At 38.3% G+C, this 59,878-nt stretch overlaps 3 protein-coding genes and 1 long non-coding RNA gene across 8 annotated transcripts; 1 reads left to right on the top strand and 3 right to left on the bottom strand.

Annotated features, from left to right (window-relative positions):
• The first annotated feature begins 1,012 nt into the window (after nucleotides 1-1,012).
• Nucleotides 1,013-4,097, top strand: LOC103481406 (uncharacterized). 3 transcript variants are annotated; one of them, XR_536290.2, is made up of 5 exons: nucleotides 1,013-1,090; nucleotides 1,412-1,513; nucleotides 1,637-1,734; nucleotides 2,462-2,569; nucleotides 3,546-4,097. XR_536290.2 is itself a non-coding variant. In XM_008436811.1 (2 exons), exons 1-2 carry the CDS (start codon nucleotides 2,057-2,059, stop codon nucleotides 3,921-3,923), a joined length of 891 nt encoding a protein of 296 aa, XP_008435033.1. In that variant the 5' UTR covers nucleotides 1,893-2,056; the 3' UTR covers nucleotides 3,924-4,097. The 3 variants fall into 3 exon arrangements, 1 of the variants encoding a protein (XP_008435033.1); XR_536289.2 differs by having other exon boundaries at nucleotides 2,394-2,569; XM_008436811.1 differs by lacking the exons at nucleotides 1,013-1,090; nucleotides 1,412-1,513; nucleotides 1,637-1,734 and having other exon boundaries at nucleotides 1,893-2,569.
• A 5,659-nt stretch (nucleotides 4,098-9,756) lies between these two features.
• LOC103481408 (integrin alpha-M-like) lies at nucleotides 9,757-59,264 on the bottom strand. Of its 3 annotated transcripts, none has more exons than XM_017310847.1 (30): nucleotides 59,097-59,260; nucleotides 56,686-56,788; nucleotides 56,507-56,610; nucleotides 55,739-55,809; nucleotides 55,521-55,635; nucleotides 55,264-55,391; nucleotides 54,877-55,019; nucleotides 53,020-53,170; nucleotides 52,449-52,599; nucleotides 52,143-52,216; nucleotides 51,935-52,055; nucleotides 51,572-51,708; nucleotides 48,946-49,086; nucleotides 48,629-48,850; nucleotides 48,161-48,294; nucleotides 47,872-48,014; nucleotides 47,644-47,798; nucleotides 47,415-47,540; nucleotides 47,147-47,220; nucleotides 45,530-45,671; nucleotides 42,676-42,774; nucleotides 42,519-42,598; nucleotides 42,354-42,440; nucleotides 42,204-42,273; nucleotides 42,008-42,106; nucleotides 41,852-41,932; nucleotides 41,486-41,596; nucleotides 41,264-41,377; nucleotides 11,953-12,063; nucleotides 9,757-10,421 (listed from the first exon to the last, which is right to left on the bottom strand). In XM_017310847.1, exons 1-30 carry the CDS (start codon nucleotides 59,131-59,133, stop codon nucleotides 10,341-10,343), a joined length of 3,405 nt encoding a protein of 1,134 aa, XP_017166336.1. In that variant the 5' UTR covers nucleotides 59,134-59,260; the 3' UTR covers nucleotides 9,757-10,340. The 3 variants fall into 3 exon arrangements, with proteins under 3 accessions (XP_017166336.1, XP_017166335.1, XP_008435035.1); XM_017310846.1 differs by lacking the exons at nucleotides 41,264-41,377; nucleotides 41,486-41,596; nucleotides 41,852-41,932; ... (1 more) ...; nucleotides 42,204-42,273; nucleotides 42,354-42,440 and adding exons at nucleotides 12,148-12,261; nucleotides 12,345-12,455; nucleotides 12,704-12,784; ... (1 more) ...; nucleotides 13,061-13,130; nucleotides 13,223-13,309 and having other exon boundaries at nucleotides 59,097-59,252; XM_008436813.1 differs by lacking the exons at nucleotides 9,757-10,421; nucleotides 11,953-12,063 and adding exons at nucleotides 39,088-39,783; nucleotides 41,069-41,179 and having other exon boundaries at nucleotides 59,097-59,264.
• LOC108167278 (integrin alpha-D-like) lies at nucleotides 18,210-20,716 on the bottom strand. Its single transcript, XM_017310849.1, has 5 exons — nucleotides 20,508-20,716; nucleotides 20,292-20,365; nucleotides 20,082-20,205; nucleotides 19,768-19,904; nucleotides 18,210-18,428 (listed from the first exon to the last, which is right to left on the bottom strand). The coding sequence occupies exons 2-5, from the start codon at nucleotides 20,328-20,330 to the stop codon at nucleotides 18,294-18,296; spliced, it is 435 nt and encodes a 144-aa protein (XP_017166338.1). The 5' UTR covers nucleotides 20,331-20,365; nucleotides 20,508-20,716; the 3' UTR covers nucleotides 18,210-18,293.
• On the bottom strand, nucleotides 27,938-31,507 carry LOC108167279 (uncharacterized). The gene is made up of 3 exons (XR_001777638.1): nucleotides 31,429-31,507; nucleotides 28,103-28,205; nucleotides 27,938-28,032 (listed from the first exon to the last, which is right to left on the bottom strand). It is a non-coding gene; the product is annotated as an uncharacterized LOC108167279 (long non-coding RNA).
• Nucleotides 59,265-59,878: the final 614 nt, after the last annotated feature.

The raw sequence follows: 59,878 nt of genomic DNA, 5'->3' as shown, positions 1-59,878 counted from the left end.
TATATATAAGGCATCTGTAGTTTGGCTGGAAATATCAGACTCATAAACTGTGGTAAGAACAATTCCTAATAGAGCCACTAAAGATAAACTACTCTCTGACCTTAAATGTTTGGGTCATTGTCTCTTGGTCGCCTAAAGAGGCCTACGTGTGAAGTGTGTGAATGGCTGTAAACTTCCCCCAAAGAAATGAGTCAAGGCTGCACTGTAGGTGTTAGAGAGATGAAACTAAAGGACATCTCTTCTGTTTAGTGTCAATTTGAAGTATTTTTAAAAAAGAAACCCATTTTGCTATGTGGCACTGCATGGGCAACAAAACCTTAATATGTACCAACCATCCTCCGGACCATTCATGTCTTCTGGTTCAAGTCTGCTTTAAATCCAAACAGAAACTAAACATTGAGAGGCAGCACTTAGTTTTTTCTTCACTAATTAATTAATTCCAATCTGGTTTGTAACTTGTAATTACTTCAATTTATTACTGCCTTTCTCCAGCAGTGATTCAACGAGAAACAGTGTACAACAGGACAGGTTGCCAGTTCATCACAAGACAAACAATGTTACATTTAGAGGAAGAGAACAATTTACTTTAAGAGTTGTATTTTTTTTTACTGTGGGAGGAAACCTGAGTATCCAGAATGAACCAATGCGTGAATGGGGAGAACATGCACACTCCATGGAGAAGGACCCCAGACTGGGATTCAAACCTAAAACCTTCTTGCTGCAATGTGACAGTTAAACAAAACAAAAAAAAACCCTCTTGAAAACATTTATAACTGTTTAAACTATTTTAAACACAAAGTATACCTTAATTTTCACGAATAAACACTGTGTAAACAAGTTTATTATTATTGAGAAAGCTAGTTTTTCCTAATTTTAATTCCTGGGCGTACCGTCAGTCAGTGCCAATAAATGGTGCACCTGTTTTGGCTATTTCACAAACAGCGAGTAACAAGTAACATTGTTAATAATTACAAGCTGTGAATGTTTTCATATTCATGCTTTTATTTTGAAGGTATTTTATGCAGTTTCCTCTTCCTTCTTCACGTTCTAGACCCGATCTGCATAATGGCGTGAAGCATTCACTGACGACGTGAGTAATGTTGGTAATCATGCGATATGAATGTGTTAATGTGAATTATCACTTCTGACGGTGCTGTTTTCTGCCGGTGTATGTTTGTAATCTTTAAAATATCTCTGTTGTTAGTGCGTGATTTAGCATAAAAGCTAACTTCGCTTTTAGCCTTGAGCCATTAATCTTGAGCCGTTAGCCAGACATTGTAAAGGCTTAAACAGCATTTATGACAAAGGGAGTTAATACTGAGAAATAGGTTTATTTATTCGCGTGTTTATTTTCTGTATTTCATTTACTACAGTAGTAAATAACAATTTTTTTTTATTGTTGTATTCTCAGAAACTGCTCTGTTCTGTACAGAATGCATGGCTGTAACCCCAGTTCTCCAAAAAACCTTCATAAATCTACTGATGACCACACTGAAAGAAAAAGGATTTTGAGGTTTGTAAATACAATCCATTTTAAATCAGTTAAAATTATATAAGGTATCAAATCAACCTATTTGTGAATAGTAAGAATTGCAATAAAATAAAATCTACCCAACTATTTTGGGTCGTACGTCAGAACGTAGGTTTCTGGTTTACAATGCGCTCAAAGCGGTTCAGACAAAGGACGTTAACCGCCACACTGCCACTGACTATGGAGCCGCCTCCACGTCAAATGTAAGCAAAACTATTATTTAGTATTTGTTTGTGTCGCTAATATAAATGTTGACTTATTTGATGACTCACAAGAGTTTCCAGAGTGTATTATTCAGGGGGCGTTTACACGACAACGATCCAACAAAAATGGCACTTTTGTTCCGTTTTTGTTGGATCGTTTACACGATAACGTTCTAATTACGATCTGTGTTTACACAGTAACGGTACACATCGAAAACGTGTAATGTCCTGCCACACCACTAGTTGGTGCTAGATTCTTTGAAACTTAGGTGCGCATGCGTAAGAAAAGGAGTTGTACCTGAAAGCTGTTAAAACCGTTAAGATGGCAGCGAATAAAGTATTTATTTGGACTGACGACGAGGTAGAGCTATTACTTAAGGTAACTTTGAATTATAAGACCATAAAATGTCAAGAAAATATTGACTGGGAGTCATGCCAATCGAAGTACGCGGACATATTTAAAGATTTCTTGGAGCAGTATCCTGCTAATGGAAAAGAAGGAAATGGAAAAGACTTCCCGCACGAGAACAACGCCGTAACAAAAGCCCTGGTGATGTCCAAATTAAAAGCAGTCCGGGGAAAATACAGACGTGCTGTGGACTCTGGACGTCGTAGCGGGCAAGGAMGTGTGGTGTTAATTTTCTTTGAACTGTGCGAAGACATATGGGGTGGATCACCGGCTACCAGCGCGCTGGAATTTGGCGTTCAAACAACCGATTTTGACCAGGGCACCCAGGAAAYCGTCCTCTCTGACACATCCAGTTCAACACCACATTCAGTGTGTGAGTCGCATGAGGACTCTACAGTGGCGAGGTCCCGAAAGGAAATGCTTGAAGTGAGTACAGATTATAGTTTAATATTAACTTGGCATTTATTATTTTCTTATATTGCCTGGACTGATGCAGACAACTGTCTAGAGTCTAGACTAACACGGAATTGTTTGTGTTACAATGTAACATTTCTGGGCAACAGTGTGACACTGAAAAACAATAATGAATTTCGTCTGATGCAATACATATGAAGACCTCTTTTTTATTTTTATTTATTTATTTTTCTTTTGCGAACTGTGTATTTCTWGTCCACATCAGTTTCCGGGTAACTCCTGGACTTTGGCCAAAGCTAAGGTTAGCTTCTGATTTTATCTTCCGAAACAGCGACGCTGCAAAAGGGCGATTCCACTTTATTTTCACTATAGTCTTTTTTTTTTCTAGTTTAAATACCATAATATCTAAACATTTAAGATTTTTAGATATTCTCATTATGTGTCACAGGTGTTTATTGTGTTTATTATGACTGACTGTCATATCTGTCATTTTCAACTAGTTATTTTGTTTACTTGTTAATTTTCTGCGTTGCTGAAAAGTAACATCAAACAGTGGACACTGACACAGGAAGGCAGTTTTCTTCCTTWCTGAATTTGTTACTGTGCAGGATAATAATAATTATTCATTACAATAATAAYRATAATAATTGTGTGACCGGTATCGGTGATCGGCCCTCATGGGTGATCGGTATCAGCAGGAAAAAAAAACCTAGTATTAATGGTTATAGTTTACAACCAGAAACCTGAATAAAGTAATTAKTAACCCTATAAAGCTTTTYAAAATCCAAGTGGACCAGTGATTTTTGTTGTAATTCYATTAAAACAACAACAAAACATCATTTAAATTATTTATTAACTTCAGGGCAAAAATWWATKTTCTCATTATGTGCCACAAACCACTGATACATTTTTGCTAGGCCTGGGTGGTGTTGGACTGTTGTCTATGCTTTTCTGTTCTAACAKATTTTCTCGTTATTTAATTCTTCAGACCAGGCTGCAAACCCACAGACAACAGAGGCTGAAGAAAAGGCTCAGCTCAGAAGCTGTATTGCAAGAAGACCTCCAAATAAAAAGAAGAATGGTGGACCTCCTGGAGGAGTCAGAGCGGCGCAATAYAGAAAGACTGGATAAGCTTACAGAAACTATGGAAAATATGACAAACTGTATTAAAGATGGCTTCAGTCTCCTTACCAGAATGATGACCCAGCCTCAGCAACTATCATATGCACCTCCTGGGCAAGTTGTCAGAGATCCWCAAGGGCCGGGCTACTTTGATACTAACCAAAGGATCCCTTTCACTGCTTCGTCAAGTAGTCATTTATATAGACATGCAGTGCATGGAGATGAATTGTTTGAGCATTTATGAAATATTTTTATAAGTGACTTTTTAAAAACTCTTTACTGGTGTTCTGCTATGTTTTTTTCTTCTTACTTAAGTAGTCTGTTGGACTCTTTAATATTTATAAATATTTTCTGCCTATTTAAAKTATTTGCTTATTTCATACAATATGTAATTTACAAAATAAAGTCTCCTTAATTCYATCATTTTGTTTGTATTAACAGACACACTCAAAGTCCAAAGATGTAAGAAATTTCYATTTTAAATTTTATAACAGCATATGTCATGATTCTGTGGATCCACACTTCCCCCACTCTTATGATTATAATTAATTGTACCTCCTAATGAGATATCACATGATTATGAGATACAATTTTGTTTTTTCATCACTGCAGTGAAACGGGCTTCCATATGTTTAAGCATATTAAACCTGTACAGTAATGAAATTGCAAGTAAATAATAGTGACATATTATAAAATTTTTAAGTCAAAACAAGCTATTAAATGTAAATTGAAATTATTAAATAATCAGTAACAAATATTTACAAAGATGCATTTAATGTATTTATAAAAAAAATTAAAATAAACAATAATTAAATAAGCTGATATATTTCTTAAACCTATACAGTAATGAAATTGTAAATAAATAATTTTAGTGACATATTATAAAATGTTAAGTCAAAACAAGCTATTAAATGTAAATTGAAATTATGAAATAATCAGTAACAAATATATGAAAATTTATAAATGATCTAAATCAAAAATAAACTGATATCACAAATCTAATAAACACAAGTTTTAAGAAAATGTCAGACAGTGACTAGCAGTCTGTAATATTTACCCTAGAGTACAACAGTGTTATCTAAAACAGCTGTTAATCAAGTAAGCTTTAAGGATCCAGGTATTTGGTGACAACTCTTCGAACTAGTTTCCCAGCATTTTGATTAGTGTCTGTTAGATAGTTGTTGCTCTCTGTTGCARGCTRGTCTTGACGGTCATCCCGTATGACGCCACTAACATGGTGCTCATCCACACCTTCTTTGCAAGATTCGCAGTAATTGTRAAGCACAAAACAAGCATATATGACATACGGCAGATCCTTAATGTTTATGTCCATGGGTCGACTCAGGCAGGCAAATCTACCCTTTAGCCGTCCAAATGCGCATTCAATTACCATGCGCGCTTTGCAGAGACAGAGTCCGAAATATTGTTCTTGTGGAGTTACGCCACCATTTGAATATTCCTTCATCAAATAAGGCAGTAGTGGATAGGCAGGGTCCCCCMAAARAAAAATTGGAATCGGATCCTCATCATCCACAATTTGCCGCTGCAGTGATGGGATTTTTCCACTCTTGAGGTAGGTGTTTATTGTGGAATTAGCAAAGATGCGAGCATCATGAACACTTCCAGGCCACTTCACAACAACGTCCATGAATCTGTACTTATAATCACACACAGCTTGTACATTCAGGGAATATTTTCCTTTTCTATTTAGGAAGTCAGTGGAGTTGCTTGAGGGTTGTTGTATTTCTATGTGTGTCCCGTCAATGGCTCCTAAACACAGAGGCATCATGTGGGCATTTTCAAATCCAGGCACCAGTGCTTGGACATCAGGTTCGGATAAAAGGTAATAGGATGTATTCTGGACCAAGGTTAATAGAGGTGGCATAACAGGTTTCTCTTATTATAACGGACACAGCGGCTCGTGACAAACCGAAAGCGTTGGCAGTTTTTCGGATTCTTCCCTCGTCACTTAAGTAATAAASTGTACAGGCCACCTTTTTTAAGACGTCAACCGGCGATCTCRTGGTTGTCTGTTCCCCTTGGATGTASGGGCGAAGTTTCTCGCTCAAAGCGACCAGGCTTTGCTTGGASAGACGAAAGTTCTCCCTCCATTCTAAATCATCTACTACATTGTTTACAAAGTTRTSCCACCACTGACTTGTTCTTCTGGGACGCGTCCAGTAGCGCCTCCTCGACGTGTTTCTTTGTCTCAAACATCCGGTAATTAACGGAGAGGAGCTGTATGAGATTCGTCTGATTTAAGTACAGAGGTATAAAATAACTACCATGTTGAAGAGCTGCGGTTAAATTTATAAGAGTCAGAAGCACAARTAATACCCTGTTATCTGGCATTTTCGGCAGTTTCTTCTTCTCTTGAGAGAGCCGTTATGAAATGTCATATTATACATTTTAAAATAGAAAATTCTTAGATAAGTATGTTAATAAAAACAAAACGTTGAAATTAAGGAGACTTTATTTTGTAATTATGCATTGTATGACATAAGCAAATACTAGCTAAATTTAAATGGGCAGGAAATATTAAATAAATATTAAGAGTCCAACAGCCTACTTAAGTAAGAAAAAAGATAGCAGAACACCATTAAAGAGTTTTTAAAAAGTCACTTACAAAAATATTTAAATGCTCGAACAATTTATCTCCATGCCTATATATATCACTTCTTGAAGTTCATACTGATAAACAGAGGATGGATGCTCCCTGCTAAAATATGTCTTGCCGTCTTTAATGTACTTTCAGCTAACAGTTGAAACAGAGTTGTTTTTGGTTTCACCACTATTTACTTGCTGTTATACATGCCATTGAAAGTACTCTTAAGATTTTCTGTTTGCAGTTTATGTGACCAAAAAAGCTGAGGAGATAAAAAGTTAAAACTAAAGTTAGAATGTTACGTTTCAACATGTTAACTTCAGGTCTTGCTTATGTCATTTAATTAGCTCTACTTCCTCAAGAAAATCAAAAGGTATGTTTTTTTGTGGGGGAATTTATCTTTTACTGTCCCAGTAATGCCAGAATTAAAAATAGATAATAAAGACTTTGTGGTATTCTGATTTAATAACGTAATTATATTAATTGTATTAACACCAAACGCCAATAGAGGCAGTAGAAGGCCCATAAAGATGCGACTAAGGAGCAGATTTAGAAGTACGCTGAAAMCTACAGAATTTAAAAAATGTGAGCTGCTCTGAAGTAAATAAAAGAGAGAAGTTCAAATAAATGCCATTGAAAATTCTTCTAAAAAAATGAAGATATATCACAGACTTAAAAATAAATTTAAAACGGAAGGCAGGGGATAATATAGAAAATAGCGCCCCCTTCACTGGGCTAGGACCCCTCGACCTCGCTGCCCTGTCTAATGCCTAAAGGAAATATGAGGTAAAAATCTAAGCATTTTGAAACCACTTTTATTGAAAGCACTAATATTGAAAGACCAACAGTTTTGTAATAAACACATTAATCAGAAATGACCTACTTCAAGAATTTTTAATGGCGAAGAGAACAGGCAATAGCAACACGAACCAACGACATGCAGCGAACGCATATGCAACATAGATATAGGCAACATAGACATATGCAGCAACACAAATGCAGCAAACACATACAGCGAACGCATATGCAACATAGACATATGGAACATCTACATATGTATCATCTACATGCAACATGGACCAATGACATCTACACACATGGCTTCTACTTATTTATGACACAAATTGAACCCCGTACTAATACAGCACGTTAAGCTTGTTAACAAGTAGCCTGTAGGCTACCGATGTTGTTGTCTAATGTTCAGCAACGTAGATTCATTTTGTCCCCCCAAAATAAGTCGATACCCCCCCTGTTAAACTCGTCTGGAGCCGGGGGTGGTCCGTAGTTCTCTAGATAAGAGCGCTGAACAAGCAGCCGTGTATTTTGCCACCTGGGCGGTGAAGAGACGCTGAGGGAACCATATCTGATGGGGAAACAGTAACGCCGGCATCGTGAGTAGTTTCTTCTTCTTCTGTGGATTGTAGGAAGCAGCTATGTTTTGCGTCATACTGAAGAACAGATCCGTTTTCCAGGTTTACACGACAACGGAAAACGGTACGTTTCAGAAGCATTGCACTCTGGAACCCGTTTTCAATCTGTGCCGTTGTTAGAGAAAACTTTCGGTGGTTTTGTGTAAATGCACACTACAAACGCAACAAAACTCTTCCGTTTTCCCCCGAAATCGTTGTCGTATAAACGGGGCCATAATGTACCATGTACGTATTTGAAGCAGAAAATTTGAATCAGTGACTACAGTTGCTCTTTTCTTTTCTTTGCGCTGGATTGTTTAAATCGTAAGGATAATAGATGTAACTTTAATGTAAAATAGTCACTAAGGGAATGTTGTAGCACTGTGGTTAGTGTTCACATGAACGTGTTGAGAATTATTTGGCGCCAACTATTTTCTGGCACGTCTTCACTCTAACTTTATTAGGGCGTAATGGCTGACATCAGTATGGGTTTGACGTTACACGTTCCTTATATTTTCGGTTTATGTTAGTGGTTAGTTTAATGACAGAAGATGCATGAAGCAAAAGAGTATCTCGGAGGTGGCTCAACTTTATGGCAGGATTGCTGTCTCTACATACTGTTTAAGTTTATGTTAGCTACTGCTCTTTTGTTATTTATTTACAGAGATTCAGCAACTTCCTGGACTCCTCAAGAAGCTGTCAGCAGAGGTAAAATGATTACTGGAAAACTGTTACTCAAGTAGAAGTACATCTGCATAATTAGAGTTATTTAATTAATTGCACCATTTCAAGTCAGAGTATTATTTTTAGAAAGTTATTTAAAAGTATAAAGTAGGGCTGTAACCATTCCTCAAATGGGTAAATTATGTTTTACTATTTAGCGCACCATGTTCCAGCCGGGTCATTATTTGCGTTGGGCAACGCTCTCACTTCCTCCGATGAGTTGCTGGTAAGCAACTCATCATTATGCTGCTAACACTAAGTGTTAGCAGCATAATGTCCAACTTTCAAGTTTGGTCTAGGATTATTTTATTGATTTATGATAATGTCTGGGTTTTATTGTTTTCGGTGGACCAATAAGAATCCTTAAAACGACTGGTGCGATACCTGGTGTACAGCAGCCTTTCTCCTCCCGGAGCTGCTGCGTGGTGGCCAGTTCAGAGCGAACGGCATGGAGGAGCTCTGCAGGTGTGTTTATACAGGTGAGTTGATAGACTGAACACCAAGGTCGGCTGCACTGTAGTTGATGCTTAACGTAAGTGTAGCTTTATGGACAAACCGGAAAAATAAATGTCATACTATCCTGGTCTCAGCCAATGAGTGGCAGAGTGCATCGTGGTACACAGCTGGTAGATGTGTTTCTGTGTGACGAACGAAGGGGTCGAATCCAGTCGTTTACATGGACATAAAAGCTATAAATTGCTGGGTGAAGTGAGACTTCATCTATTATATTGACTGAATGAATGTAAGTGAATATGTGAAATAAATGCTGGAGTATAGACCTCTGTGAGCCTGCCTCTTAATTATTAAATTTGATATAATTTCAGATTTTTATATAACCTTTCTTCAGTTTAACTTAGAAAGTGAGCTACCATTGTTACAGGTTAATTTTCTAAACTTGAAACGTAACTGGTAGGGATGCTCAAATATGAAAAAATGGACTGATATCTTATAGTAACACTGCTGTTATGTTAGATTTACTAATATTTTATTTTAAAAAATTGTTTTATCCGATTTCTCAATCAAATCGTAAGAATAATTGATAGATTACTTGATTACTAAAATATTCATTTATAACAGCCCTAGTATAACGTATATTTACTAGAAACTACTGGTGGAATTTATTTTTGTTGGATTTTTATCCATCAAACAGATTCTTAAATGTTTTTTGAAGTAACTCTTACATGAGCCTTTAAAGATTTAAATATGTCTGGCAGTTTCCTTTTATCACATTACACATTTATACAACAAAAGATGAACAGGACAAGAATATCTAATCATTAATTTTCTTAAATGAAATATCAGTTTTTGATCAATAACACAGCACAAGAAACATGTTTATATTGCATATATTATTTATTTCTTAAAGCTATTTACATGGTTTTGTCAAGCACAGACACTTTTTTAGCCTTCTAGCAGCTTAAGCATGTTGTTATTTTCCCAATTTTGTTTATAAAAAAGTGGCAAATTTGTGACAGTCCTCAGAAGAGAAAAAAATCATGTTTAACAGAAGGAGGTGGATTTGTCAACCCGTCAACAATGGAAAACGGAGCACGAGAGTTGTTGATAGAGGTAGAAATGATATTTGAAAGAAAGCTACCTAGCATTTCTCAGTTCAAAATTAAAAATTTAGAGTTTGTAGATGATCTAAATGGGCTTGTAGTTTACTTTCACCCCACTGACGTTCTTCTTTTTGGCACTCTAACTCAAAATTTCTCCTAGGTGGTTTATGATTCGCAGAGATTACTTTTGTTGTAACGGGAGCAATAGTGTCAATAACTTTCTCAATTTTAAAAATAAAATTGTCCATTAAATCACTCATAGAAGTACAGGAGTGTGTAGCAGTTGAAGGAAAAACCTGAATAAATTGATTGGCAATAGTTTCTGTACAAAGGTAATGGATGGACATGATAAGTAAGTGGGAATTTCATCCCTCTGCTGGTGCTTCTCCTTCAGCTTCTGCAGTTTTATTAATCATGTCCTTATATTTGCTCTTGAAAAATCCAGCCTGAGAGGAAAAACAGGAAGGAGAGTAGAATGAAAATTATGTGTGGCAAGATAAATGCAGGAAGATATAGAATAAACATTTAAATCTGACCTATTATTCTGGCTTGAACAGGTTATGATATTTCTATGAGCTATGCAAAACTTTGCACAAAATCATTCTCATGCTGCATTCAGACTGAGCATGATTTGAGCGTCAGGGACGTCTGGTTTACATTCAAAGTTTATTTTACATGTGATGCGCGTCTAGCACTGCGTCGTTAAAGCATTTCGAGTGTCAAGCGAATCCAATGCAGCCAATGCTGGAGTTGGAAAATATGAAATTTTACCGCTAAAGCAGAGTCAACCAATCAAAAAGACTCTGCTATGTGACTTAGTGGCCTGCAGTTGATGTCCTGCCAGGAGATGCAGGCACCGCTGCGAGTTATCATCAAACTGGGTCCGGGTGAGACAAAAATAGTGCTGATGGCGACCCTCATCAGCGTCCAGCTAGCTCATAAAACTCACCAACCTCACAACACCTTTGAATTATCTGGTGAATTCGCAACGACAACATTCTGTTGCTTTCTGTAAATAAAGAGAAGACCCTCAACATTTCAGCTGCCATTGTTCAAAGTAACTGGGAGAGGCAAAAATACAAGAGGCTCCTCCTAACGTGCGCGTGCCATTACCACCTGTTGCGGCTTTTGTTGAATAAAAACTGAACACAAAATGTTCAGCAGACATCTGAGCCTCCATTAAGATTGCAGAAGATTTCACGACATATTTTGGTGCCACTCTCAATTCTATCCGTCATTGTACAAATACAGCAATTGAAAACGACTCATCCCAACGTGCATCTACCACAATTTCAACAAGCGTCTACAGCAAAATGTCAAGCGTTTGACTTTAAAGTGCACATGTGTTGTTGGCATGCTAAACGCGTTTGGTCTAACCGCAGCATTCGATAATGAGTGTTCAGTCTGGTCAGTTCTATTTAGAGCTCCTTTCAGAATGAGCTGTTTTAAGGTCACCTTAAATCAAAAATAATCTGCTGCTAGCCATACCCCCAACTGAACATTTACACTCACACATGAAGATGACTGCAAACTGATGTGCAGTTTGCAGATGGCTGCAAACTGCATCTTTGTACAGTGTACATCCACTGTACAAAGATGTAAAGTGGTACACCTTTGAAAAGCAGAAGAGCCTCGTGCACAATCAACAAGAATGTAGCAAGTGGGTTTTAAATTCTAGGTTAACGAAATGCTTGTTTTTCCAGCAGTCATTGTACAGAGTGTACAGTAATAGAACCAGCTAAACAAACATGCTGGAGATCCACTTGGGTTGCTAGGTAACTGGGCTGGTTATGTTTTCAAGTGCTTGGGCTGTTTTTTAGAAGCAGTTGAGATGCAAATGGAAGTCTAAAAATGTGCCAAAAGTTCATTTTGCATAGTGTGCCCCCTTTAAAAAAATTCTAGTAATTACTGGTCATGTTTAGTCAATTATTTCAACAGGGAATCTTTGAGATTTTAAGAAAATCTTAGTTGACTCACCTTATACAGACCAGCAGTAAGTAAAACCAGAAAGGCCAATCCTCCCAGAGATCCTCCTATAATCTCTTTAGTGAAATCTGGTTTAGGAAACACTTCTACCTCTGCCTCAATCTGAAAGTGAGAGGTTTAGAAGTTTCAAATAAAACCCTTAGAGGTCTGATTGGTACTAAGACATTTACAGTAACGTGCTGTCACCTGGTGAACAGGAGGGCCACTATTAGAGGTTGAAGAGAAGAAGATATACTGGTTCTCATCGTACTCTAGATTGGCTGTACTGGTCAGGAGGAACTTAGCAGATGAAAGTCCGATCTGAGAGAGAGAAACACATCAGGGATGATGAGCTTTTTTATTTATTTTTCTTTCACAAGCTGCATGAACTTCACATTAATTACCTGTTCTATCCATCCTGAGCTGATGTTTGCAGAGATGGTGTACGTTGTGTCCTTGTTCCTTTCCATGAACTCGGAGCACCTGAACACTCTGCACCTCGCTACAGTGCAGTCCTGTACCAAAGTTAAAGTTGCAAGATATTGATTAAATGTGGGAATTTCAGAAGATTGAATGCAAAAGCTAAATAAAAAAAAAAGACAATTTAGCAAAGAATTAGTTCTTCGAAGTGAACACAATAAAACCTCTGATTAAAGTTTGAAATGTCACATTGTGTGGACAATATTTTGAAATAGTATAACATTTATGTAAACTTTTCAGAGCTAATCCTTTATTAAGAAACACTGCATAAAGACATACTTACCAGAGTTTTCTTTTCTTTTATTTTATCAACAAAATCAGTGACAGTAGGTTCTTCATCTCTGCTACTCTGACAGCCTGGAATCTGAAAACAGAGCTCCATCACATCAGTTTAAGTCTTATTTACATTTAATTAGTTCTAGTTTGTAGATTTATCCACCTGAAAACTGTTTGTGTCCATCCAGATGTCTTTATCACCAAGTCTTACAGGAACTTTGATCACCACAGTCAAATTTAGTGGTCTGATMGTGTTAAAAACCTAAGAGAAGTGGGAATAAAACACAAAGAAMCCAAATTATWTAATGACTGTTCTTGAATATAGAAGATATTTCTGATGTGACTGAGTGAAATAATCTTCCACCTTTATTTTTTGCTCAAGTGGTTTCTGAACAGCGTTTTCTCCAAATGTGAAATTGTTGTAGCTGGGGGAGCTGAGCACACATTTCATGCATTCATTTAATAAGATGTATTTAAACCATTGTGGATTTTTAAAATAATAAATTATTTGCTTGAATTAACAAACCTTTCAATTGTGACAAAAACACTGTACTTGACATCAATTTCCTGTTTTTTGTAGACTTCACTAGAAGGGGAGTGACGCTYATTGTCACTATAAGAGAAAGATCAAATAAAAAATTAGTTAAAMMTTCAGCATCAAAGAGCTGCMCCTTTAACTCTTGAGTTGTACCTGATGGCGTTCGCAGTCACTTCGATCTTTCTACYAAGRTCWCTGTTKGTKTTGAAACCATAGGAGACRATGAAGGTTGCCTAAAAAGGAAATGAAAGAGAGGGATCAAAAGACTTCCTCTTCTGGTTAAATAATGAATGAAGCAGCAGCACAAACTWACCRTWGAGWTGCTTTTGAATATTGGTTTGTCGAYGCTACAGACTGTCTTTCCTTYTGTKACGCCATCCTCACTGTCCACAGAGTTGCACTCAATTCTTCCCTGCAATAAAACACAGATCATCAGCTTGTTGCAGCAGCTTCACCAACATAGATTRATATTGGTGCCTTACTTCCAGAGGTGTAACCTTCCTGTAGGAGAGCCCAACRGGGTATGTGAGAGTAATGCGACTGTTGTACGAGTTTTCTCCTCTGTTCTTCACAAAGACGGYCACGCTCAAAAGTTCATCTATGCCGACTTTAACCACTGAGGACCTGAAAAAACATGATAAATGACAAGTGCATAAAGACTGTGATATCATTTACTATCCAGCCTTCATTTTGGTCAGACAATGTTGAACATTTAACATTTAATATTATTTAAAATGGAAAACATCCTACAGGAAAATGTGATTTTTGTTTTCAAGAAGAGACAGTAAAATGTCTTATAGTTCTACACTATTTTTTTCAATTGAGAGAAAGGAACTAGTATGTAGATCACAGGAAAACCAATTGCAGTTGAATATACAAGCTTTTTTGTATAAACTTTTCTCTATTGAATCCTACTGTTTTTTGTTAGGGCACCTTAGGAATACAAATTAATAGATGGAATGTGGTTATTTTGTTTTCTTTTTCTGCTTTTTTTTTTCTTTTATTATTTCTTTTAGTTTTAAATTTGCATATAGATCCAATAGACGGTGGTAATGCACATCTAAAAGTTGCTTGCCAGCCGTCATAAAAAGGAATAATATTAAGAAGACAACAAATACATAGTAGTTCAGTTCCTAACCACTAGGGGGCTCAGCAGAATAAGAAAAAGACGTAAAACAGAAGAATTTGAGCTGGACAATAATGGTCGATGTTTTTTGCTTTCTTGTAAAGAACGAAACCCATAAATAAATCTTCCTGGATGCGAATTACTCAGTTGCTAGACTTCTTGACATGGCGTCAGAAGTCAGTCAAGGGGAAGATTTAAGCATCAAAATGGCGTCCTGTCAGGCGCCGGAGCCGTTAGACTTTACCCAGCCGTCATCGTGGCCTGCTTGGAAGAAGCACTTATTCCAGGATCAGATTGCTACAATCCTTGACCAGTAAGATGGTGAAGTACAAGTAAATACATGTTTTTATGTGATAGGTAAAGAGGCAGAGCTAATATTTAGCACCTTCACGTTCACAGCAGATAAGACCATTTTGAAGCGACTTTTACCTAAAAGAAACACAATGAAAGTTCATGCTTTCACAGACTCACCCAGCAACAGGGGAAGAGTGAATAGGCTGTTTCCGTTAGCCTGTCGCAATATGCAAGTAATCTCATGATAAATTAAAATGAGATCAATAATTTACATTGTGATGATTAACATTTTTAGTGGCAATTTTGATGGCAGATACTTCAGAGTTAATTCTTAATTTAATGCCGTGTTTAACAGTTTGTTCTAAAACAGAAAAAACAAGTTTATTTACCCACTGAAAAGCAGGAGTTCACATTGTTCTATGCTTCTGATGTGTTGTGGGTTTGCATTATAATGATGTTTTACTGTAAAATAGGGTTTAGGCACTGAAGAAGTGAAATGGGGAGATGCTAGTAGTTTTACTAATAGTTCTGTTTCCAGCCATTAGGAGGCAGAGCAGAATAAGATGGAGAGACATAAAATGGAGAAGCTGCTGAGCTGGAGAATGTGTTGTGTGTTATGTATCTAAGAATCTCACAAATAAATGTTCTTGGGTTGTAACCCATGAGTGACTCGACTTCATGACAAAGATGAGGCCAAGTGCAACTGGCCTTCACAACTGGACTTACAGTCAGYACAGAGGYWAAGGCTGCGAAACCATRATAGCTTCTTCTCTGATCTTAATATTGAAGAGAATTACTGAATCTTATTATGCAGTAAATCCTCAGTACTTTGCAGAATGTGGCTAYAGTTGCATTTTTGTATGATGATAGATGTGACTTTTTGCTACTCGCCGTCAGATCATTTGGGCATGTGCCAACAGAAATATTTCTGGGACATAAAACAGGAGAACCATAGTCTGAGATTTCTTGTAAATCTTGCTYTTGCCAAACAAATACAAACGTTTAAGTTTTGCAGATATAATGTGTATAGTTCACCGGTCACATYAAGGCTTTACTTCCYGAAACAAATCTCTTACTTGGTGAAGTTAAAATCCACCTTCAGATTATCTTCACACACTTCATCAGCTCCACAACTGATCTCAAACCCAATCTGTGGATGACAGTAAATTGTTAAACAGATCTACTCAAAGAAAAATTCATAATTTAAGTCTATCATATGCTTTTCAAATAACTTTGTGATGTAATGTTTTGTATGACGGTCACAGTAAAGAGTTTTCTTTACTAAGAAAAATCTCAGTAAAGATATTTCTGTTCATATTTAGGATGTACAGGAGTTACTCACAGGATGAAATGTTGTGGTTTTAACCTGTGGAGAAAGGCTTGGTCTTGGGTTTGAGCCAGAAGGCAAACCATCAAACGTGAATCTGAGCTCATTATTGAGTGGATTGAGAGCATCYTCTGGACAAGACTGGAAGGCATTGAGATGGAAAGATGATTARTTAAAAAACTGTTKAATCTTATATAGTTGWATAAAATTACTGTAATGGTTACTTTAGGACTTACCTSAATAAAAAAGTTCACATCAGCRCATTCTTTTGTATTTAATTTAAGATTAAGCGATCCACTCTTGTGCCTCACATCCTTGCTGATCTCAGCTCGGTTGTTTGGTATCTTGCGATTTGCGTCCAAAGTTAAAGTGAAATTAATCTGTGCTTGAGCTGCAAGATGTGTTTTGTTTGGTAAAAATTCTTAAATAAAATGATGGACAAATAGAAAAACTAAAGTCATAAATGTACCTTCATTCACATTAGACAGTTTGCTCATAGTAAAGCAGACAGTGGCCTTGCTTGGCAGTTTTTTTGAACAGTCTGGGTTTTGAGTTGGGATCAGATTTGGGTTGAACGACACAGTGGCAGTCACTGTTACAACTGGTCTGGATCTAGAAACAGAAAAGGCCATGTTGTTTGTTTTGAGATTGTGAAGCAAGTAACAACTTCATTCAGTAATATTCAGAGTTTTTATCTTGTAAACATATTTAGGTTGCAAATGAAAAGGAATTTCTTGAATTATGGAAGATGTGTGTTAATAAATAACCACAATGGGGACTTACCTTAGTAAAACAACTTTTCCCTTTGAACCCACTGCTAAGTCAGGAAGTCCATCACCACTCTGATCGTAGGAAGACTGACTGATTGAGATGCCAAATAACTTCAGGCCTGATTGGACTGCAGATGCAGCAATTCTCTGTTTAATGAGACACATCTTGCATTATCAAGTTCATCATCCATTATAYCGGCTTGTCTGTGCAGAGTCAAAGGGTGGCTGGGGGTAAAGGTCACCAGCCCAACCCCCATTAGGGGTGGGCTGGTGCATTAGGACTTAACCTAATGCAAACATTAGGTAAGTCATAATGGACACACTCTTAAGTGCAATCGAGAGTAACCAATAAACCTAACAATCGAGATTTTGGACTGTTGGGATTAAGCTGGAGAGAACTTAACAGAATAATGTCAAGACAAGTAAACCCTATTCAATAGTGACCCTACCAACTGTGAAGGTTCCAACTCATGATTCATGGTTTAGAAACTCATGGTTTATGTTTGCGTTTTGCTCACCTGTGAGTAAGTGGGATTTATTTTCCTTCCTCCTTCTCCTTGGAATATGTATATGCTTCCTTGGCCATCATTCTCCAAAGGTGCTCCAATGGCCAAATCATTGAATGTGTCTGCATTTATATCAGGTAGAACGGCAAGAGATGACCCAAACCTCCCTCTGTCAGACGCATCACCTCTTAGTGTGGTTATTTGTGATGGTTTATCAAAATAACAAACCACACTCTGGAAAAATGAGATGGGAAAACTTTTTTTATGAAAAAACTTAACAGGAGGTTAAATAAATCAACATAAATGACTTGGCATTTACCAAACGACTTAATTCACAGACATAAACTCGTCCCTCTCTATCAACGTCTTTGTACATTGGAGAGGATATGAGGATTAGATCAGTCACACCATCAGCATCAGAATCCACATCCATGGCACAAACTTCAGCCCCAAAATATTCACCAGTCTGAAAAAACAAGTACTTATATTACACAAATATATTCCTTATCAGAATTTATGTAAAACTGAGCAGGTTAAGTAGCACACATGGTACGATGCTATCCGCCATTGTTTTTGTTGTTATCCATCTATGTATGTGTAGAGCGCTCCATGCGTTCGGAGCATATGCAGTTGGATCCCAACAAAAATAATACAAGAGGAAAAATGTACTCGTACACTATTCCCTTGAAAGCAAACCTCAGAAAACACCTGTGTTTTGGGTGTATTGGTACGTGAAAGCAAGCATCTGTCAGATAAATTGTTGCAAACCAATTGCCTGGGCCAACAGCGTTCAAAAGTTGTCTCAGCGTCAACATTTTGAATTTGTACATGTGAAGGTGCTTGTTTAACACTCTTAGATCAAGGATGGGACGTAGCCCACCTCCCTGCTTCGGAACAACAAAATAGCGGATGTTTGCTTCCAAAGTGGGAACCACATGCACTGCACCTTTTGCTGACGTGTTTATTTTGTCTTTCAGAACTTCTGCCTTTTCGGTCCTTACAGTTGTGTTTATAACTGATTGGAACTGGGGGGGTCTTATTCGGAACTGCAACCAGTAACCCATAGCAACGGTCTTTTCCATCCACGGGGAACGTGCACATGCACGCCAAAGGTGTACGCGTGCAGCCAGACAGCTGACCTGACGCACTGTTGACGAGGAGGTGCTGCCATCTGCAGGAACAGAGATGAGCAGCTCCGTTTGACTGTTGTGCACGTTGTGGCACACAGTGTTTTGATTTTGATTTTTTGGCAAAGGAATTGCACTCTTTATTGAAACATGTGGAACAGTTACACAAACATTCCGAACATTTTCTCTATTTTTTTGAGAAACATTTAGGCCACTTAAACCTGGGACTGAAGGTGCAAACAGTGTGTGCATTGGGGTGTTGTGTTTGGGAGACTGTGTTAGGAAAACGCAGCGCCTCTTGGATTCCTGAACAGAACAAACAAGATGCCTTTTGCGAATAAACAAGTGAGTGGCAATCGGGTCACCCTGCTTCTGATGCCTCTCTTCTATCACACCGTCTCAAGTCATTAGGATGACAGGCTTTTTCTTTCGAGATGTCAAATCTCGTTGAAAACCAAGAGGAGGGCCTTTGCTCCAAGTCGACTGGCGAGGAGTATGCTTTTTTGACGGCTGTGAAATTGTAGTGTTGAGAGCTGTGGGTGGTGCTGCTCTCTTTGGTGGTGCCGGTGCTGTCACCGGCTTGCGTGCGCTCATGTTGGACCTGGACCTAGCGTCACATCTGCGAATGATGCAACGAAGAGCTTCGGTTTGCTTTTTCTTAAGCTCGAACTTCGCTTGGATTGCATCAAGGAATTGTCCAAAAAGCCCATCCATAGACACTGGCTGGCCCTGTCCCTATCGGGAACGTCAGACAGCGTTAGCCATACGTGTGTCTGAGCAACCACTGTGGAAGCCATCCCTCTCCCCAGTGAGAGCACCACACAGCGGGATGTGCGAAGAATATAATCTGCAGTGATTCTGATCTTATTTAAGAGGGGATCAGATGGCTATCAGGAGGCATCTGAGCTCCTAGCTCGGAAAATCACATAGCTTGATAAGTTTGAAGCATGGTGGCCGACCTAAGGGCGCAAGCAGTGGTTGCTTGAGCGCAATAGGTCTTCTCCAACTGGGATGCGGAAAACCTGCATTGTTTTGAGGAGAGGGTGGCAGAGCTGCTTATAAAAATCAGACTTGGCAACAGAAACTCAAAATAGTTCCTGTTTATCCAGCAACAAAATGCGCATTTCTTTCCTCCCTCCATTGTTTACATTTGTGTCGCAGTGTGCAATCAGCTGTTGATTGACGCATAGAAATGGCAATCACTCCCCAAGACGCAGAGAGGAAATAACAAAAAAAATAGTAACTCACAGTGATTTGGACAAGTAACTTTAATCTGATTACTGGATTTAAAATGGCAACGCGGAAGATTACTCGTTACTGAAAGAAGTGGTCCGATGTGTAACGCATTACTTGTAACGTACTCTATGGATGTACTGTACCTACCTGTGATTGAAAGGGTCTTATTTGATCTTCCTGTGCTTCATTGAAAACTGTCATAACAAATCCTTTGTGTTGGTTTCTTGGAGCACCAAGAATTGTCAGTGGACCAGCGTTGGTTTTAGCAACAGCCATGGAATAACCTGGAGTTTAATAGCTAAATAGTCAGAGACATCAGGGAAAATAATGTTTTGGGCAGTAAAGTTGTGAAACAGATTGAAATATCTACACGTTGCTTTTTAATAAACAAACAGCAGCTATCTGGGTCTGACTTTTTCTGAAATCACATAAAAAAAGTCAAAATTCTGTCCAGTTCTTACCAAGGTAACTGTCAGGCTCAATGGACAATGGCTCAAATGTGACGTTGTTTAAAACATTACTAAGCAAATATTTCTTGTAGCCTCCTTTCCACTGGTTAGCACCAACCATAGTCATCTGAATATACTGCAATGCAAGAACAGAGAACATTTTATTTCAAATACGAGTTTTTAACGCTGTAAGACTGAAAATTTTACTTTGATTTTATTTACCCCAGACACATAAGCTGCTCTGAAGCCTTCTTGAGACATTTCCTGTTTCAGCGTCTCTCCATCACTTTGTGATCCTGTAAATTCAAAACAAATTCAATATTATTTTACAGAGTTCTTTAGAGTTCCTCTACAACACAGAGCACAACTTAAATATATTAATATATATTAACTACTTGCAGAAGAATTAACAAATGTTTCAGATGTTAAATTATATACCTTCAATGGAAAAAATTTTGGCCTGCAAGTTGTCCCTTATTTTGTCAAGAGCATCAAAGCTTCCCACTTCAAACACAAAATTGTCAGCAGGTTGAGATGCAATCGTTCTGAGCTCTTGTTTTGCTCTTGGATTTGTGAATGCGTTCCCCACCTAGAGATGTAAATGCAATGTTAGAAATATTGCTGCAGTAGTTCTTTTCAAAACGCATCATAATTTTAATGTTTTTGAGTCAAGATCAGTCATAGCACTCAAAGTGCAACACAGTTCTAAATACAGTACAATAAATAAATTTATGTGAAATTTTATATAAAGATGTTCGGGGGAAAAAAGAAAAATTCCGTGTTTTTATAGTTATATATTTGACAGTTTCGGTTTACAAATTAATATATAACAATTCAGTTGCAGTCAAAGCTAATAACACTTTTTGCAGTATGAAATTACAATTTGTTCCACTCTAGCAGACAATAGACATATAAACATTTACATGTATTTGTAAAAAAAAAAAAAAAAGATGCCGCTTACCCCAATAGCAAATCGAATAATGTTTTTTCGATCAGCTGACTGTGTTGCTCTTGGTAAGTTTTGTGGATCACTAGACGCTCCATCTGTAATCACTATTAAAATTCTTTTCACATTTGGCCTGGAACCCCTTTGTGTTGAGAAGACGTCATCCCTGTTAAAAATATATTATTATTAGTAGTAGTAGTAGTAGTATTTTTGTTCCTCCAATACTGCTTCTGTTTTTTCTTTCTCTCTTAAAGGGATCCACAATTCATTATAACAATGGGCCAGTGACATGCGGTGAGGTTCATTGCTGGTGAGGCACTGACTTACGATTTTTATAGACACCATGCATGTTATTGGATGTACGGAAATTTCGCGCAGGCATACAACGCTGAGGGGCAAAAAGAATAATCTTTTACATGTCATCCATATCCGCGTTAACTCAGTGAAACTTAGAAATGTAGGTTTTAATTTCGTGCTATGATCCATAGCAAAGGGAAAGACAGAGAAAGTACTTTCTCGCTTTGTATTGCCAAGCTACACACAGACTTGTTGCCATTGCGAAAATTTATTGATTTTGAAGAAAAAATCATCAGAATTGGTTAAGCTAAGTAAAAAATAGGTACTTTATAGTACAAACCACCGGGTGAAAATAACAATATAAATGATTTTATTACTATTTTTCCATGATCACAGGTGAGGCTTTGCCTCACCTGCCTACCCTAACCGCACATCACTGGATCATACTCATTAGCAACTGACAAACAGTATCATAGACTAAGAGAAGAATGAGCAGTCCGAGAGGCAGCTACTCAGAGATCCAGGCAGGGGAATGGTGGCGCTGTGCAGCTGCCAGGAGTCGATCACTGCGGGGTGAGGCAAAGCCACTCCCCCAGCAGCTAGTAGTAAACAGCTTATAGCCACGGCTAACTCCGGGAGTCAAGGTCAAAAACCCTTTTCCCCATAGTCCAAAAGACCTGTTTTTAGCCCCCCCCCCCCACCCAACACACAATTATAAATTTTTTTGGCATCTTGTTTTGACCTATGATGTTTTGTCAAAAATTGCATACAAACCAATGAGGAATTGCCTTCATGTTCATGCTAACGTTATCAAATTGTCCATCCATCCATCCATCCATTTTCTTTACACCCTTGTCCCTTAGAGGGGTCGGGAAGGGTGCTGGTGCCCATCTCCAGCTAACATTCTGGGCGAGAGGCGGGGTCACCCTGGACAGGTCGCCAGTCTGTCGCAGGGCAACACAGAGACACACAAACAATCATGCACACACTCACACCTAGGGGCAATTTGTAGAGGCCAATTAACCTGGCAGCCATGTTTTTGGACTGTGGGAGGAAACCAGATTACCCGGAGAAAACCCACGCATGCACAGGGAGAACATGCAAACTCCATGCAGAAAGACCGGGGCCGGGAATCGAACTACCAACTGTGCCACTGTGCAGCCCATTATCAAATTGTGTTGCTTGCAATATTTTTACATCAGTTTAAGAAATGTACGGTATATACTATTATTCTAAATTATAAAAACCATTTGTTATGAATATTTGAGCGTTTCACAATGGAAAAAAAAAAAATTCCAAATTGGGTTTTGTTTTTCTGTGACTCGAGGTCCAAAATGCAGCCACAGTATGTCCAAAAGAAAAACAAGTACAATCATTTCATATTGAGAGTCTACAGAGGCTGATAATCTCCCCACTCAGCTCCCGGATCATTGTTGAAACTTTGAGTTTTATGTCAAATCCACATGAATGAAATGACAGAAACAAATTTTTTCACTGCATCTTTGATTCATTTTGTCCAGCTTTAGATTCTAAGTCTCTTCACAATCAGAGTCAGGTATTGTGTAGTTAGTAGAGATGTGCCGATCGGGTTTTTTCCTACCGATACCGATCACCCATGAGGGCCGATCACCGATACCGATCACATAATTGTTTTTTTTGTTTGTTTTTTTATCATAAACACTACCGGTTACATTATGTGGAAAAAGGAACCATGAATTCACCTTAATTTAGACAAAAACTTGTTTTTAATAACATTTTCCACGAAGAAAACTAAACAAAACAGGCATTCTGCAAATTGTACTGCAATCGGTAATACTATCTTTAACAGACTGATAACATATGAAGGCTCTGAAGAGGCTAAATAATGCAAAGAGCCAAAATAAAACCTCTCAACATTGCCAAAAAAATTCAAGTATAAAACTTAACATTCAAAGGCAAATACAGGATCCATTACAATAAACAATCCWGAGTTACTGAATGAAAASTTCCYGATAGCATGGTGGCTAGCTGATTACTGCTAGTTCTGATTGGCTGTTTCTGACTGAGCGGAGTAATTATGCAGAGCAGGGAGGAGATCGATTATTTTTTCAGAGATTATCTGTCTCATGTAAGGACAGCGAAAGTTTTAATACATATGTAGAATTTATTTTTTAAGTTAGATGCTGCAGCTTTAAGCAGAGGTTCGGTGTGAGAGTCACTACCAGGTGGAGCAGAAGCGGCGCTCCGTCTGTCAAATATTACTACCTGTAGCGCGTAGCAGCAGTTCAACAGCGAGAGCAGAACCAGCATCTTACATCGCAGCTCGAAGACTTAAATAATTAAGTCTTATTAATTAAGTTATTTGTTTAGCTTTCTGACCATCATGCTAATCCGGGTGAGTGTTTGTTACTGTGCGCTGCTTTACCTGCTATCTGATCCTCCATATGTCTTTTTTACTGCAGTGAGCCTCCATGTAGCCAAACTCCGTCAAGTATGGCATTGTTTTTATGTCGTATTAGCTTCGTTGTGTTGATGCATTTTGACGTGCTTCAATTTTCCACTGCAACGCGCAAACGTCCCCATTCACTCAGTGCCTTATAGTTACACATCGCTTAGGATTTGTTGCTGCGCGCTTGCGCAGTGTGAAGGAAAGAGGAGACCAGCTGCACAGGCAGGCTGAGAAATGAGAAGCAGGTGATCGGTACCGGCAACAAGAGACAATGATCACCGATCATACACTTTTTCACGGAAATCGGCTGATTATGATCGATCGATCGGCACACCTCTAGTAGTTAGTGCTTTTAATCAGTTTTCAGTTATTTAAATCCAAGTCTATGGAACACAAAATGTCACCAAAAATCACTCTGTCCCTCTAAAATCTTTCAGAATATTGTAAAAGTGCATTGAATCGCATAGAATTGTATCGCTTGCCAAATATTGTGATATACGTATATTGTATTGTGATCAGAATATCGTATATTGTAATATATCGTGAGAATATTGTATCACTACACCCCTAGTGAGAAATATTTATTTTATATGCAAAAACAACTGAATAAATATTTCAAGCTGTTTAGTTTTTATAAATTTCAATACGCTGCAATCCATTCTGGGTAAATGATGTATGCTTGGTCCTGTTGCTCTAGGTTCGTCCAGCCAAAACAGCAAAGATTGGCGTCTTTAAGCCTTTGATTTTGAACCAGAGTGCGTTGAAATTGATGGGGGAATGTAGAAATCACAAGGAATAATGTAGATTAGGAGGACCAAATGTAAGAAAAGGACAAAGCTGACCAAAGAAGCTGGTGTTTGTGCTGCTGCCGCCAAATGGCTTAAAACCAAGTCCCTCAAGAAAAGCTGGAGATACTGGTGGAAAGAAAACGACTCCAGGAATATTGTATGATCAGAAAAAGCTAAGTCACAGCTGCCAAGAATGTTGATGTGTCGTTCACTAGCAATTGGGTTATTTTGAATGGCTCTATGCGCTGAACGGTAGAACTTGACTCAGTCAGAACTGTTCTTCGGACTTTTTGCTGGGTTTCTGACAGTGTATTATAGGCCTGGCGGCCCGCCATCCTTTACTAGTGCCACCGCCAGGCTAAGCCTTTTTTGTTTGTTTTTAGGAAAATAATAATTTTTTTTTTTTTTTACTTTTTTTTTTCTTTTTTAAACTGGAGTCTGAGCATCTCTGTTGCTCTTAGCGCTTCACTGGCGGAGCAGATTTATTTCTAAAAGATATGTTTATAAAAGATAGGTTTATAGTTTATGCATTTAAAGCCAGACCAATCACACCTCTGGCACCTCTGCTTAATCTTAACTGCTTAACTTAATCCAGCGCGTTGCAGTCGCTGGATTAAGTTTACCTCAGCGCGGATCCCGCGCGCCTCCTTTCACTCAAACTGGACACAGACTGACCTGTATGGATATTTACATCCACCCCCTGTGATTTGGAGCTGCTGACTTAATTTGGATTAAACAAAGACATGTTTTTAAGTGCTATTAAATTAAGTGCTTTAAGACAGCAGTGGGTTAAAGGGTAGAAAGAAAAATTAGAAAAGGTACAACAGAACTGTATTTTCAAAACTGTTAACCATTTTCTTTTACATGTGCAGTGCAGGCACTTTACTACAAAAGGTATAAACTCTTGCCAGATGGCAACCCATTTGAACATGTATTTAAGCTACTTTACATTAATAGTTTAAACAAAACCTTTAACGTTGGTGTTTAATTAGTAACAAGAAGCATCAAAATAGCTCCGGCCGACAACAACTTCAAACATGTAAGCTCGCTAGCCTCCATGTTTACTTCCGCAAACACTGAGCACTTCTTCTTTTTATGGCGGTTGGCAGAACACAGAGAATTCTGACGCTATTGCGCCCTTTACTGTCCATACGGGACACTTTTAGGTTGTTTGCCCATTCACACTGCAGAACGCATACAGGTCGCATTTACTGCCAGTGTGAACGGCTCTGGCAAAAAAATCGGAATTGTGTCAATTCAGACTGCAGTGTGAACGCACCCGTAGGTATAAAGTCTGACCACCTGAGGCAGAAAAGACTTCATATAGTGTTCCTGAGCACGTCCGGTCTGCAATAATCTTTGACTACAAACATTTTCTTTATTTTAAACTAATGGCATACATTAAGTGCATGACAGCAGTTTATGTTGTCTAGTTTTCTCATCATCTTTTATTAAGTAGTTTAAACTGATTTGCTTTTTTATCATTTGTGCAACTATGAAGTAGAGAAAAGTAAATATTTTGTTTCCTTACAATATCTTAAAAACAAGAGTAATAGTTATTTTTATCTATACAAACAGTAAAAAATAATTTGACTTCAAAAAGATTGTAGTGTTCTGTGCACATCAAAATCAATCTAGAATCTTGAGTTACATTGATAATTATTTTTCCTAGTGGGTAAACACACATTACCTGCTGAAACAATATTTGTCTGTTTAAACAGAAGAAGTGACATTCTAAACTTTTCATGATCAGATTTAAATGTCATTTTGTCCATTTAAGCTTTCTCTATGATAATATTGACTTAATGTAGATTATTACACACTGTGTCACAAATACTTACACAACATTTTGGATGGCTCCAGCTGTATATGTTCCTCCATATAATTGACGGATGTTGTCAATTTGTGATTTCCAGTTGGAAGTGATAAAAGTGTTAAAGTAGTAATGCGTTTTTGGAGAATAAGAAAACTGGGTAATGGCAAACTGCAAAAATGGGAAAAATGGAAATGAAGTTAGAAAACAAAGGTACTACAGTAAATCAAAGGCAGCAATGACCTGAAGGGAGATGTACACTTCAAAAGGTAACAACAAGGTTTTTGATTAAGTTTTGATAAATGTGTTACTTTTCACTAGCCATACCAAGTCTTTTTTAGAAACTTACATTTTTAACATTAGATAAATAAGGGCCTCCCATCTATGTTCGACAGTGGTGATGTTCACTAAAACTATTGACAAAATTATCAATGTTAGTCTCACCTGTGTATCTCTTCCCAGGAATGTTCCGATCAGATTTTTCACAAATTCTTTCATTCTGCTGAAATCATTAGCATATATACTGCCTGAGCCATCCAACAAAAATGCAATGTCAGCTTGGGTTCGACACTCTGTGAAAAGAAATCAGAGATCCATACAGGTTTCCTGACCGTTATTCAAGTGTGCTAATGAGAAAGTTAACCTCCACTTTACAGAGGCAGTGACATAATCATGATGAAACAAGCTCACTGTACCTACCTTCAGTCGCAGGCGGGTAAGACTTTACAAACGTATTAGTTCGATCAATCTCATAGCACAAACCGTTGTACATGGTGATAGTTTTGCAGTCTCTGGGAATGGTTGGACCACAGACCTGGAAAAATTGTGAATAATATACCTTTACATTTTCATCCTTTTTTCATTCATTATTTTCTGCAGCTTATCCTCTCACCATTGTGTTTTGTGTTGACGGATAATTTGCCATCGCCAAACCAAGAGACATGTTGACTGCAGCTCTTTGCTCTGTAAAACAATCACTTGTGATGACGACTTGTCAGAATTATCACTCATTAAGAATTGTTTCCATAAAATACAGTGATAATTTGCAGCATTTAATTTTGTTTAAATCTCAATCTCTCCCAACTGAAGCTGTTATAACGCCAGTTTGGTTAAATGCTGCTTCAGAAACCTTAAACCATAAAAAGAAAAAGAAGCTGTTAAAGGGACATGTCTGCTATATTTTTAATCAAATGGCAACAAGATATAAAAATGAGAAGTGAAGGCTGACCTTGGATAAGAAAGATTATTTCACCCTTACAGATTGTTTCCTTTTTGGGGGCAACATAGTACCTGTGTAAGTAGAGGAGCGAGTAATTTCTCCCTAAACCTAAGAACTGAATGTTCACTGGATGTTACATTACCTTTGTCTGATATTAAAACTTCAGCTGAAACATATAAGTTTGATGGTGGAAATACTTGTTTACAGGACAGCATGTTTGACATTGTTCAGAATTTAGTGCAAAATCTTTCCTTTAAGATCCTGGTGCAAACAATCTCTAGTCATGAAATCCACTTTTAAAATTTGTAAGTTTAAATGTCTTTATTGTGAAATTTGTGCGTTAAAAATATCAGGAGTATAATGATTCCTACCTAGATCAACAAGATTGCTGCAATTGCCTCCTGTGTTGCACCAATATGTCCGTCCCGTTTTATTCCCTTTATACTGTAGTAGTGGGGCGCTGACGAGCAGACTGAGAGAAACACAAACATTGGTGACAACATGTTACAAAAGTTTTTAAAAATTAAATCCAGATGACTCACTCTGATTGTCTTTGCACCACCTGGTATCCAAAACTTTCATCATTTTCTGTCAGGGTTTTCCAAGCCCCAGAATCAACATTAAAGCCGACTGCAGCTTTTAGCACTGAGGGAAAAAAAAGAAGGAAAAAAAATCCACAGAATCACTTTAATTCAAAGCTATTATGGTTTTTCTTTTACTGTTTATTAAATTATTCTGTTTTTATGACTGAGTACAGTAATATTTTGGAGAAGACTGAAGGAGAGAACATTTTCTGCAATGTCAGTGTTTAACTACTAGGTAGCACTAAAGACCAAACTTCAAATGTCACAAGAAACAGGAACAATAAAGTTAAACAGTGTAAGTTGAATATTGCAGTCAGATTTTAATATTTAAGTTGCGTCATGCAATTGGTTTGTTATTGTTTTTACTGTAAAAACAAATAGATTTTGCTCCAAAAGATGTCTTTACCTAATATTGAAGGACTTTTCCTGTGTAGCAGGATTCTATTTATTGGATTTTCTTTATCCACAACCGATTTAGCTTCATATATTTAAAATGAGTAATATTACCTGGGGTGAGATATACATCCTTTTAGAGTCTAATTAGACCAATGTCCTGCCAATAAACACAAAGCTCTGCAGGGAGCAGGGCGAAGTCACTGAGAGTGAGAGCTGAGCAGCAAATGGGAGAAAAACGGGAGGAGCTGGCTCTCACTCGATGGGATTTGGCTCTTCTGATTTACTACAAAGCGTGTCACCTGGTGACTCTGAAGCTATCCAACTTAACAGATGGTTGAAACAGAAAAATGCCTGGATGTGCCTTAAATTTCTCCAGCTGAACAAAAACAAAACTGAAGTTATTATCTTTGAACCCAAAGTGAAACAATTTAGTCAGCTCCTAGCTTCAGTTATTAGCTTCAGGGAGAAATTGGTGATGAAGCCCAAAATCTTGGTGTAGTGATTTAGTCAGAACTGCATCTTATAAAGATGGTTGCAAAATTGGCAATTTTATTGGCTGAGAGGTTGTCAGGTGATAGTGCATTTTTGTTCCAGAAGCAAGCTGAAAATATTTCGTAAGCAAGCAGAGTGTTCGAGCAGAGACCGGCCCCGTTTACACGACAACGATTTCGGGGGAAAACGGAAGAGTTTTGTTGCATTTGTAGTGTGCATTTACACAAAACCACCGAATGTTTTCTCTAACAACGGCACAGATTGAAAACGGGTTCCATAGTGCGATGTTTCTGAAACGTACCGTTTTTCCGTTGCCGTGTAAACCTAGAAAACGGATCTTTTCTTCCAGAGAATCCCCAGCTCATGCATAGTTTGACGCAAAACATAGCTGCTTCCTACAATCCACATGTAACAGGTGGAACCACCAGGGGTCGCTGCCTCCACCTCTCGAGCGCCCATAAAAGGGAARCTGTCGGGACTGGTGGCAGATTGTCAATCTCCTCTGTGTTGGACCAGGTGTGTTGGCCCACGCCTTCCACTGTTTGTCATCAGGTTTGTGTGTGCTTTTTATTGTAAAGACAAAACTCTTTTAATTTGATTTATATCAACTCAGTGTTTGGTGTTCTTTATATAGGGCCACACTACATGTTGTAATTTGACAAGTGCTTTACCTGGGCGTGTGGTTGATCGACGCTGCAGGTARGCTTTGTTTAATTTTTAATTGAATTGCATGGTTATATTTCAAAGATTTAATTATTATTATAATGTTGTAATTAAACAAAGCTTACCTGCAGCGTCAATCAACCACACGCCCAGGTAAAGCACTTGTCAAATTACAACATGTAGTGTGGCCCTATATAAAGAACACCAAACACTGAGTTGATATAAATCAAATTAAAAGAGTTTTGTCTTTACAATAAAAAGCACACACAAACCTGATGACAAACAGTGGAAGGCGTGGGCCAACACACCTGGTCCAACACAGAGGAGATTGACAATCTGCCACCAGTCCCGACAGCTTCCCTTTTATGGGCGCTYGAGATGTGGAGGCAGCGACCCCTGGTGGTTCCACCTGTTACACACAGAAGAAGAAGAAACTACTCACAATGCTGGTGTTACTGTTTCCCCATCAGATACGGTTCCCTCAGCGTCTCTTCATCGCTCCTCACCGCCCAGGTGGCAAAATACACGACTGCTTGTTGAGCGCTTATCTAGAGAACTACGGACCAGCCCGGCTCCAGACGAGTTTAACGGGGGCCGGGGGGCATCGACTTATTTTGGGGGGGCAAAATGAGTCTACGTAGCTGAACTTAGACAACAACATCAGTAGCATACAGGCTACTTGTTAACAAGCTTAACGTGCTGTATTGACATTAGCTAGTCATCTTTTAGCTATCATTACCTGCATCCAACAGCTTTACTCAACTCAGTCGGTTAGTTTGGGGAAAAAAACGGCAAAGTTATTTTCGGTTTGCTGCCATGATTCTAACGCACACCTACGCAGCAGCAGCAGGTCTCCCTCGCTGCCTCACAGGTAAACCCAGCGCGCGCGTCTCAGCTTTCATGTTGCGTTTGAAGGCGGCTCGGAAAAACAGGTTACGACTTGTTAGCAACGGATTAAACTGTTTTAACTGCTGAGAAAGGTGACAGAGGACACGGATATGGGAAGTGCGGGAACTCCTATTTTATCAAATTGATATAGGAATAACAGACTGTTGGCCATTCCAAGGTAAAAACAAACAGCTTCCAGTCCGGGGCTCGCTGTGGATACTGTGAAAGCTCAAACAAAGTTTCACCAAAGTTTCAGCAAAGTTATCCCACTTTTTCCAACTGCATGCGGCCTTATCAGACGCACACAATGCGTGTTTTCTCCCAATCTATGGGAGAATGGTACCTGATGGGGAAACGCGAATCCACATGCCTTCAGGTACAACTTTTTTTTAAACACATGCACACTCAGTTTCAAAGAATCTAGCACCAACTAGGTGCAGCGAGAGCATTACACGTTTTCGATGTGTAAACACAGATAGAAATTAGAACTTTTTCGTGTAAACAATCCAACAAAAAACGGAACAAAACTTCAGTTTTTGTTGGATCGTTGTCGTGTAAACGCCCCCTGAATGCAGACTTAGGAGCTGGGGTTTGAACCAGCAAACTCAGTCACAACATCATAAGCTTTACACTTTGTCTTTGGATCATATACAAAACCTATTAAACGTTCTTCTTGCACTTCTAGGTTATTTGTGTTTTTTGTTTTGAGGCGTCTAAGAAATAATAGGTAAAACAAACTTATTTTACTGTCTGCAGCTTCCATCAAGTATTCACTCTTACAGTTTTCACATTGGTAGATTATTAAAAACATCTGCATGAAATTAGAAGATACGAACTTTCCTTACCTGAACAGAAAAGTGCCACAGTGATTATCCAGTCCATTGTTCTCTGGCATTGAGATCAAAATAAAAGTGTGATTTCCACTCTGGTCAACCAATTTAAACTGAGTGCATTACTTTTTCCATGATGTAGGAGGAGTTACAACAAGGGTCACTTTCAATTCAGAGGAGAAATATTTTCATTTACCCTTTTCTCTTCTGACCTTTAAAATGGTCATGTGAAATCTAGCAGCTTTAATTAGTTCAGGGTAAACCAATGGGTGGAGGTAACAGAATCGATGTTTGTTGCTGCCTGCCCAGATAGATCAGTACTTTTTTTTTCAAGTGTACTAAGAAATTTGCGCTAGAACTAGACCAAAAATACTTGGAAAGATTTTGTGTTTTTTGCAGTGTATCTCTTATTGATTTCACTAATAGCCTCTAATTACTTTTACATCAAATATCTGGTGCTTTGGTCAGTTTTAATCATAAAATATACAGATAGTATTCAACACACTGTTGTTTGCATGCAGCTTTCTGATGCTATGTGTTTTTGTGCAAGAGGGGGAGGTGGGGTCCAAGCAGAAACCTTTACGAAAAAACATCCTCTTTTTATGTGTGTCATACAAAGATAAGATTACTAAGCAAAATTTGCACAAAATAAGCAGAAGTAAACATTAACAATGCACTACAGGACAACATAAAATAATTTCCAGCCATTTGACTGAACACATATTTTTACACTTTCTATTTTCATTCAATCTTTGGCACAAACAAAACACTCATACCACCTTGAAAGTTTCCCCGGTGTTTTACTATGTTATAAACCAAACAAAAAAGAAGTACATTGTTGTAAAAAAAAAAAATGGTAGTACAAGTAAAATGTAAAAAGCATGACATGCATTTGTATTTAGCCTTTTTACTCTGTTATCCTTAATAAAAAAAATACTGTACATGTGTTGATGTGACAGAACAAAGCAGTTTTCTTACCATTTCGAAATCCCCCAGTTAGTTGTGGTTTGGTTACACTTTAAAGTCAGCAGAAATTAAATAGATTAAAACTGTTTTAATCAGGCAACTCTGAGCAAAAATGACTCAACAGCCATATTTGGAGGAGAGTCTCTTTCCTTACTCTACCATGAAGAAACAATGACATTATGAACATCCCTATATACCATCTGGGAATCATTAAATTCCCCAAATACACACCACTTCTATAAATAACTTTGTGTTTGTGTGTGTGTGCGTGTACACACTTAATATACCTCAATATGCATTAATATGGACAGTGGAGGCTTTCTACAGTCTTTCTACAGACTTTCTAGATTGAAAGGTAGCCATTAGCATGCCAAGTATCATCATACCTCGGTATCTCTGCTTACCAAGCTTAATTTTCTTTCAAATATTTTAGATATGCTAAACAAAAAATCTGCAAATACTGATCCACAAATATTTATATCCACTGTATTTTTGTACTGATTTTTATTCTTTAATGTTTTATGATCCTTATCATAAACCAGAGAGTTTGTATAATCTACGCGGGACAATTTTATCATTTAGCCCAGTGTTTCTCAACCTTTTTTGAGCCAACGCCCCCCTAGCCTTTATCTAGGTCCCTCACCGCCCCCCACCAAAGAATTTGCAGGCTACTTTGCACTGACCATTATTTTATCATTAATATTACTATCACTATTGTAGATGTTCTGATTTTTTTACTTGCTTCTGTATTTATCATAAAAAATAATTTCCCAGAGAACAAAAAAGTCATGGGAATAGAAATTATTTCACAGCTGTGAAAAATGCAATGAACATTCAAGTTAAAATTGGTCGGTCTAACAGTAGCCAGAGTGGAAAAAATATTCTTATTTTGTGCCATTTTCTATTTGTTAAATATTCCACAAAATGACCAGATAAAAGTTGTACAACATGCCAGTTTAAACTTTGAACTATTTGCAAAACGACTGAGCTCTGCAACATTAAAACATGGATAGAACTGTAACTACATTAATCATAACTTCTTCTCTTCAGTGTTTGTCAGTTTCTGGTGGTGCGGCTCTGTGCTGCCTTCAGGAGAATGGGACATCAGAGTATCATCCATAAAACTTCACCCACATGGCATTTATTGTGCAAACCAGAGCGTTCAGTGGAAAAACAAAAGTTCCAGATCCTTTTAATGCCATACAAATATGATACAGAAACATAGAATATATCTTTATATAGACATGTCTATTGATTTATAGATTAATAGTTTTACTGGACATAAATTACAAAGAGCAAATCTGGTTCTTAATCAAATCCTAATGAGTCAAATTGAAAGTGTCATGGAGTCATCAGCCTCATGACATTAACACTGACATGAAAAATAATATTGAAGAAATAAATRTATCAAATCTAATTAAAAACATAAATAAGTGATAAGTTCTTTACTGTTATGGTCTGTAAAATATATTTATTCCCAATACTAGATATGGTCTCAACAAGCCCATGACATTTCAACAATATTATTTTACCTTTTATCTGAAAACAGTGTCTGTTTATTCTTACCATACAGTCCTCTGTATTAAGTATTGATCAAAAAGTCTTGCCATACCAGTTTATTCCTCTGTACTTACTTTAGTTTCTTAGTTTATTCTTGCATTTTGTTCTTCATTCATTTCCATTTAGTTTCCTTTGACTAGTATTATCCTCTCTTGGTTTATTGCTATGTCCACTTTAGTTTCTTTCCTGTTGCTAGATTTATTTTATCATTTATTGACCACCAGTAATTTTCACTCATCACCTGCGGCGCCGCCTAATCATCATGTTTCACATCATGTGTTGATTTTTCACTGTTCAGCGTCGGATTCTCTGTTTTTATGCCATAATTCACGTCTAGTTCTTCGCTCCGTTTCATGTCCCGCTTCTCCTGTTTCAGAGTTTTGCGCAATGTGCGCGGCGTGTTTTTTTTAAGCCCCATATGGGGCAGGGCGGTCGGGAAGCGTATCGATGGGGAAAAGGCAGACTGACAWAAACCTTTTAAAACAACGGAAACAWTTTCTGCATTCTGATTATTGAAATTTAAAAGTGCTGTGTTGTTCTATTACCCCCGTTTCATACCGGACCACTTACAGCACTGTGTTAACGCTATAAAATGAACACTCTCTATCGTGGTATCACTCATGGAGAGATTTCTTTATTTCTTTATTTAAATGAGTTCATTTTTCAGAGGGATACACAGTGAGGGAGGGTATCGTGATTTTAGCAACCAGTAGCAGGAGAACGGAGCTGCGCCAAGAACCTAACAGAAGCTAACAAGCACTGAATAGAAGAAGAGCTGCCATCGATACAGTTGCAGCCAAGCATGGTTTAATGTTACACAATACGGTTTTACAAAGTTGCTCAAAGTCTAAACTGGCATTGTTGTGCATTTAAGGTGTAAAGTTTACCTTCGACTAAACGCCCCCCAAAGGCATCCCAGCGCCCCCCTTTTGTAAAAATGTCCGCCAGCGCCCCCTGCTGTCCTCTGAACGCCCCCTGGTGGGCGGTATTGCCCACGTTGAGAACCGCTAATTTAGCCATTTGTCCAGTCATACGTCAGTCCTTCAAGCCTCTTCACAACACATAAGTAAAAATAAAATGGAACAAATAAAATGGAACATTTCTGCTTTCCTTAGACTTCCTCAATATTCTCATCTTGTTTGTTTGGCATGCTAAAGGGGTAGTGTAATTAGTTGGGCCAGAATGGGGAACATGTAAAGCTTGCGGACCAAGGATGAAGACCTTGCTCTACATAGTCTCTGTCACATTTTGTCCCATTTCATTAATCTTCAATCCCCATCCTATTCTACTTTGATTGTATGACAACCCACAAAAATAGCACTCAACTAGAATGCAAAAACACAATTTCTTTTAAACACCATATTTTTCCCATGTTGAAATAGTCTGCCAGTGGAACTGGTACTTTTGCATCATCCATCCATCCATCCATTTTCTTTTACACCCTTATCCCATTGGAGTCAGACCTGAATCTTGTAAAGATGGTTGCAAAATCATCTTTTGCAACCATTGCAGCTGCCTATCTTTAGCTGTCAACGGGCTAGAGGCACGGCACACTCTGGACAGGTCAATAATCCAACTTTTGCATCAATATTCAGGAATTATTGATTTAAAGGAAGCTGATATCTTGTTGAAAGTTACTTGTAAGTGAGTTTTGTATAATTTCAAGAGTATTAAGATATTTACAGTAGAAATTAGACTAAAAATACTTGGTAAGATTTTGTGTTTTTGCAGTGTATGGGGCAGAAGTAGGATGTAATCTTAATTATGCATATATCAGTGACGTGCGGTCAGGGGAGGCAGGTGAGACAGAGCCTCACCTGTCATCATGAAAAAATAATATATAATAATAAAATAATTTATAAAGATGTTTTCACCCGTTGGTTTGTACTATACAGTACCTATTTTTCATTTAATTTAACCAAATCAGATTTTTTTTTCTTCAAAATTGCTGAATTTTTGCATTTTCCCATTCAAATGCTTGGAAGCGAGCAGTGCCTCACCTGGGATTGCGCAACCTCTCGCTAACTGCACTGGCTGCCGTTCTGAGAGCATGCTCCTCCTGTCTGTACGTCGCCAATAAAATGGTTAAAAACATTTAATGTATGAACTGATTTTCCATAATTTAGCTTATGTATTTAATGTACTGTGTTTTTATTGTCACCAACTGTGTGTGTAACGTGTTTTTTGTGTTGAGGAGCCATCAGAAACGGCAGAGAACAGATTCGAGGTGAGGCAGGCAGTTCACGTGCCTCATCGCTGGGGGCGCTCATGAACCCAGACATTGTGACTACACAACTGCAGAGTAAGAGACGGTAGCAGCAATCTAGCCATACACTAGCTGCGTTGATACAGAGAGTGAGAAAGATGGGGTTTTGAGTTGTACTTTAACAGTTTCTCCCTTTGTTGTTAAGCACAGCACGGAAATTAATAATATCTAGATGTCTAAGTTTGAGATAACGGAATTATTCTGCGGCGGTGGCGCGGCTAAGCATCACATGTTAAAGAATAGTCTTTTTGCCCTCCAGCATTGTACGCATGAGCAAAATTTCCTTATGTAAACAATAGCATGTAGGGGTCTAGATTTGTAAATCTGATTATAATTAAGTCGGTGCTTTACCAGCTATGAACCTCACCGCATGTCATTGGCATATATTTTGGAAAGTATTCACTGCAACAAATCTAATAATTTCAGCTTTGTCTTCAGCCCTCTGAGTTCTTAAGCCACTTTTTACTGTGGTTGCAGCAGGAAGCCTTAGGTTTCCCTTTACTTTACTCAACTAGAGACAGAAGTTTTGACCATTTTTGCAAAATACCTCAAGTTCAGTCAGCCTGGACAAATGTCTCAATTGATGGGTCCATTTTAACATTAATAAGCCCTAATTTAAACACTTTGCTCCTTTTATCTGTGATTATTTCCTCTTAGTTACTTTTTTTTAATATATATATAAATTGTGCTCAGTAAGAAATATTTACCGTATTTTCCAGACTTTAAGTCGCTTTTTTTCCCCTGAGCTTTGGGCCATTTGGCTTATAGTCAGTCAGATGAGGCTTATACGTGGATTTTTCTTCAACCACCAGGGGGCTCTTTAGCTGGAGGTAGTTGTCACCCGTCCCATAGAATACAGACTTGTCCCATATTGTACAAATGTCCAATTTACGCACCAGTACTTTATATAGTAGCCTGCCCCAGTTAGTTTCACTCAGTGTTGTGCCCAACTGCCTTCTGAGTAACACACACTAACCGATATGCTTCCGCACAGCCGTGGACTCAAAGCGGACATCCTTTACATGTCTGCGCAAGGATAGATTTTTATGAACGCATATGTTGTTGATCAGTTAAATAGCATTAACTTGCCAACTTTTTTTTGTCAAGTAATGAATGTGATGTTCAATTCACTTGTTTGACAAAAATTTGGGGTGTATTGGGTTTTTTTTTTTACATTTTGGGGGTACAGTTTATAGTCCGGTGCGGCTTATACGTATGTTTACAGTTTTTTTGTTGTTGTTGTTTTTAAATGGGGGGTTAGGCTTATAGTCCGGAAAATACGGTAAGTTTCGTTATGACAATAAATTCAGACAAGTTTCAAAATGTGTTTTATTTTGAATAAAACAAATGTACATTTCTATCATCTGGACAAATTCATAATGCTTTCAAAAATATAAATACTTAAATGTACAAAAGAAGCTACTCGGCTCGCGATATAAAAAGGCACAGCTACGCAGTGATGGCATAGCTACTTTGAAAAATGTACTTTAATCGGATTACTGATTACTCCTTGAAAAATAACTTGGTTAGATTACTGGTTACTTGATTTGCAGAGTAACTAAATTAAATAACGAATCACATTTTTAGTTACTTTCAGCAGTTGCTGACAACAACCCTCTGACACCTGTAAAAATTACATTGAACTTTGCGGATGCTTACATAATTCCCAATTATTTTCTTGTGGTAATATCACTTAGAAATAAATGGGAGATAGTTTAATGGTTACAACTGTCAAAAAAAACTTTTATAATTTTTGTGTGTTCCTCTATTGTCCATAAAACTCTTAAGTAGGATTTTAGACTCCCTCATTCTCCCAGCCTCCAGGTTCTGCGTTACGGCCCTGTTTGCTGTCACAGCCCAGCGCACAGCGCTCCTACTGTGGCACCACAACTCAGATGGCCTCCTGCACAGATTTGTGGCACTTGTCTTAATATTACTGATTACAATGGTGGTTAGTTGTGTAACTTTATGGACACGTTTATTTGTGGCTGTTTCCACGTTTATTGTGCTGATCATATTAGTCTCGATATTTGCATTTTTCTGGAGCGCAACACAAGCTTGACGTCATTCACAGCAAATATATTACCTTGACATTAACAGACACAGCGGGACGGATCATCTGGGAAATGATAGACAGAGAGAGCCTGATTCAAACTATCTGAATGTTTGACAAAATCTGGGACTTATTGTGTCTCTGCTTATTTCCAAGCACAAATGAGCAACTTCACATTCAAAAACAAGCCCAAAACACCGCAACTTGCATGGACAGAGAGAACATGCAAACTCCCTGGAGAAGGTCCCCAAATTGGGATTAAAACCTAAAACCTTGCAAAGTCACCTGCAAAGTGACAGTTTGAACTAAAGTGCAACCCCATTAGTACTTATACAGCCACCTTCGAAGAGCTGAAATTTGCAAATACAACAGGCCTTTAATGTATGTTGGTGTTAAGCTTGTCAGTGGTTTATAAACTATCAAACATATCTTTAAGTCTATTTTAAGAGGCAGTGGAAGCTTTAGGCTTAAGCATTTCAACTTGCTAAGCTGTATTTTTATTTTTTAGAATATTTTGATTTGCTTTACAGAATAATCAGCAAATTGGCAAATATTCCGCAAATAGTTTGGATGCCACCCAGATATCTGGGTGATATTTATTTTTGTTGGATTTTTATGCATCAAGCAGTTATATTTATAAATATTTCTTTGGAGTAATTCTTCCATCAGCCTTTAAAGATTTAAATATGTATGGCTATTTGTTTCCATGCATTATATTACACATTAATACAACAAAAGAGGAACAAGACAAGAATATCTGATCTTTAATTTTTTTAAATAAAGTATCTGTTTTTTGTCAGTAACAGCACAAGAAACATGTTTATCTTGCATATGTTATTTATTTATACACAAAGCTATTTACATACTTTTGTCAAGCACAGACACTGTTTTAGCCTTCAAGTAACTTAAAGCATGTTGTTATTCTAACTATTTGAAAATCCCTGATCGTTTGTCCACCATGAAATCACCTGGTAAAGATAAAACATTTAAATACAAAAGGTTTTATTCAAAGTGCAAAACAAACTCATAACAGTCATTTTTAAGACACTATTAGTAAAGCTTCTGAAACATTGCATTGTATTTGTGGATAGACCATTTTGTGTTTCAGATTCTTTACATATCGACATCATTAAACCCCTTAAATCCCGAGTAACTGTGTGCAGCACATCCAAGCTCTCTTTTGTGTCTTCAGTTGCTATTTTAAAAGAGAGGGAAGTGTTGAGGATACATTCTAACATTAAGAAAAACAAAATTTTTACCAGTTATTCTATACATACCTTTGCTGTGTACAACAGCAAACATTTTACTACTGTTTGTTGTTCAAACTAGTATGGTTTGAGAAATACACATTGTGTTTGGTACAGTCACTAAATTAAAAGGCCATTTCATAGAAACATTTATGATTACTAATGTACTGGATGGACATGACAAGTAAGAGGGAATTTCATTCCTCTGCTGGTGCGTCTCCTTCGGCTCCTGCATTTTCATTAATCATCTCATTATATTTGCTTTTGAAAAATCCAGCCTGAGAAGAAAAACAGTAAAGAGAGTGGAATGAAAACTATATGTGGCAAGATAAATGCTGGAAGACATAAGATAAACATTTGAAGGTTGCCTATTATGCTTCCTTGAACAAGTTAGGATAGTTCTATGAGTTACGCAAAACATGGTGCACAGAATAATAATATCCTGCATTCAAACAATCTGAGCGTCGGGGGCGTCTTGTTTACATTCAAAGTCTATGTTACATGCTTTGCGCGTTAAAGCGTTTCGAGCGTCAAACAAGTCCAACGCGACCAACGATGGACTTGGAAAATCAGAAATTTTGCCACTAGACAGGAGAGCGTCAACCAATCAATCGGCAACTGAAAGCAAAGGCTTGTCCCAGTGCGCACTACAGCGATTTTGGCGCGTGTCTACAGCAAAATGTCAAGCTTCTGACTTCAAAGTGTACGTCAGACGCGTTGACGACATGTACAGCACGTTTGGTGTGAACGCAGCATTAGATGATGAGACTTCAGTCTGGTGGGTTCTATTTAGAGCTCCTTTCAGAATGAGCTGATTTAGGTCCTCGTGTAACTTTAAATCCAAATAAGCTGCTGCTAGCCATGCCCCCCAACAGCACATTTACACTCGCACATGAAGATGGCTGCAAACTGATGTGCAATTATACAGTGGTACATCTTTGAAAAGCAGAAGAACCTCCTGCACAACCAACAAGAATGTAGCAAGTGATTTTTAAATGCTGGTTAATTGGTCCATCACACAAAATTTGTCTTTTCCAGCTGCAATTGTACAGCATATACAGCAATAAAACCAGCTAATCAGACATGCCGGAGATCCACTTGGGTTGCTAGGTAACTGGGCTGGGTATCCCCTTCGTCCCCCCAAGTGCTTGGACTTTTTAAGTGCTTAGAAGCCATTGAGATGCCAATGATTCAAAGGGAGACTGTGGCTCTGTGGGTAGAGTAAGTTGTCTTGGGATCGGAAGGTTGTAGGTTCGATTCCAGCTTCCTCTAGGCAAGGCACTTAACCCCAAATTGCCTACCAATCTGCATATTGGTGTGTGAATGCTTAAGGGTAAATGTGACTCTAATGTATAGTATGTTGATTTGGTTAAAATGATTGGAAAAGTGCTTTATAAGTTCAGTCCATTTTACCAATGGAAGTATAAAAATGTGCAAAAGTTAATTTTGCATAATGTGTCCCCTTTAAAAATAAATCTGCTTGTTAGAAATTACTGGTCATGTTTTGTCAATTACTTTCAACTGGGGAGCTTTGGGAAGTTAAGAAGACCTTGGTTGACTCACCTTATACAGACCGATAGTAAGTAAAACCAGAATGAGCAACCCTCCCACAATTCCTCCTATAATCGCTTTAGTGAAATCTGGTTTAGGAAACACTTCTACTGCTGCTTCAATCTGAAAATGAGAGGTTCAGAAGTTTCAAAAAAAAACCTTAAAGGTCTGATTGATACTAAGAYGTTGATAGCAATATGCTGTCACCTTGCGAACAGGAGGATCATTATTAGAGGTTGTAGAGAAGAAGATGTACTGGTTCTCATCGTATTCTAGACTGGCTGTACTGGTCAGGAAGAACTTAGCAGATGAAAGTCCGATCTGAGACAGAGAAACACATCAGGGAAGATGAGCTTTTTTGTCCTTTTTTTATTTTATTTTTTACATTTTAAAATCTAGTCAGTGCATCTACATTGAGGCATCAATTACCTGTTCTATCCATCCCGAGCTGATGTTTGCAGAGATGGTGTACGTTGTGTCCTTGTTCCTTTCCATGAACTTGGAACACCTGAACACTCTGCACTTTGCTACAATGCAGTCCTATACCAAAGGTAAAGTTGCATAATGCTGATTAATTTCAGAAGACTAAATGCAAAACCTAAATCAAAAGACAGTTTAACAAATATTAACTAGTACTGTGAAGTGAACACAATACAACCTCTCAAGAATTTAAAGTTGAAATGCACAGGATTTATGGCACATTGTGTGGAAACTATTCTGAAATTACTTATAAGTTCCATTTTTAATTAAAAAAAAAAGAAATATGTAATCTTGTGAATAGCAACACATACATACCAATATTTTCTTTTTTTTTATTGTATTAACAAAATCAGTGACAGTGGGTTCTTCATATCCTCTGCTCTGACAACCTGGAATCTGAAAACAGAGCTCCATCACATCAGTTCAAGTCTTGTTTACATTTAATTAGTTCTAATTTGCAGCATTTTTTACCTGAAAACTGTTTGTGTCCATCCAGATGTCTTTGTCACCAAGTTTTACAGGAACTTTGATCACTACAGTAAAATTTAGTGGTCTCATTGTGTTAGTAACCTTAGATAAGTGGGAATAAAACACAAAGAACACAAATTATATGATGACTAACCAAAATGTAGAATATATTACTCATCCCAATAAAATTTTCTTTTACCTTTATTTTTTGCTCAAGTGGTTTCTGAACAGCATTTTCTCCAAATGTGAAATTGTTGTAGCTGAGGGAGCTGAGCATACATTTAATGAATTTGTTTAATCAGACATCTTTTAACCATAAAAAAATAATTATTTGCTTGAATTAACAGACCTTTCAGTTGTAATAAAAACACTGTACTTGACATCAATGTCTTTGTTTTTGTAGACTTCACTAGAAGGGGAGTGATGCTTATTGTCACTGAATGGGAAAGATCAAATAAAAAATGTGTTAAAAATTCAGCATCAAAGAGCTGCACCTTAAACTCTTGAGTTGTACCTGATGGCGTTCGCAGTCACTTCGATCTTTCTACCAAGATCACTGTAGGTGTTGTGACCATAGGAGACGATGAAGATTGCCTAAAAGGAAATGAAAGAGGGATCAGAAGACTTCCTCTTCCAGTTAAATTATGAATAAAGCAGCTGCACAAACTAACCATAGAGTTGGTTTTGAATATTGGTTTGTCGATGCTACAGACTGTCTTTCCTTCTGTTATGCCATCCTCACTGTCCACAGAGTTGCATTCAATTCTTCCCTGCAATAAAACACAGATCATCAGCTTGTCACAGCAGCTTCTCATATATATATATATATATATATATGCGCACCTCTCCTTATATATATATATCAAAGAGCTTCACCTTAAACTCAAGGACATGCCTATCCTTGGGTTGCCACCTTATTGTGGTGGAGGGGTTTGAGTGTCCCAATGATCCTAGGAGCTATGCTGTCTGGGACTTTATGCCCCTGGTGGAGTCTAATCCTCAGCTGCAGAAGATGACTCTTGGTACGTGGAATGTCACCTCTCTGGTGGGGAAGGAGCCAGAGCTAGTGTGTGAGGCTGAGAGGTTCCGGCTAGAAATAGTCGGCCTCACCTCGACGCATGGCTCTGGTTCTGGAACCAGTCTCCTTGAGAGGGACTGGACGTACTTCCATTTTGGAGTTGCCCGCAGTGAGAGGTGCCAGGCAGGAGTGGGCATACTTGTCGCCCACTCCTGTGAGTGGGCGACAGGAGTGGGCGAGTGGGCCCCAACGTACAGGCGCCCCATCTTGGCACCTGTACGTTGGGGTTTACCCCGGTGAACGAGAGGGTAGCCTCCCTCCACCTATGGGTGGGGGGACGGGTTCTGACGGTTGTTTGTTCTTACAGGCCAAACAACAGTTCAGATTACCCACCCTTCTTGGAGTCCTTAGAGGGGGTACGGGAGAGTGCCCCTCATGGAGACTCCCTTGTTCTACTGGGGGACTTCAATGCTCATGTGAGCAATGACAGTGAGAACTGGAGGGATGTGGTTGGGGGGAATGGCCCCCCCAATCTGAACTCGAGTGGTGTTCTGTTGTTGGACTTCTGTGCTCGTCATGGATTGTCCATAACGAACACCATGTTCAGGCTTAAGGGTGTCCTTATGTGCATGATCGACTTTGTTATCGTTTCATTGGATATGCGGCTGTATGTCTTGGACACTCGGGTGAAGAGAGGTGCAGAGTTGTCCACTGACCACTACCTGGTGGTGAGTTGGCTCCAGTGGTGGGGGAGGAAGCCGGTCAGACCTGGCAGGCCCAAACGTGTTGTGASGATCTGCTGGGAACGTCTGGCAGAGTCCCCTGTGAGACGGAGCTTTAACTCCCATCTCTGGTAGAACTTCGAACACATTTCACAGGACATGGGGGACATTGAGTCTGAGTGGACCATGTTCCATACCTCCATAGCCAGGGCGGTGCGTCAGAGCTGTGGCCGCAAGGTTGTCGGTGCCTTTCGCGGCAGCAACCCTCGAACCCGTTGGTGGACACCTTCGGTGAGGAATGCTGTCAAGCTGAAGACGGAGTCCTATTGGGCCTTTTTGGCCTGTGGGACTCTAGAAGCAGCTGATGGGTACTGGCAGGCGAAGCGGCATGCAACTCAGGTGGTCACTGAGGCAAAAACTTGGGCATGGGAGGAGTTTGGAGAGGCCATGGAGAAAGACTTCCTTACGGCTTTGAGGCAATTCTTCTCGGGCATCTCAGGAGGGGGAAGCAGTGTAGCACCAACACCGTTTATAGTTGGGACGGTGTGCTGCTGACCGCAACTCGGGATGTTGTGGGCCGGTGGGCGGAATACTTCGAAGAYCTCCTCAATCCCACCAACATGCCTTCTGTTGAGGAAGCTGAGCCTGGGGACTTTGGGTTGGGCTCTCCAATCTCTGGGGACAAGGTCGCCAAGGTGGTTGAGAAGCTCCTCTGGGGGTGGATGAGATCCGCCCGGAGTTCCTTAAGGGTCTGGATGTTGCAGGGTTGTGTTGGCTGACGAGACTGCAATATCGCATGGATATCAAGGGCAGTTCCCCTGGATTGGTAGACTGGCGTGGTTTTCCCCTTGTTTAAAAAGGGGGACCAGAGGGTGTGCTCCAATTACAGGGTGGTCACATTCTTAAGCCTCCCTGGTAAGGTCTATTCAGGGGTACTGGAGAGGAGAGTCCGTTGGATAGTCGAACCTCGGATTCAGGAGGAACAGTGTGGTTTTTGTCCTGGTTGTGGAACTCTGGATCAGCTCTACACCCTCAGCAGGGTCCTGGAGGGTGCATGGGAGTTTGCCCAACCGGTCTACATGTGTTTTGTGGACTTGGAGAAGGCATTCGACCGTGTCCCTAGGGGTGCCTTGTAGGAGGTTCTCTGGGAGTATAGGGTACCTGGCTCTTTGATATGGGCTGTCAGGTCCCTGTATGACCGGTGTCAGAGTCTGGTCGGCAGTAAGTCGGGCTCGTGTCCGGTGAGGGTTGGACTCCACCAAGGCTGACCTTTGTCACCGATTCTGTTCATTACTTTTATGAACAGAATTTCTAGGCACAGCCTTTTTTTGTTCTCTGGGAAATAATTTTTGATAACTCCAAAAACAAGCCAAAAAATTAAAAAAAATCAACTGTGATATTAATATTAATAATAAAATAATATTCAATGCAAAGTAGCCTACAAATTCTTTGACTTGGGGCAGTGAGGGCCCAAAAAAGGTTGAGAAACACTGGCTTAGAAGGTGAAGACCACAGTGGTGCCTGTGGTTATCAGGGCCCTCGGGGCAGTCACCCCCAAACTGGAGCAGTGGCTAAAACAGATCCCAGGAACAACATCAGACATCTCAGTCCAGAAATGTGCAGTTCTAGGTACAGCCAAGATACTGCGCAGAACCCTCAAGCTCCCAGGCCTCTGGTAGAGGACCCAAGCTCAGAGGATGAGAGAGAGAAAGAGACAGAGAGAGAGACCAGCCGCAGAGGGTGAGAAGGGAATTTTTATATATATATATATATAAAGTGCCTTACTTTCTCAGATTTAACCTTCCTGTAGGAGAGCCCAACTGGGTATGTGAGAATAATGCGACTGTTGTAGGAATTTTCCCCTCTGTTTTCCACAAAGACAGTAACATTCAGAAGTTCATCTATTCCAACTTTAACCACTGAGGATCTGAAAAAACATAAGTGACAAGAACAAAAAGATGAAACCAAATCACAACAGGTTTGTAAAGTGGAATGTAAACCTGGACTGACAGTCAGCACAGAACCCAACTGTGTGAAAACAATTTAATAGCAGCTTCTCTGATCTCAGTATTGCAGAATATTGCTCAAGGGAAATCTTAATACAGTGAACACCCGGAAATTGGAGAACACCATTCTCTTTATGCACAGAAGCATAAGACCTAGTGAAGATGCTGACTGAACCTGGAAAGAGAGGTTCATTATCCACCTTTTAACACTTTCAAACATGGATGGAGCGAGGATGAAGCAATTGCTCCAAGAGCAACACGAAACACCAGATTACGGTTCTCAAATACCATCAGGGCAAGGACCTTAATATGTGGAGACGTATCCTCTATCAAGACTCCGAAATGTAGTATGTGGTTGAAATGGCCTGCTACACACCTGAGAACATCTCCAGACTGTTGCAGGAGGGCCTAGTGTATTTCACAAAATACACCAGTATCCTGAGAGAACATAATCTGAAAATGTTGTTAAACACATTAACCTTGGGCAAAAATGGGTTTCATAAATATGGAAGTGATTGTAACCAAGCCACTACTAGATTAGTTAAAAAGTGATTTCAGGAAAACAAAGTTAAAGTTTTGAAGCAGTTATCAAAAAGCCCATTCAAATGCAACTCTACCAAATACTATGGAGATGTATGGAACCTTCTGAATTTGAGGGAATATAATTTTATCTTCCTCTCATTATGGTGGGATTTAATAAGTAGAAATCATTTGGTAATTTTACCTGACATAAAACAGGAGAAGCACAGTCTGATTTAACAGACAAAGTCAGGAGAAACAACTGTTTTTATACATTGTCTGTCACACATTGCCTGGCTATTTCACCCGGGCTAGTCAGCGAACAGAAAGAAAAATTGTGAACAATGACAACAATTTTCTAGAAGGTTTTGGAATTGATGTTTGTCTGTAGTTTAGTAATGGCAGCTGTTGAAGTGAACATGCTCTCATGAGTCATTGAGAACATGCTGGCTATGCTTCTAAATATTAAGAGATGCCTTGTTAAGCTCAGTACTTTGAAGTGGGGAATGGCTGTTTACAGGGCAAGCCACTTCTGGTAAGCTTCGCTTTGAACTGGTGCATTACACGCGTCACAGTTAAAAGTTGGTGATTGGCGGAAACTTGAAACTTCACCGGCGTCCACCAGTAAGCAATTGTTTTCATAGCCAGGGGTCTAGACCCTTTGTATGAGGCACAAAGCAGAACAGGAGGATGGTTTTTACCAGGCTAGTCAACACCTGATTTCAGTAAACTGTAACTTAAGTTTGCTGAACTTGAAGATTTTCAGTCTCATTTAGTTGTTGCTTTTGCCAAAAATATGCAGATGTGTAGTTTTTTGTAGACATAATATGAAAAAGTTCACACATAAAGGCTTTACTTCCAGGAACAACTCACTTACGTAGTGAAGTTGAAATCCACCTTCAAGTTATCTTCACAAACTTTATCAGCTCCACAATTGATCTTGAAGCCAAGCTGTGAATGAGAAGCAAACTATTCAGGAGATCTACTAAGAAAAAAATTATATTTAGGTCAGTCATATGATTTTCAAATAAATTTGTCATTTAATACTGTATAAACATTTTGTACGGAATAGCAGTAGCCATGAAAGGAACTATGAAACATGAAGATTTTGCTCATCAGGTAAAGGGTGTACAGGAGTTACTCACAGAATTCAAGGTTGTGGTTTGAACCTGTGGAGAAAGGCTTGGTCTTGGGTTTGAGCCAGAAACTAAACCATCAAATGTGAATCTGAGCTCATTATTGAGAGGATTGTAAGAATCATCTGGACAAGGCTTCAAGACAATGGAGACATTATGAAATACAAAAGATAATTTAAAAACAACAGTAGAATCTTATGTAGTTGTAGAATACTGCAATAGTTGCATTCAAACTTACCTTGATAAAGAAGACAACATTATCACATTTCTCCTTATTTAAATTAAGATTAAGCGATCCACTCTTGTGTCTCACATCCTTGCTGATCTCAGCTCTGTTGTTTGGTATCTTGCGATTTGTGTCCAATGTTAAAGTGAAATTAACCTGTGCTTGAGCTGGAAAATGTGTTTTGTTTCATGAAAGTGCTTTGATAAAAATATAAATTAAAAATTAAAGTCAGGTAGGTACCTTCATTCATGTGAGACAACTTGTTCATCATAAAACAGACAGTGGCCTTGCTTGCCAGTGGTTTTGAACAGTCTGGGTTTTGAGTTGGGATCAGATCTGGGTTGAACGACACAGTGGCAGTCACTGTTACAACTGGTCTGGATCTAGAAACAAAAAAAACCATGTTTTGTTTTGAGATTGTGAAGCAATTAACACATTTATCACATAAACATATTTAGGCTGCAAATGAAGAAGAATTTGTTGAATTAGGGAAGGTGTGTGTTAATAAATAGTTATAATGAGGATTTACCTGAGTATGACAACTTTTCCCTTTGAACCCACTGCTAAGTCAGGAAGTCCATCACCACTCTGATCATAGGAAGACTGACTGATTGAGATGCCAAATAACTTCAGACCTGATTGGACTGCAGATGCAGCAATTCTCTGTGTAATGAGACACATCTTACTTTATCAAGTTCATCCATCCTTTTTTATACCAGCTTGTCTGTGCAGAGTCAAAGAGTGGCTGGGGGTAAAGGTCACCAGCCCACCATGAGGCAGCAGACAAACACACTCTTTTAAGGGTGACTGAACATAACTAGCTGACCTAGTAGTTTCATCTTGGGACTGTGGGGGGAAGTCAGAGTACCTGGAGAGAACTTATAGGATAATGTGAAGAACAAGTAAACTCTATTCAATAGTGACCCTACCAACTGAGAAGGTTCAACTCATGCTGAAAAACAAAACATTTAGTGGTTTATGTTTGTGTTTTGCTCACCTGTGAGTAAGTAGGATTTATTTTTCCTCTCCCTTCTCCTTGGAATATGTAGATGCTGCCTTGGCCGTCATTCTCCAAAGGAGCTCCAACGGCCAAATCATTGAATTTATCTGCATTAATGTCAGCCACAACAGCAAGAGACGACCCAAACCTCCCTCTGACAGACGCATCACCTCTTAGTGTGGTTATTTCTGATGGTTCATGAAAGTGACATTGCACATCCTGGAAAAATATGTGGATGAGAAAATGTGTTTTTATCCAAATAATAACATAAACAGGACATAAAATCAAAAAGACATAAATCACATGACATTTACCAAACCACTTAATTCACAGACATAAACTCGTCCCTCTCTGTCAACGTCTTTGTACATCGGAGAGGATATGAGGATTAGATCAGTCTCACCATCAGAATCCACATCCATGGCACAAACCTCAGCCCCAAAATATTCACCAGTCTGGAAAAAACGAAGAAATTAAAAGAGACAATCCATTTCTTTCAAGAGAGCCATCATTAGCTGCATACACAGTTAATTTAATGCCAGACACAGATCAAAGTTCCTGCTTCCTTATCAATGATAAAAAACAACCCATGTACCTACATGAACTGAAAAACCACTCAGAGAAGATGAGGCCCTTTTTCTAGAAACAATATGAAGTCTAGGTGACAGTTTGGAAATGTACTCGGGGACACATATCTTTTTTGTTTTAGTGACGTGCTCTCTGGTATGATTAAACTAAGCAAATTAAGTTTAAGTTATAATGACCATAATTATTTTAGAAGAAAAGAAAGCTATTTGACAGCCTGAGAACATCATCCAAACTGTGAAGTATGGCGATGGCGGCACCATGTATTGTGCTGAGGACGTTCTGGTACACTTCTCAAACTAGATACCATCATTGTCTGAAGAATGTCAAAATGCATCTTCCAGGAAGCTAAAGCTTGTCTGCCTAGGAGAGCTGCCTTCTATGTCCAGCTCCTCTACTATTGGTCAATAGAGTTTTGGAACCAGCATCACTGCGTCAGACATTGTGGGGCATTTACAGCTCGTGCAGTTGCTCGGTGCCATCTTTCCAGGCCACAGACCAAAACAAACTTTATCCTGGTGGTTTTATTGTGTTACTGACTGCAGTGAAGTTAATTTCGAGTTGGATATTGGATACATATGTGTTTAATGTGGAGAACTTACCAAAATAAAGTGGTTGATTGATTGATTGATTGATTGATTGATTGATTGATTGATTGATTGATTGATTGATTGATTGATTGATTGATTGATTGATTGATTGATTGATTGNATTGATTGATTGATTGATTGATTGATTGATTGATTGATTGATTGATTGATTGATTGATTGATTGATTGATTGATTGATTGATTGATTGATTGATTATTCCAATATCCACTGAGCAAGCGATGTTTAGCTCAAGGTTGATCCGATTTATGAACACTAATTTTGGCCGGCCGTTCTCCAGCTCCCTCCTCAGCGCTCGGAGGTTCACTTCACTTAGGGACTGTCATCAAATTTCTAAACCAAACATTCCTGTCAAACAAATGTTAATAAATGCCTTGCCTTGTGACCAACCGATACCAAAACGTGGTAATTCATGCTTTTACATTAGACACATTTACATTAGGATAGCTGGCCAGCCCGGGGAGCCAGATTCCGATAGCAGAAATTTGTTTAGGTCAGGCTGACATAAATTTAATGCCTTCCTTGAAAGCCTCACTGGAGCTTCTCAATGGCAAATCCAAGCAGCCAAATTTAGGGTCTCCCGCCTGATCCGAGTGAACAACGTTCTCCAAGGTCACACCATATCCATTCTGTGTCCGACATCCGCTGCTCAGCCATGGTCCTGTTCCAGGATCGCACCCAGTCTAGTCAGTTCAGCTCCTGTATCATCTCAGTCTGAATGTTGATCGCTCTGCAGATCCCATCAACCGTACCTGGCAGCCTTGAAAGGGCCGCCGGTATCTACTGAAATTTCTGATAAGCCAGGTATCAGCCAACTCCAATAAGCAGAAAACCTGTTATCATGAATCCAATCATGTACACATCTTCAACATCCTCGACTGACGGCATCGTCAGACACACGGTCTTCCACTTCCATGTAGAACGGTCTTCCACTCCCATGTAGAATCCATTGTATATCCAGCGAAGAATGTCCCGTCGGGACACGAGGGTTAAAAAAATTTAACAACTGCGCAACACCTAAACGCCCCACAACATCTAATCCAGTCATGTTTGTTCCAAAGCTCTATTGACCAATAGTAGAGGAGCTGGACATGGAAGGAAGCTCTCCTCATTAACATAACGATTCAGCACAAAAAGAGCAAGCAGAAATACAGCGAGCAGAAATAAAGCAAGCAGAAGAGGGAAAAGCAAAAAAAAAAAGACAAAATATTTACTTTTCTTGGCAAAAATGCATGTTTAGGGGAAATAAAAAAGAAAATATATATTTATGCTTTTATTTTTAAAATATATATTTATGCTTTTATTTCTTATTATGTTGGTTTTGGTCCTCCATACAGGACAACATAACCTTAATGTTGAAAGATTCTTAGGTTCTGAAACTTGGATTGGAAATATCTAGCTTATAAATTTTATTTAGGAGTAATCACAGTAATGGGGGAATAGCGTTCAGCAACAAGGCCATCAAGGTTCATGAAATGCTGGCCCTACAAATTCCTCTCAGTCCCCAAGAATGTCGACATGTTTTTTTCTATTAAATACAAAGGAAATGTGTCTGTGCCACTGAAATTGGAAAAAGTAAGAAAGTAATCTCCTCATTATTTTGATGTTTGTCAAACTGAAATAATTTTGGTTTTCCTTGCTGTCTTAAAACAAGAATAGATTGGTATAATTTAATGTCAGACAGATAAAAATTAGTTTTATCTTCTTGTTGAGTACATGTAAATGTCTGGTTTCATCTGTACCTACCTGTTGTTCAACGGGTCTGATTTGATCTCTCAGTTGTTCTTTGAAAACTGTCATAACAAATCCTTTGTGTTCATTTCTTGGAGCACCAAGAATTGTCAGTGGACCATCGTTTGTTTTAGCAACAGCCATGGAATAACCTGGAGTTTAAAGGTTAAATAATCAAAGACATCAGGGAAAATAGTTTTTGTAACATTAAACGTTTTGGACAATTATGTTGTTAAACAAACTGAAATACCTACATGTGGGTATTTCTTTTTAATAGACACATTTAGCAGCGTTCTGGGTCAGTGAATTATCTTTGTTAGATCAAACAGATTGTGCAGGTAAAAAGCCTTAGAAATCAGATTTCTGATCTATTCTTACCAAGGTAACTGTCAATCTCAATGGACGGCTCAAATGTGACGTTGTTTAAGACATTACTAAGCAAGTATTTCTTGTAGCCTCCTTTCCACTGGTTAGCACCAACCATAGTCATCTGAATATACTGCAATGCAAAACCAAAGAGAGCACTTTATTACAAATATGGGTTGTTTTTAACGCCGTAACACCGTAGTACTTTGAGATTATTTACCCCAGACACATAAGCTGCTCTGAAGCCTTCTTGAGACATTTCTTGTTTCAGTGTCTCGCCAGTCCCTTGAGATCCTGTGCAAAACAAAAAAAAGATATTAGGTTTCTGAATTCATTAGAGAACTCAAAAACCTGAGATGGTTTTGTGGGTTTTTGAGTTTTTGTTCCTGCAAAATACAAAAGTAACATTTCTAACTATATTATTGTGATTTGTTAAAAACCACAGTTATGAAATTAAATGTGATGTCAAAAGCATTTTATCATGCTGAAAAGTGAACAATTGTTTGTAAAATTATAAATTTTTTACCTTCAATGGAAAAAATTTTGGCCTGCAAATTGTTCCGTATTTTGTCAAGAGCATCAAAGCTTCCCACTTCAAACACAAAATCGTCAGCAGGTTTAGATGCAATCGTTTTGAGCTCTTCTTTTGCTCTATCAGTTGTGAATGCGTCCCCCACCTAGAGGTGTAAATACAATGCGGGTACAACATTATATTGCAGTAGTTCTTTTCAAAACAGTAGTCACTATGGTCTTAATCTAAAGTTTTTTTTTAGTCCATGTTTTTGTGTCAATAAAAAAGTCGGAAAAACATACCTGTTTTTCCAACTTTTCAGTACAGTACAATAATTTGTTCTAAAAACTTTAAAGGTTTGGATTATGTGTGAGAATTTACATCAAGATCTTGAGAGGAAAAAAAGAAATTGTATGTTTTAGATTTATGCTTTTGACTGCATTGTTATATGAGGATGTAACAATGCAGTAAGTATCAAAGCTAATAAAGGTTTTTGCCGTATGAAAATGTAATGTGTCTAGTTTTAACACACAAAAGACATAAATATTTACAAGGAATTGGAAAAGAAGTAATAGATGCAACTTACCCCAATAACAAATCGAACTATTTTCTTTTTATCAGCTAATTGTGTTGCTGCTGGTAAGTTTTGGTGATCATCTGACTCTCCATCTGTAATCACTATCAAAATCCTTTTCACATTTGACCTGGAACCCTTTTGTGGTGAGAAGACATCATCCCTACCAAACGAAGAAGAAAAACAATTATATAAAATAAATAAATATATACACAGACCTATATACACCACAGGCCTGTGCCCTCAGGCAGTGGCGCAACTACACATTATTCAGGTGGATGCGAAAACATAGATCGGTGCCCCCCCGCTCCCCCCAACCGAGGGAAGGAACGTCAGGGTGAAGGAGCGACGCTCACTCACTTAAGCTCCCAGGCTTGAGGGTGGTAGAGATTGTAAAAGACCCAAGCTCAGAGGATGAAAGAGACCACCCGCAGACGGTGAGAAGGGATTTATATATATATGTATATATATATTAGCGTTGAACTGATTGCAGTTTTCTGGCCGATCACTGATTACCAATCTCGACATTTGATGACATTTAATTTTCATTCTGTTTTAATTAATATTCAACAAGCTGAATGGTTCATCCACATTGTGTCATCATCTGGCTGATTATAGTTAACTTTTTCTCTGCAGTCACAAAGTTTTGAAAGGCACTATTTTGCCAATTTAAGTGATCAGAAGTCAGCAAGACTCTGAATGCTACCTCATCCTGCAAACACTCCCTTCAGTGGAAGAATAATCTCACAGCAATGGTTCAGATTCACCAGATGCATTCCAAAGTCATTTGTCCATAACTTTTTACAACATGGCCCCATCAGTTCTCAGATAGCGCCCAGATCATTATTTAAATTAAGCACAGAGGATGCTAAACAAGCACAATGCCCTCTGTGCAGCTAAGCTGTCAAAAGGAGGCAGTGGGGCAATCCAACATTATTCTAATTAAGCAGCGTTCAACTTTTATGCACCACAAATCTGGAACAAACTTCCAGAATACTGCAAAACTGCTGAAACACTGAGTGCCTTTACACCTAGACTAAAAATCTATGTGTTTGGAGGTGCTTTTGAAGCATAATTGGCACTTGACTAAATGTAATATTTCAATTGTTGATTCTATGTTGCATGACTTTGTGTTTTTGTGTTTTTATGATGTAAAGCCAATGGGGACAGGATTTTGCACGTCTAATGTTGTACTACACGGGGTCATAGAGAAACAATGGCTTCCTGAAGGCTTGATCTGTTTTGAGGTTTTAAATTTGACCCATTTGTTAACGTTTCCCTGTGACTGGTAACATGCCAGTTCAATGCTATGAAGCTTACCATAAGTTAGAAGATAGCTATCCTCCTCTGCAAAGAGAAGGTCTGAACCGAATGAGATGGCTGTTAATGTTCATTTAATATTGGGAAGTGTGGCCAACATAGAGTGAACAGCCTTGTTCACTTCTTCCGCCACCATTGCTTAAACTACAGGCAGACTACAAAACACTGCAGAAAATCAACATCATCATTCTCAACTTCTCCTTCTGTTCGATGATTGGCCCAGTAGATGTTCTTCTGGAGAAAATCCACAAGCACAAGATCCAGATTGTGCTGTAAGCGAGATTTGAATTGAGCCGAAAGCACAGGAAGGCAATAGGCAGACTAGAGTAAATCTAGAATCTCCCTTGAGGCACGTCAATAATTATTTTTCCTTGCGGGTGAAAAACATGAGCTGCTAAATAAATGTTTGGCTTTTTTAAACCGAAAAAGTGGTATTATAACATGACTTTTAAAATTTGTTTTTAACTTTTAATTTGTTAATTTAAGGTTTCTGTATAATACACTTGAAATAATGTAGTATGTAATACATTGGCAAGCCACAGTACTTACACAACATTTTGGATGGCTTTAGCTGTATATGTTCTACTGGTTAATTGACGGATGTTGTCAATCTGTGATTTCCAGTTGGAAGTGTTAAAAGTATTAAAGTCATATTCTGTTCTTGGATCATTGGAAAACTGGGTAATGGCAAACTGTAAAAGTAAAAAAAACAACATGGTTATTAAATAAAAACTCCCTTCAATAAAAAAAGAACTACAGCACAATAAAAACAGCAAATAAAAGCAAATAAAGAAGATGTACACTTTAAAAAAACTTAAGATACATTTTTTCATTCCCACTTGCCTTACTGGATATTTTTTTGTGGGCCTCCCAGCTATGCCCAGTAGCAGACACCTTTAATAAAACAATAGACCAAATTACCAATGAGAGTCTCACCTGTGTATCTCTTCCCAGGAATGTTTCTATAAGCTTTTTCACAAATTCTTTCATTCTCTCGAAATCTTCAGCAGCTACACTGCCTGAGCCATCCAGCAGAAATGCAATGTCAGCTTGGGTTCGACACTCTGTGAAAATAAATCAGAGATCCATACAGGTTTCCTGACCGTTATGAGAAAGTGTGCTAATGAGAAAGTTAACCTCCACTTTACAGAGGAAGTGACATAATTATGATGGAACAAGCTCACTGTACCTACCTTCAGTCGCAGACGGGTAAGACTTTTCAATCGTATCATATCGATCGATCTCATAGCACAAACCATTAGACATGGTGATAGTTGTGCAGTCTCTGGGAACGGTTGGACCACAGACCTGAAAAAGGTGTCAATAATATAACAAATTCATATTTGATGGTCACTTTAACTTTGTTTTCATCCATTATTTATTCATTATTTTCTGCAGCTCATCCTCTCACCATTGTGTTTTGTGTTGACGGATCATTTGCCATCGCCAAACCAAGAGACATGTTGACTGCAGCTCTTTGCTCTGTAAAAACAATCACTATTGGTGACAACTTTTCTAAGTTATCGCCGATTTTACCTGGTTCCCATATAATAAATACCATACTATTGCAGCATTTCACTTTGTTTTCATCTAAATACCCTCACAACTGAAGCTGTTGTATCACAAGTTTGATAAAAGACAAGACAAAATAACTTGATAGTTAAAGCAATAGTAAAAGCTTGTATTAAGTCAACAATTTTTAAAATGGACACAAACAGTAATAACTCCACTGGCAATGTGTTACAAGAATTTTTTCCAGTTTTAGGTGAAACAAAAATCTGCTGGTGGTACCGTTTGTGGCTGTATTTAAGATTGATTAACTTAAAGCAAGCTTATTAATAATTTTTTGAAAAGTTACTTCCAGGTTATTTTTGTGTTTGTTCAAGTGTACTAAAATATTTGAACTCGAAACTAGACAAAAATTCTTTGGAAGATTTTGTGTTTTTGCCTTGCTGAAAATATTTTGATCCGAATATGGAGTATCTAAGTTTGATGGAGGAAATACTTTTTTATAGGACAGCATGTTTGACATTGCTCAGTATTTAGTGTGAAATCTTTTCTTGGAGCTCCTGGTGCTTACAACATCTGGTCATGAGATCCACTTATAAAATTTGTAAGTTTAAATATTTTTATTGTGAAATTTGTGCACACCTAAAATCAGGGGTAAAATTATTCCTACCTAGAGCAAGAATTTTGCTACATCTCTTCTCTCTTGGGTTGCACCGATATATCCGTCCCCTTTTATCCTTTTCATACTGCAGTTGTGGGGCGCTGACAAGCACACTGAGAGAAACAAAAAAACAATGTTTAGAAACCATTTTACAAAACAAAGTTTTTAAAAATTAAATCATGACTCACTCTGATCGTCTTTGCACCACCTGGTAGCCAAAACTTTCATCATCTTCACTCAAAGTTGTCCAAGACCCAGAATCAACATTAAAGCCGAATGTAGCTTTTAGCACTGAGGAAAAAAAGAAGAAAACGATTCAATCAATCAATCAAATTTTATTTGTATAGCACATTTCAGCAGCAAGGCATTTCAAAGTGCTTTAAATAATTAAAATAAAAACAGCATGTGACGGTGAATAAACAGAAAGACAAAGAACATTTTTTTAATAAGAAAAAGAAAAAAAGATTAAAAAAGATAAAAGTAAAGGTAAAAACACCAAAACCCACACTCCAACCCTAATTTAGCCATAAGCAATTTTAAACAGGTGGGTTTTAAGTTGAGATTTAAAGGCACCCAGTGTTTCAGCTGTTTTACAGTTTTCTGTAGTTATCTTTTCTTTTTTTTTACAGATTCACTGAATTTCTTTTTTTTTAATCATTTATTTTTTATTCACGTTTTCTGTTTTAATGACTGTGTACAGTACCATTTCGGTGAAGATTGCGGGAGAGAGCTGACATATTCGGCAATGTCTTTGTTTAACCTCCAGGGAGCACTAAATACTAAAATCTTAGGTTGGGAATCTTCTTCCACAAACCCTTTTAGCTTCATCCATCCATTTCCTTACACCCTTATCTCATTGGGTTCTGGAGGGTTGCTGGTGCCGATCTCCAGCGGCCAACGTGCGAGAGGCGGGGTCACCCTGGACCGGTAGCCAGGCTGTCACAGGACAAACAACCATGTACGCACCCACCCAAGGAGAATTTTAGGGAACCTATTTAACCTGACAGTCATGTTTTTGGACTGTGGTAGGAAGCCGGAGTACCTGGAAAGAACCCACGCATTCACAGGGAGAACATGCAAACTACATGCAGAAAGACCCTGGGCTGGGAATCGAACCCAGTACCTTCTAGTTGCAAGGCAACTGCACCACTGTGCAGCCCCATTTTTATTAAATGAATATCATTTGAGGTAAGATTTTGAGATTTATGGTTAACCACTCAGGGTGGTATGACTTTGGGGGCAGCAAACAAGGAAATGGTAAATAAATGTGAAAAAGTTACATCAGGCAATTTTTCTGTTGTTTATTTTCAATGTCCGTTCAATTGTAGAATGTATGAGATATGAATATCGATTAATTTACAGATGGCAAATTAAGCAAAAAATGTAGTATAGATTCCACGTATTTGGGAATTATATTCATGCACGAAACCATGGGGGGCTTTGAATTAACTTTCTTTTGCTGCAAACCTCTACAGATATCTGGATGTTAACATTCTGGTTTGTTCATTGTTTCAAAGTGAGAGTCATTTATTGAACCTTATTCATCAGGTGTGAAGAGTTTTTTGAATTGATTTATTTCTTACTAGAAGCTTCCTGTTTTATTTTGGTTTTTTGGTCCTTTCTGTTCCGTATTTTCTTTACTTCCTGTTTTCCTACTATTTCTGCATTTCCCAGTCTCCTGTTGGTTTTGAGTCTTATATCCAAGTGTGTTTTAATCATGTGGTGCTTATTAGTTTCTTGTTTGTTCAGTTCCTGTTTTACAGGTAATTTTCTGTCGGCTCTCATTTGTTTCTCAGGTAAATCTTGTTCCACTCATCAGTTCTCACTAAATGCTTCCCTTTGGTTCTTAGTCACAGCTGGATGCTTAGTCAGCTAGTCTGTCCCAGAAAACTCATTTTTTTCCCCTCCATTTTCCCTCCAGTTTGTTCACAAACCATTTACGTTTCATAATCTTAAGTCTAAGCATTTTTGCACCTTTAATATTGTTTTTCTATGGTTCTTTTTGGTTTTTGTCAACATATACATTTTTTCTTCATGTGGATGCTACTCAACCACCACCTGTTAGACTGTGGCAGTAAGGATGCAATAAATCATGTTTTGAAATATTTTTTACAGAAAACCTACACTTGCATTTTTGTTTTTCAACAGTTTAATTATGCAAATGTAACATTTTCACATTATACACAAATATATGTAATAAACATTACATATGCATACTTTATTGATGATCACTAATTACAAGATAAGCAAACTACAATGCACATAGAAAACGTCTCTTGTTGCCAGAAAAGGCACCGTAAGAAGTTAAGTGTTGAAAAAATTATAATGCCTCTGCTTTGTTGGATATAATGACTTAAGGCATAAGAAACTTTATTTTCCTTACATTTAATCTTGTAGATGATATACATAGGGAATTTTAAACATAGGTCTTTTGCTAGTTCTGTTATTTATGACTATGATAAATAACATTCAAGAAGTAAGAGATAAAACAAGAGCTTATTTTATTGTCTGTGGCTTCCATCAAGTAATCACACCTAATAAAGTTGTTACATTGGGACAAGACATCTGAATGAAATGAAGATACACAATTGTTCCTTACCTGAACAGAAAAGTGCCAGAGCAATTATCCAGTCCATTGTGTTTCTAGCATGGAGAGCCAACTAAAAGTGTGATATCCTCTCTGTGACCCAGCTTCAGCAGGAAACGGTGGCAGAGAGCGTCACTTTGCCCCCTGAAAGTGCTGAGGGGTACACTGCAGAAATTTAAGCAGACTCCTCAAAGCAAATAGAGGAAGAGTGACGTAGGAGGAGTTACGACAGGGGCACTTGAAAATCAGATCAGAAGTATTTTAATTTATGTTTTTTCCCATCTGTTTTCTAAAATTGTAGTGTGAAGTCTAACAGCTTTAATTAATTAGCTCAGTTTAAACCGATATTGGGAGGAAACAGGATCAGGGTTTGCTCACCTGTGTTTGGGTTGTTTTACCTAGAAATGTATACATAATCAGGTAGCATCCAAATAGGGTATCGTTCTGCCATTTGTTTTTGCGGATTTGGGTTGTTTAGTATTTAATCTAAAATCTGTGAAGTCACATCCTTAAAAAAAAGCAAGACAGATCTGCTGTAGTTTTTATCCTGCAATAAACATAACTTTACTGCTTAATTTAAATTAGTAAATCTGCTATTGATTTCACTAATAACCTCTGATTACTTTTGCATCAAATATCTGGTGTTTTTGCCTCTTCTAGTCATAAGTCATAGAGCTGGAAGTCAGCACACTGCTGCTTGCACGCAGCTTTCTGATACCGTCTGTTTTCATGTCAAGGTGTGAGAAGTGCGGTGTGGGAGGAGATATCTGCAGAAACTCTGTTTACGCAACATC

This window comes from Poecilia reticulata, linkage group LG19 (genome assembly GCF_000633615.1).
Source record: "Poecilia reticulata strain Guanapo linkage group LG19, Guppy_female_1.0+MT, whole genome shotgun sequence".
In the NCBI taxonomy this organism is placed as follows: Eukaryota; Metazoa; Chordata; class Actinopteri; order Cyprinodontiformes; family Poeciliidae; genus Poecilia; species Poecilia reticulata.
Note: the sequence above shows the minus strand (reverse complement) of the source record. Positions and strands in the feature narration are given on the sequence as shown.

What these genes read in the sequence shown, in the direction of transcription:
- LOC108167278 (XM_017310849.1), bottom strand. Translation starts at nt 20,330, where the DNA reads ATGTCTCAAGAAGGCTTCAGAGCAGCTTATGTGTCTGGG. An exon ending in GAGCAGCTTATGTGTCTGGG is followed by an intron (nt 20,206 to 20,291) that starts GTAAATAAAATC and finishes CTTGCATTGCAG; the next exon opens with TATATTCAGATGACTATGGT. An exon ending in TAAGACCCTTTCAATCACAG is followed by an intron (nt 18,429 to 19,767) that starts GTAGGTACAGTA and finishes CTGTTCCTGCAG; the next exon opens with ATGGCAGCACCTCCTCGTCA.
- LOC103481408 (XM_008436813.1), bottom strand. Translation starts at nt 59,133, where the DNA reads ATGGACTGGATAATTGCTCTGGCACTTTTCTGTTCAG. An exon ending in GTTTTTATTACAACTGAAAG is followed by an intron (nt 42,274 to 42,353) that starts GTCTGTTAATTC and finishes ATGTATGCTCAG; the next exon opens with CTCCCTCAGCTACAACAATT. An exon ending in GCTCGGGATGGATAGAACAG is followed by an intron (nt 41,378 to 41,485) that starts GTAATTGATGCC and finishes TCTCTGTCTCAG; the next exon opens with ATCGGACTTTCATCTGCTAA.